This window comes from Myripristis murdjan, chromosome 18 (assembly GCF_902150065.1).
Source record: "Myripristis murdjan chromosome 18, fMyrMur1.1, whole genome shotgun sequence".
In the NCBI taxonomy this organism is placed as follows: domain Eukaryota; kingdom Metazoa; phylum Chordata; class Actinopteri; order Holocentriformes; family Holocentridae; genus Myripristis; species Myripristis murdjan.
Genome location: NC_043997.1, coordinates 916,738 through 982,086, shown reverse-complemented (window position 1 = coordinate 982,086; position 65,349 = coordinate 916,738). Strand labels below are relative to the sequence as shown.

The following is a 65,349-nucleotide window of genomic DNA, read 5'->3' as shown; positions in this document are numbered from 1 at the left end:
TGTCCTCTTGTAATCACTTCCTCGCTGCTCTTCCGTTACCTCGCAGGAAATGATGTCATCGTGTTGTTAATTAGCCTCGTCTCGTTGCTAATTAGCTGATGAGCGTAATCCAGGAGCTAGCTCAAATCCACGACACTGCGTCTCTCTCACTCTCACAGCTTTTTTTTTTTTTTTTTTTTTTTGGAAGTTGAATGTCTTTTCCTGTTGTTTTTCGGTTTGAATCGGGAAGTAGATCCGGCAGGTTACCGTCTGCAGGAAATCTCCACATCGTAACCTTACGCCAGGAAGAAACCAAACCTAATGGTCTTTGACAAATAATAATAATAAGTACAAGAGAAAAATGGGTACCGGAACTTGTTTTTTAGTTGTTTAATTGGCTTTACAGTTAATTTCCATTAGCATGCAGTTAATCTGCTCAGTTATCAGCTAACTCACATTAACCAAACTAAACTAGCAGCTGCCCTCTTAAAGGACAAGTTCACCCTTTTTGAACCTCAGCCACCTAGCATCGTTTCACCAATCACTTCCGTATTGATCCTGATATCATTGTGCGTCAGCGCTCCTCGCACACCAATCATTACTCATAACTGTTTTATTTCACAAACCAAGCACTTCCTCTTGAACTGTAAGCTTCCACGCTGTAACTAGATCCCGCCCAGCCGACAGAGGCTAATCAAATCAAGTCCCAGAAGAAGACGACTGTCCAACATCACAACTGTTGACAAAGTGATCGACTTGTGAGCCTTTTTCAGGAGAACGCTCTGAGCTGAGCTGTACAGGTTTGATGTAGTTTTGTTGTAGTTTTGTTTTAGTTTTGGAGTAGTTGTATACTTCTACAGTTTTGTTGTAGTTTTGTTGGATACTTGTACGTTTTTTGTTGTAGTTTTGTTGGATACTTGTACAGTTTTGTTGTAGTTTTGTTGGATACTTGTACAGTTTTGTTGTAGTTTTGTTTTATACTTGTACGGTTTTGTTGTAGTTTTGTTGGATACTTGTACTTTTTTTGTTGTAGTTTTGTTGGATACTTGTACGTTTTTTGTTGTAGTTTTGTTGGATACTTGTACAGTTTTGTTGTAGTTTTGTTGGATACTTGTACGTTTTTTGTTGTAGTTTTGTTGGATACTTGTACAGTTTTGTTGTAGTTTTGTTGGATACTAGTACGTTTTTTGTTGTAGTTTTGTTGGATACTTGTACAGTTTTGTTGTAGTTTTGGTGTATACTTGTACAGTTTTGTTGAAGTTTTGGTGTATACACGTACAGTTTGTTGTATAGTTTTGTTGTGGTTTTGTTGGATACTTGAACAGTTTGGTTGTAGTTTTGTTGTATACTTGTACAGTTTGGTTGTAGTTTTGTTGTATACTTGAACAGTTTGGTTGTAGTTTTGTTGTATACTTGTACAGTTTGGTTGTAGTTTTGTTGTATACTTGTACAGTTTGGTTGCAGTCTTGTTGTGGTCTTGTTGTGGTTTTGTTGGTTGTGGCCGAGTGTTTCCAGGTGTCTTGGGCGCTGTGCCGTAAGATCAAGCCGGGTGCTGTGGCAGCGTTGGATATTCAGAGCTCCGCCTCCACTCGTCCGTAAACTGTTTGAATATTCCACATCTCGTCCTCAGTGTGTCTCTGTGATTACGGCAGCTTCTGTCTGTCAGGACGGTTGTGTAACTGTTTTAAAGCTCGTGGCGAAGTAGGGAGTCCCCTGTGCCCTGCATAGGAATGAATCGTGTGTGTGTGTGTGTGTGTGTGTGTGTGTGAGTGAGTGTGCTCCCAGGTCACTGTGTATCATGTTATATTAGGGACACACACACACATCGTGTCTGGCGGCAGAATGATTGAAGCTGGACGAGATAGTTTCCATGTAAGAGAGAGACAGACGGACACACAGGTTTTGGAGGCGTTTTCCATCGTTTTGTGTGTGTGTGTGCGCGTGTGTGTGTGTGTGTTAAAGAGGTTCTCTTAAAGCAGGTATTTAAGAGAGGAGTTATTTTTCATCCTCCTGGTTAGAGCTGTTGACAGAGGAAACACTCACAAATACACACACGCTCACACACACACACACACACACACACACACACTAATCTCTGACAGACTCACCTACGCAGATGGACTGACCTTGCTAATGTCTGGCCAATCAGCTCGGGGCTTTGGGTGATTGACGTGTCACTTCACGTCGCTGTTCGAACCACAAGAATCTGCCGCGGCGAGGAAGGTGGACCGATCTATTGATCTGGATCGACTCAGTGATCATAGATCCAGTATCATCAATACAAAGTCAAACCATCGATCCAAGTCATTATTCTTATAATGAGCTTCTTTTATTCTGAAACTCCCACGCCCGTCCATGTTGCTGCTCGTTCTTTTGTATCTGTTTATAAAAATCTGATCATGGAAGTGAAGGTTGACACAAAAATGTGGAAATTCAAGTTCTCTTGTTTGTTCTCTAGGATGTTAAAACTCTGACGCTCAGCTTCTGTAAACCACAGAACGAGCAGAGCCTTCATGTTCAGAAGTGCCTTTGGTTGCTGTCTGTGTTTTGGTATAAACGGAAGTTATTGTGTTAAAGGGAACATTGATCGCAGAACTGAATCGAATCATGACAAACTTTTTCAAACATTTTTCAAATGATTAATAACTTATTATAACGTAGGCTAATTGTTTTATGAATTAGGCACAACAGTTATTTCTAAATTATTTAAAATAATTCAAATATTTAAAACCTTTCAAAATTTTTAATTAATGTCTTGTACTCCCTGCAGTGCTCCACTAGCGGTGTGCATACCCCCATCTGAGGTAGAGGCTCGACAAAATAGTCAGTGATTATAAGCTGGAATAAATACTCAAAGGATAAGGTCAATAAACTGAGTCGTCCGAGTTCTGCCCTGGCGTTTGCTTTCCTTCGAGGTACCTCAAAGATCTACAGTTAGAGGGAAAAAGAAAGTAAATTAAATTTAAAAAATTTAAACACTCCAAAAAGTAATTTATCTCATTTGTTTTTATTATTTATCTTATTTATTTTATTTAAAAGACATTCATCAACATGCATATTAATGTAAAAATTACTAAAAATACGGTGCAATAAAAATTGGTGAGAAAAGAAAAAAATGCGCTATTGCAATAATAAGACCCTGACATAAACATAATAGAGTGCATTTGCAGAGTAACTTTAGCCAATTAGCAAACAAACACTGGAGTTAGTTAGTTAAAGTATGTACATGCAGCTGTTTCCTGAATCGTGGTACAACCAACATTAATGTTCTTATGTGAAAGTTATAAGTCATGTACCGTTTTACAGTTTAAATAATTTAATAAAATAACAAGTAAAATGACCTCGTCACTGCGTGGAGGTTCTCAGTCATCCAAGTCGTGGTTCTCCACATGGAACTGCATGGGAACTGGACTGTTTGTGGTTCTGCACACAATCCCGTTGACTGAGGTTCAACTCTATGCAGATGACATGACTTACTATTTCAGACTTAGTGGGAGTTGTGGACTCTGCCTCGTAACACTGTGTTCTTAAATGAGAGCTGGTAGTTCAAAATAAAACCACTCCACTGAATACCTACACTTCAAAATAAAAGTGGACTTGCTGCCGCAGAGTTTCCCGTGTCCAGCTGCCTCACTTGGCTGCGCTTTGTGTTTGCAGACAACCAGTTCAGGATGTCGATCCTGGAGCGGCTGGAGCAGATGGAGCGCCGGATGGCGGAGATGGCCGCCCGAGACCACAGCCAGCAACAACAACAACAGCAACAACAGCAACATGGCAGCCAGCTGGCCACGCCCCCTCCACCCCCCCTACCTGAGGAACATGGCCAGGTAGGAAAAACACCTTTGCAAAATAATAAAAGTCCAAAGAACGGCAGTCAGTACGGTATCCAAGACTCCCGTCCTGCTCAGAAAATAAAATTTTTCAAGGATTTATTCAGGAATATGTTCATGTTTATATTCATATTCATCCTTTTATTTATAATATGTTCATGTCAGCTGTTACTCACAGATCAGAATACAATCATCCATCAACAAAGGGACAAATTTATCAAATTACACATTGTCAACACGTTTGTGTATGTTTATATAAAAAATAAAGGATAGCATGTTGGCAACACGCTATCGACATGCAAACCAAGGTTATTATTGTTAATGTAGCCTAATGAAATAACAAAAACAAGGTGGGACAAAAGTAAACATGAGGCTTTACAAAAAACATAATTAACCGAGGCTGTGTTGAGTGTTTACGGAACAAAACCAAATAAACTAAAGTGATAGAGAAAATGTCTTTTAGTTTTTTGACAATTTTTTTTCTGATGTTTTTGAAGCTCGTCCCTGACAAATACCCCATAGCACAGAAAAGACTTAAACTAAATAAACTAACTGAAACTAATAAAAACAAATTCAAACTAAACTCAAATCAGAAAGTCAAGACGAAATAAAATAAAAACTAATGAACAAAGCGAAACTATAATAACTTTAGTCCAAACGACATATTGTTTTTACGTGTTGATGAATGTGTCAGTTTTGCCCGTTTTTAATTTTAATTTCCGGTTTCACTGGATTTGTTTTTGTTTGAGTTTTGCAGAAGTTGTGCTCTGACCGACCTGCACTCAGACAGCTTTAAAATAAAACTGAATGAGTCTGACTGGTTTCCATATTGGCTGTCATGTAAATGCAAATTGTGATACCAGTTATTGAAAAATTCCGAATGTTGGCCCCGATAATTGTCCTGGACCAATAACTGGTTGATCTCTGCGGGGAAACTGGGAGTCAGTGGAGCGCCAGGCCTTATTGATGTCTGAGGGATTAGTTAGGACACATGTCAGTAACTTCCTGGGTAACCCTGGTCTGTAGTTATTCAAGAACCCTAGAAACAAACACCCGGTTACACCTGGGATCAGGTAGCCTGGATGAAGTGCTGGAAAAAAAAAAAAGTTTCTGTAAGACGAGGACACTACAGGTGCCCGCAGAGGCCAAGATTGTGTGTAAGAGTTCCTGCCAAGGTCAGCAGGTTAAGAAGTGCAAATGCACTTAAGTGGAATATCCCTTTAAAACGTCTCTGTCCGCCCAGCAGACTGACCTCCACTGAACCGACCTGCAGGCACAGGGGCTTAACTCTCTCTCTCTCTGTCTCACTCTCTGTCTGTCTGTCTCTCTCTCTCTCTCTCTCTCTCTCTCTCTCTCTCTCTCTCTCTCTCTCTGATGTCATGGGGAACTTGGCAGATCAAGTAGTGGAGTTAAAATAGCCTGAATGTGACAGATAGAGTAGGCTGTGTGTGTGTGTGTGTGTGTGTGTGTGTGTGTGTGTGTGTGTGTGTGTGTGTGTGTGTCTATGCAGACTGAACCTAAACTGAAACAGTTAAAACATGAAACTTTATGTAAACCAAAGAAAACAACCGTAAAGTTCCCTTGTTTGAAATTCTTTTCCCTCTTGTTCTCCTGACCAAACAAACAAAAACCCTATGTTAACCATGTAAGTGTCTGAAACAATGACCTGATACTGATATTTGGAAAACTGAATATAAAAGGTGATTTATTAAACTGACATTTAGATTTTTTATTGTACTTATTATTATTATAGCCTATTATGCATGACTGATATTCATAACATTATTTTTAAGTAATTTAAACATTTATAAAAATTTTTTAAAAATCTCACGTACTCCCTGCAGTACTCCAACATACCACGTGTAGGCATTAGTGATAATAACCTGGAATATAAATACTTAAAGGAGAAAAAAATAACCGGCCTATCAGTAAAGCAATTAGAAAAATAAGACATGAAAATAGAAAAAAAAATCACAAAAGCTGTATTTATAATTATTAAAGTATATATTATTAAAATGATTAAAATATATGTATATTGTTAAAATTACATGTTATGCTGGTGCTGTTACATTTTTGTGTTTAAATGCTTGTGAAATTAAAGAGAAAGTAAAATATTCCTAATTTTTCCGAGGCCCCCCTGGAAGACCTTCAAGGACCCCAGAGGGTCCCTGGACCACACTTTGAAAACCACCTGGCATATTAAAACAAAATCACAAAAAATAACAAATAACCCAAGTTTGATCAGCGCTAGCAGAAACTCAGTGGAGCAGCTCTGGTCCAGAATCTGTAATAAAGAGCACAGACAGGAAGTGGGCGTGGCCTTGAGTAAGTGGGTGTGGCCATGTGATGACGAGCGTGTCGGCAGCCTCACGCCGAGTCAGATGACACCCCACATGACCCCCTCTGGAGAAACTGCAAAAAACTGAAGTGGGCGTGGCCCGGGAGGAAGTGGGTGGGGCCCAGTTAGGGATGAGGGGCAAGCCTGTTGTCAAAATGTTGTGACACTGCGCTGATCCGTGGGGAGGTTCTGTGACTTTTCGTGTTATACCCCGCCCACTGCCATGACTCTCCTATTGGCTCTCCTCCTCCGGAGCTCGTTAAGAGCTAAAGATGTTTCTGTTAACGAGCTGAACCTCAGGCAGCCCTCGTTAGATCTCGCTGTCTGTGTCGCTGCAATTGAGCCGTCTTTTTAAAATGGCTGACTAACGCACACCTGAGGTCACATGGCAGTGAAGTTAAGTAACACCTGTGTCCAAAACGTTTCCACGTAATTTCAGCATAAGAGTTTTTATAACTGCTAATTAGAGAAATGTTTACAGTGTCCTGTTTGTCACTGTTTTATTACTGCTATTTTAACAAAACCCAAAAAAATGAAAATCTGTTTGGGATAATCTGTTTTACGAGACTCTTCCTGTTACCTGGCGTTGTCATAGCAACCAGTTAAGATGAGGAGCTGGCTCCCTGTTTACCGGCAGTCAGTGTGCTGATGTTTTAATAAGATGCCGTGCAGCAGGGAGCGTCTCCAGGTTTTTACCTCCTCTTCTGTTTCACTCTCTCTCTCTCTCTCTCTCTCTCTCTCTCTCTCTCTCTCTCTCTCTCTCTCTCCTTTGCCAAGTTCCTCTTTCATTTTTAGCCTCTATCTCGCTCGTGCGTCACAGCCGGAGGGAGGGAGGGAGGACGGAGGAAGTGTACATGCCAAGGAGAGTTAGAGGGAAAAACGAGAGGGAGGGAGGGAGAGAGAGAGTTATGAATGTAATGTTTCCTACCAGCTGGTGTGGAGGGGGAGGGGAGGGGAGGGGAGGTGAAAGGAGAGAAGGTGAGAAAGGGAGGAAGGAGAGGAGGAGCACCTTTACCCCCGTCCAGTTTTAGTCCTTTATCATGCCGAGAATGGCCTCACCTGACAGGTACGCCGAACACCTGAGCAGTCAGTCCAGTTACCTGCTGACCATACGGACAAGAAACACGACCTCTGACCCCTGACCTCTGACCTCAGGCCAGTCAGGAACTAAATGTTTGATCCAGGTGAAGCTGCTGGTGCCGCAGCCACGACCTCAACGATGAGTACCCACAAGTATTCACAACCACCCACAAGTACCTGAGTACCCACAACCACCCACGAGTACCTATGAGCACCCACGAGTACCCACAACCACCCATGAGTACCTATGAGTATCCATGAGTACCCACAACCACCCACGAGTACCTAAGTATCCACGAGTACCCACAACCACCCACGAATACCCACAAGTACCCATGAGTACCCACAACCACCCATGAGTACTCAGTTATTTAGGGAGGAGTACTTCTTGGTAACTGAGCACTTTTTGACCCCTTCTGGGTACTTTTGAGTACTTTCAGGGCTTCAAGTTTGAATTCAGCTCGTTGGGTACTTTTTGGAAATTGTTTTCACGACTTCTGGGTATCTTTGCGTATCTGTTTGAGTGCTTTTGAGTACATCGTGGTACTTTTTGGTTATGAAACACGTTTGTGTATTTTTGAGCCTTTTTTTGGTACTTTTGTGCCAGTGTTTGAGCACTTGTAGGTGCTTGGGGTTCTTCTGGGGTTCTTTTGGGGTGCTCTGTGGTGCGTTTTGGTAATTGAGCATTTTTGGGTATTTTGGGGTACTTTTTGGTAATTGAGTACTTTTGTGTACTTTTGTGTTATTGTGTGAGTACTTTGGTTTAATTTGGGGTCAGCCGGCTCACACACCTCAGGTCCACAACAGTAACAATATTTGTTACTACCATATCATATAAATACTTCATTTACCGTTTTGTTGTAGTACTTTCTGAGACAGGGTGACAAAGTCCTTCAGAAGAACTAGATAAAAACAAAAAATGTACATTGGCACTTTATGAACGCAGCCTTATGATTTTTATTATGGATATTTATTAGAATTCAAATGTGCTTTTATTTTTATCCATTTCATTTTGTTTTTCTGACAGCAGACGACAAAAAGGAGAAGAGAATCGCTACAACTCCTGCAAATGATGCATATTGTGTTGTAATTTAGTCCGTCACAGTTTGTTGAACTTGCCTCGTGTTTGTTTTGATTTATTTTCTTCAGAGGCTTCCTTCCTCCCTGCGCAGTTACTTCCTAATGTGTTGGTCACCTGTTGTTTGGTAAATTGTGCAAAACAAATTCAATAAATTCCAAACGTAGTGAAGTGATCTCAGCCATTAGCAAATTGCTTTTTTTACAGTTCGGGTCATATTGACGTGAAAATGGATTTCTGTGGTTTCAAAAGTCTCAAAAAAGCTAACAAAGCTGTCTGTCTGTCTCTCTCTCTCTCTCTTTCTGTCTGTCTGTCTGTCTGTCTGTCTGTCTCACAGTCATCCCAGTGGTTTGAGCGGAGGATTGTGGGAGTTTGTGAGCGGATGATGGAGGGCGCGAGGTGGGGAGGAGGAGCAGGAGCAGGAGCAGCAGGAGGAGGAGGAGGCGGAGGAGACAGGCTTCATCACTCTGTCCGTCACCGGGGGATGACACTGCTGCACTTGGCTGCCGCGCAGGGATACACACACCTGATACACACTCTGATCCACTGGAGGTATACACACACACACACACACACACACACACAGTGATGAAGCTGGATTCAGGTTGTTTCACAGTGATGTTATTTTTGACCTCTTCTCCGTTTGAAGGAGTGTGAACAGCGACAGCTTGGACCTGGAACAGGAAGTCGATCCCCTGAACGTCGACCATTTCTCCTGCACCCCGCTGGTAAGACACACACACACACACACACACACACACACACACACTCCATGACTCCCTCCTGTGTGTGTGCAGTAGAGATCAGCTGACGTCCTCCTTCCACCCTCTAGTCAGCCTGATTTAAAGCCCCGACCCGGAGCTGGCTCAGTTTCAGCCTGCAGGTCTGTGAGGTGCAGGGCCGTCCTGCCGTGTCATCGGGTCAGGGCCGTCCCGCCGTGTTGTCGGGTCTAGGGATGCACCAATCGGACTTTTTCAGTGCCGATGCCGATGCTGGGCCTTACGTATCGGTTGATACCAGATACCGATCCGATCTCATTGTTGATTTAAGAAGCTACAAACCTCAACAGCAGCGGTGTCTCCCTTTGATCTGCTCAGCTGCTGGAGCTCCTCATGCTTCTTTGCCTGGTGTTTCTGGAGGTGCCTGATTAAATGTGTGGTGTTATATCTGGCAGTGCTGACACCACCTCTGGCAACATTCACTTTACATACATGTCAAGAACTGAGCGGAGAACCCACAAAGCAGAGCTGAGACAGGCAGGTGGTGAATGACACGGAAGGTCAGTCAAACCAGGCAAATGTACAGAATCACTTTGCAAAAAGGGAAACCAGGAATCAAAATACTAAAGTCAAGCATGAGGAGACGAAAGACGAGGAAATAACGCTGGAAAGCTGGTGACAAACAACGCAATCGAACTGACCAAGACATACTGGGAGAGGGAGGTGTAAATACACAATAACACATCACAGGTGAAGACAATGAACAATCACACACAGGTGAGTCAAGCCACTGGGAAAAACACAAACAGGAAGTGAGGGAAACGTAACAAAATAAAACAGGAAATCATACACCAAACGTGATGGGACCTGACAATGCAGGTCGAGCTAGTTGGCGTGCTCAGGGTGAAATGCCTCCATATCGCAGACCGGTTCGTTCGCTCCGTGCTGCTTGTCTTTGCTACTCAACTCAATCGACTCTGCCGGCGTGCGGCACACGTCCCGTATGACGCAGCCCGTGCCGCAAAGATTTAAAGGGGGAGTATCGGTCTGATGGATCGGCTGCTTTTACAGAAACCCGATCCAGGTCAGATGTTGATATCGGTGCCAAAATCTGATGCTAATATCGGATCGCTGCATCCCTAGTCAGGGCCGTCCCGCCGTGTCGTCGGGTCAGGGCTGTCCCGCCGTGTTGTCCCGCCTTGTTGTTGGGTCAGGGCAGTCCCGCCGTGTTGTCCCGCCGTGTTGTCGGGTCAGGGCCGTCCCGCCGTGTCGTCGGGTCAGGGCCGTCCCGCCGTGTTGTTGGGTCAGGCCAGTCCCGCCGTGTCGTCGGGTCATGGCCGTCCCGCCGTGTCGTTGGGTCAGGGCCGTCCCGCCATGTTGTCCCGCCTTGTTGTTGGGTCAGGGCAGTCCCGCCGTGTCGTCGGGTCATGGCCGTCCCGCCGTGTCGTTGGGTCAGGGCCGTCCCGCCGTGTTGTCCCGCCTTGTTGTTGGGTCAGGGCAGTCCCGCCGTGTCGTCGGGTCATGGCCGTCCCGCCGTGTCGTTGGGTCAGGGCCGTCTCGCCGTGTTGTCCCGCCTTGTTGTTGGGTCAGGGCAGTCCCGTCGTGTTGTCCCGCCGTGTTGTCGGGTCATGGCCGTCCCGCCGTGTTGTCCCGCCTTGTCGTTGGGTCATGGCCGTCCCGCCGCGTTGTCCCGCCGTGTTGTTGGATCAGGGCCGTCCCGCCGTGTTGTCCCGCCGTATCGTCGGGTCATGGCCGTCCCGCCGTGTTGCCGTGTCGTCGGGTCATGGCCGTCCCGCCGTGTTGTCCCGCCGTGTCGTCGGGTCATGGCCGTCCCGCCGTGTCGTCGGGTCATGGCCGTCCCGCCGTGTTGTCTCGCCGTGTCGTCGGGTCATGGCCGTCCCGCCGTGTCGTCAGGTCAGGGCTGTCCCGCTGAGCAGCTCCAGCTCAGTTTCAGAAACTCTGATCCCACAGGAGGAGAAACCCCCTGAAACTGAGATCCTAAATCACTAAATGCTGAGAACACTTGGCGCCCTGCGGTTGCCGTGGTTACCGTGGTTTCCTGTCTTGCAGATGTGGGCGTGCGCTCTCGGCCACCAGAGAGCGGCGGAGCTCCTGTACGGCTGGAACAGTCTGGCCCTGGGCATCCCCGACTCGCTGGGCCGCCTGCCGCTCGCCGTGGCTCGCTCCCGAGGCCACACCCGCCTCGCCACGGCGCTGGAGGAGCTGCACACGCAGCGCACGCACACACACACACTGCCCGGTGGGCTGAGGGACACACACACACCTCAGCCTGACACACACATGCCGCCAAGAGGATCCAGAGACACACACACACCGCCAGAGGACACACATACACCATCCACCCCACAGCCAGCGCTGCCACTGTCGCCTCTGTCCACCAGCCCGGACACAGGTAACACACACACACACACACACACACACACACACACACACACCATTTACTGCAGAGTGTGTGTTCTTGTTTTTTTAACGCTCTTATGCCCCTCCCTCTCGCAGGTCTCAGCTCCTCCAGCAGCCTCCCCTCCCCCAGCGACCCCTCCTCCCCCTCCCCAAGCTCCGCCTACTCCAGTGGCCCCGCCCCCATGGACACCTCTCCCTCCTCCCCCTCCTCTCTCTCCTCCTCGTCCTCTCTGCCCGTCTCCCCTCCCTCCCCCTCCTCCCTCCCCCTGTCCTCCCTGCCCGCGGTGGTCATGTGGGGCGAGGAGCCAGACGCCGCCGCCAGCACAGGTAAGACCCCGCCCTGCGCCGGGTGACCCACGGGCGGAGGGATACGCTTTGCTCAGCGGCTCAGTGAAGCCTCTGACAGCCAAACCAGTTCACCCTTTATGTTTCAAAGAGGACCCAACAGTCCCTCTTTGACCAGCAAAGATCTTTCCTTGTCTTTTTGTGAAACGGCGAGACAGAGGGAGAGACTTCAGCCGCTAATCTGAGTGTTTCTGCTTTAATTAGGCCCGAGCCCTCCCTTAGGGAGAAGGGCCTATTGTTTCTGTACCATTTCTTTCTTATTATTATTATGCGTCATTCGGCCTTAATTTGACCCCCTAAACATGCTCAAAAACTCACCAAATTTGGCACGCCCCCCAGGTCTGGTGAAAAATTTGAGAAAATGGCAACTCGGACCCCTGAAACACTAAATTGGCCGCTGCGGCCCACAGGAACATGATAGAAAGACCAAACCAGCGCCGAAACGTAGGTCTTATCAAGGCCGAGATTTCACCCGCTCGCCCCCCGACCTAAAATCAACAGGAAGTCCGCAATTTGCCTTTCAAAGTAAAGGTCATGCCCAAAATTTCGCGTTGCACAAAAATTATCTCCTCCGAGGCCGTAAATCGCGGCGGCTCGAAAAGCTAATACATGACAGAGGAAACAGTGCTTAACAAAAGTTGCTAAAGATTTCGCCATTACTCGTTTAGTTTTTAAATTATAAGCCGTCGAAGTCGGCGTTGCCGCAACCAAAATGACGTTTTTCCCATGGAGTTTGGCGTGAAGAGGCACACACTTGGCACTAATTAGGCCCCTGACGTCTAAAGTAAACGTCGCACGGCTTCGAAACTTATGCCGACGGAAAGAGGACGAAAATTCCTACAAAAATATGAAATTAATTTTTAAATTGGAACAAGTTTGTGGCCGCGGTCAAGACTTTTCGACCATTTTGGACCCTGGTGTCCTCTCCTCTGCACTCTGCCCGGTCATGTGACTCACTCTAGCCAACGGACAGTTCCGCAATACACACCCATTATAAACCGTCAGCGGGAGCAGAGAAAACAGTCAAACTTAAACTGCCATAATTCAAAAACGGTGTAAGATAGCAAAATCGTGTAAATACAAGATTTATAGATCCGAGTCTTGTGCCTCGTTTAAAATTCGAATCACGTCTGTAACTCAAACGATGTCCGAGCGGCATTACCTCAAACGGGTGTGCGTTTGATCGATTTCTCCATTGGATTGAATGAGGATTTCTCTGTCTGCCTGCGTTTCAGTCTGCCAATCCAACAGCTGCCGGCCAGCGGGGGGCACGAGTGCGAGGGCCGACCAACGCTGCTTGCAGCTTTAATTTGGGTTCTTTTTGAAGCTGTTTTCTGTAAATCCCACAGTAACTGCACCTGTAATTTAAACAGAACACCTGGCTGCTGAGTCTGACATGAAGCCAACACGCCTGCCAGCTTAATTTTGTTTTTTTTTTTTGTTTTTTTCATTTGGAAACTGCAGACTCGTCTAAAAAACTGCTGCATAAATCTCTCGTTTTTATTTGTTTGAATTGTTTTTAAATATTTTTAACTGTATGAAACAACTTTTGATATTTTGAATTTTTTATATTAATTTTTTTCTTTTGCAAATATTTTTCATGTGTGTGTGTGTGCGTGTGTTTGCTCACAGGTTTGAACCCCGGCGGCTCCAGAGACTCTCCTCTCTACCTCATGGACTACGAGAGCGCCTGCCCCTCCTCCCCCCAGCCTGACCACACACACACACACCCTCACGCACACACACACCCTCACGCTCACCCACACGGCGTGCGGCGGGCACACACTCCGACGCTGGAGGAGCAGCTGCTGAGCTACAGCGAGAACGCCGAGAACGAAGGCGAGGAGGAGTACCTGGAGGAGGAGGTGCTGCAGGTACACACACACACACACACACACACACACACACACACACAGTCACACTCAGCATACAGTTTCCTGCCTGAGTTCCCGTTTCCATGGTGACCGCTCCTCCCCAGGTCGACATGGCGACGCTGGCAGAGCAGATCATCGAGGCGACGCCGGAGCGAATCAAACAGGAGGATTTCCCCAGAGGGGCGGAGTCTCCGCTCAGAGAGAGGCGGGACAACCCGGCCATCCAGGACACCTGGTTGGCCACCTACCTGGACACGGTTGACGCCCACACACACTCCCCACCCAGGTAAACATCGCCAGACACCACACATTAAGCCCCGCCCACCTCCGTGAAAGAGTCTGACCAATCAGGTTGCTATACAGTGAAGTCCGTGTGTGTGTGTGTGTGTGTCTCTCCAGGCGGGTGTGCCCCCCCTCCCCGCTCAGCGCGCTGGCCCTGCAGAGGCTCCGCCCCCCCTCCTCAGCGGCGTGGGCGGAGTTCCTGAACGCCTCGACCAACGGCAGGATGGAGCGGGACTTTGCCCTGCTGACGCTGACGGACGGCGAGCAGAGGGAGCTGTACGAGGCGGCCCGCATCATCCAGAACGCCTTCAGACGATACAAGGTGCCCGCACACACACACACACACACACACACACACACACACACACACTTGCCATACAGTGTTGAGCCCTCAGCATGTTCAAATGTTTTAAATAATTCTATTCAAAGCAATAATCCTCTGACCAAATTTCTGTGCTCACTGTTGTGTTTCCACCACAGTCCATCAGAGCAGCTTTACAGGAACTAGAGACTCAAAATAAGCTTTAAAACCAGAGGAAATACCTTGAATAATCAATGACACTTTACAATAAGAGTACAACAATTAACGTTAGTTAATGCCGTAATAAACATTAAGCAACATGTAATAAACATGAAGTAACAGGTAATAAACATGAAGTAACAGGTAATAAACGTTAATTACAGGTAATAAACATGAAGTAACAGGTAATAAACATTAAGTAACAGGTAACTAACTGTTAACTAATGTGTCTAAGAATCATGTACTAATGCTGTTCATGCTAAGGTATTAATTTATATGTTATTTAAGAGTTCTTGTAGATATTATTAACATTAGTAAATGCCAAAATAATTATTAACTAACAGTTAATTAACCATTACTGCATTAACTAACGTTAACTAACATTAATTGTTGGACTGTTATTGTAAAGTGTTACCGTGTAAAGTGTTACCGAATAATCCAATTACATCAAACTATTCTTCAGAAAACAGATTTATTGTAGTGTCAACAAAAAACAAAGCAACACATGGCATCAAATAGTGACATACAGTATATGTTTGAGCTGGACACTGTCCCTTCGAGATCAAATAAGAAAATGAAATGAAACGATGACACAAAATAATGCCACTTTTTATTTTTTTAAAGGATATTTTTATTTAGTTTTCAAGTTTAAAACACAAAACAAAAAAACACCTACACATAACAGTTAGTACAAACTGACTAGTTATGAAACAAATTACACAAAATATAAGCACTAGTACCTATTGCAAGTCATCACATATTAAATAATAAAATAAAATAATGCAACTTAAAATGCACAGCCCTTATCCATTTAAATTATAAAGTGTAACTGTGGGTCTGTACAACATCAAACGCAAAGTACAAATAGCCTACTTTAAAAAAAAAAAAAAAAAAAAGATATCTATCTAGAGACAAACTCAAAATATCAATAAAATATGAACTATTTCTGAAATGAATATCCTGACCGACGTTTTGAAACAATAAAAAAATTAACACTTAAAAGCACACTGTTTTACATTTATAATGAGCACTGCTTGCACTGCTTTCATTGAATATTACTATAATATTCAAAATTATTTATTAGTGTTAATGATGATTTTTTTTTTTTTTTTTTTTTTTTTTTTTTTTTTTTTTTGTTGGGTGGTCAACTTTATGGCTGGAGGGGACCCCACCGGGATTCCCGCGTATGCACACACACACACACACACACACACACACACACACACTGATGTGCTGTGTGTCTCTGCAGGGCCGCAGGCTAAAGGAGCAGCAGGACATGGCGGCTGCCGTCATCCAGAGATGCTACAGGAAGTACAAACAGGTGTGTGACCGTGTGTGTGTGTGTGTGTGTGTGTGTGTGGATGCTGATGAGTTTGTCCTGAAGCTTCACTAACACTGGACTAACCTGCTTTGTCTTCTACTGTCTCTCTCTTGCTAGCTAACATGGATAGCTCTGAAGGTAACGTGGCTGACTGGTAGATGTCGTGCTGTGTGACGGTGTTTCTCCCACCTCACTTTGTGTCCTGCTGCACTTTGGACACAGCAAAATACAAACCAAACCATAAAATCCAGTGTAGAACATGACTTCCTGTCTCACATTCAGTCTAACTTCATGCCTCCACCCTTGTCATCCTGTGTTTCCTGTGTCGGTGCTGTAGTGTGTGACGTTCAGTACCAACCATCTAGTGTTTTCTCCATCCTTTATTTTACTTTCCCTCTGTGTCCTCCCAGTTTCCCCCCACAGGATTAACCCTTTGCCACCCAAGCACATTCACTTGATTTCTCTCAAATTAACTAAAAATCTCCAGTTAATTACCACCAGACTCTCTCCAGGGGTTCAAAGGGTTAATAAAGTTGGATCTAAACTTTAGTTTCCCCAAAACGAGCAAAAGCAGCAGGGTTTTATTATTTTATGAGACGGGGTTCCAGTTTGTTCCAGCCCCCTCTTCCTGTTGAGCTCAGCCTGACCATATATGGACGCTGACCCTGTGACTCCTCCCCCTCAGTACGCTCTGTATAAGAAGATGACCCAGGCGGCCATCTTGATCCAGTCCAAGTTCCGGTCGTACTACGAGCAGAAGCGTTTCCAGCAGAGCCGGCGGGCGGCCGTGCTCATCCAGCAGTACTACCGCAGCTACAAGGAGTACGAGCGGCTCAAGCAGGCGCCGCGCGCCGCCAGCCACAACCCCAAGATCAAGTGAGAGCCAGCAGCACACCTGCTCATGTACACCTGGACACCTGCTTATATACACCTGGACACCTGCTTATATACATCAGTACACCTGCTTATAGTATATACATCAGTACAGCTGCTCATATACATCAGTACAGCTGCTCATATACATCAGTACACCTGCTTATGTACACCTGGACACCTGCTCATGTACACCTGGACACCTGCTCATGTACACCTGGACACCTGCTCATATACATCAGTACAACTGCTTATGTACACCTGGACACCTGCTCATGTACACCTGGACACCTGCTTACATACATCAGCACACCTGCTCATGTACACCTGGACACCTGCTTACATACATCAGCACACCTGCTCATGTACACCTGGACACCTGCTCATGTACACCTGGACACCTGCTCATATACATCAGTACAACTGCTCATATACATCAGTACACCTGCTTATAATATACACATCAGCACACCTGCTCATGTACACCTGCTCGTGTACACCTGGACACCTGCTTATACACATCAGTACACCTGCTTATAATATACAAATCTGTACACCTGCTTATAGTATATACATCAGTATAATATATACATCTGTACAACTGTACACCTGCTCATATACATCAGCACACCTGCTCATGTACACATCAGGTACAGCTGCTTATACACATCAGTACACCTGCTTATAATATACACATCAGTACACCTGCTTATAGTATACACATCAATATAATATACAGCTGTCCCTCGCTATAACGCGGTTCACCTTTCGTGGCCTCGCAGTTTCACAGATTTTTTTTAGTGCAATTTTGCATGCTTTTCTTTTCTTTTTTTTTTTTTACTGGACTTATTTTTCTACGAAGGTTTTAACTTTGAGAGTTTAAACAAGAGAGAAAAGTGAGAAAATGTTAATGCCTGTCTGAGAAAAGTGTATAAAGTGTGTAGTGAGGGGTTTTACAGCCTTAAAACATCTAGAATAACTGTAAAAAATAAAGCTGACTACTTCGCGGATTTCGCCTGTATACATCAATGCACCTGCCAATACATCAATAATATATCCATCCATAAGGTGTATGTTGGCTGTGCCCAGCAGATATTGATTATTGATTATTATTTGTGTGTCAGGGGATCGTTCCTGACTAAGAAACAGGACCAGGCGGCGAGGAAGATCATGAGGTTCCTGAGACGCTGCAGACACAGGTGACACACACACACACACACACACACACACACACACACACACACACACACACTGGAAGCAGAGATTTTATTATTTGTGATTATTTCAGATCTTTCAGCTGTTTGTTAATTGGAGCCATAAACATGAACTGAATGTAAAACTCATCGCTTCTGAAGCCAAGAACAACAAACAGGTTTATCACTAAATAAACAAAGTCTGTAAAAAATCATAAAATGTTACCAAAAATATCAACACAAACACCACAAAAAATGTTTTCTAAATGGCGAGAAAGCTGTATTTCTAATTTATGATATTTAAAGGTCAGGTTGATGATGCTGGATCAGATTTCTTGTTTAAATGTTTGTGGAAAAAATCAGTTCTTGTTGACTGATAATTTTGACTGTTTGTGGCTGTTCATAGTCCACCTCTGACATTCTGGGTTGTTATTTTTTGTTGTTTGTTTGTTTGTTTTTTTAGAAAATTTGTTGACAAAATTAACACTGGCTTGCAGTTTTGAAGAGCTTCATGAACTGTAAAAAAAAAAAAAAAAACTCAGTGCACGGTGAAGAGGTGTCCGCAGTATTTGTGTTATTTCAGAGCTGAGAGCGCTCTCGTCTTTCTTCACAGGATCAAAGAGCTGAAGCAGACGAAGGAGCTGGAGAGGAGAGGACTGACCACCTAACCTCTGCATCCGTCCCTCCATCCCTCCATCCCTCTCTCCTCCTGATGGGGAGGACAAGTAGGAGGACGAGGAGGAAGAGGAGGAGGAAGACGAGAGAGTGGATTTCCTCGTCTCTCCGTCGCCCTTTGCAGCTTTACCGAGAAACAAAAGGGAGAAGAAAACGAAACAAAAAGAGCGAGTGATGGACGGAGGGAGAGAAGAGATGGACAGATGGACGGAGAGAATGCCTTACCGCTCGGCTCGGCCGTCTGAAACCACACTGGGCTGTTTGTTCCTCCTTCCTTTTGTCTCCCCCTCCCCGCTGTTTTCCTGTCTGCCTGTCTGTCTGTCTGTCTGTCTGTGGCCCTTTCCACACAGTAAGACTCGCTGCGGCTTCACGTGGCGTGCTGGTGTTGAGGACGCGGCGGCGTGGCGTGTAACACGACGGCATCCAGCGTGGCGTTTATCAAACACGTCAGGTCGTTGCTTCCTCAACAACGGCGGTGAACTGGGAGTTGAGTCGCTCACACTGATTCAACTCAGTCCAGTTTTATTTGTACGGCGTCAAATCTTGTCAGCAGTTCCTCACGGATCCTCGAGGCCGGTTGCAGAGTCCCGGTAGATTTTGGCTTTTGAGGCAGAATGGCGTGCGGACCGTAGGCGCCATAGGCGGAGACTAACGGTTCCTCTGAGTCAACGCCGGTCTCGTAAAAAAAGACTGTGGATGAGAAAGAGACGCCGCACGAGTCCGCGGTTTGGTAAACTGTACTCAGATCTGATGAAGATGAGTGCCGGAGTGATTTTCGTCACGTCGTGTCACAAAGCGAGACAACAAACTGGACCCTCAGCTCAGACTCGCCGTTGCTCTCTGGTGTTCGTTGTGTTTTTGGTGACCGTGATGGGACGCCAAAGCACCGCAGCACTGAACAGGACCCGTTATAAACACCTCGCTCACCTCGACTGGGGCTCGTCTTCAGGAAACGATGGATGGATTTTCTGCCCAAAAGCCAAATCTCAGTTGTAGCGGAGAGGAACGAGGTCACAAGAAAAGAGGGCGAATTAAACTGCCAGTAACTGTTTACAGAGAACAACCTTAAAACTGCAAATAACAGACAAAATGTGTGAGGCAGAGCTCAGAGGTGTGTATCTGCAGCCGAGCCCAGGAGGGACGGAGGTCATGTCCGAGGTTGTTATCATCCCGTGGTGGTGGAGAACAAGAGCGCCTCTCGGGTCAGGAGGTGGGTTCTGTCCCGTGGCTGTTTGGAGCCGTGGAGCGGGCGGCGGCGTCCGTCCAGTCAGCTCCAAGACGTGAGATCTGAGTCTGCATCTCACAGCAAGGTGGCGATCTGGACTCTGGGTCATTTAAAAAAAATCACGTTAATCAAGAAAAAAAAAAACATTTTGTGCTAATTTTTACCTGCTCGATTGTGAGGTAGAGCTTTTCCGATTCTACCGCGGGCGTCCGTGTCCAGGCTGCCAGCGTCTCTGGTGTCCGGTGAGCCTCGGGGTCAGGGTCAGGGTCAGGGTCAGGGTCAGGGTCAGGGTCAGGGTCAGGGTTAGACCTCAGCCTGCCTGAAGCTGTTGTACCGTCTCTCCAGCGACAGGCCAGTCTTCACCGTCTCTTTGTGGCGTTGGTGGATCTCGTCCTCTGCTCGGATGGCGAGGAGCTGCCAGACCTCCTTTACTCGTCCTGGACTGACTGCCTCCGCCGCTGTTTTTACTGTTTACACCGAGCAGGGAGGCGGGATGGTGATCCAACAGCCCCACCTTCAGCAGGCTGTGTGAAAGGGCCTTATCTGTCTGTCTGTCTGCCCATCTGCCTGTCTGTCTGTCTCTCTCTCTGTCTGTCCATCCCTCCTGGTTGAATGTAGCTGTCTGTCTGCAGCTGAAGAGCTCCGTTCAAAACATTTCACATCAGATTCCCCCAAACATGACCAGGACAGACCGGTTCAGCCCCCCGCGTCCCACATCAGGCCGGGCCGGCACGATCCAGTCAGGTCCGGTCCGGTCTGATCCAGTTTGGTCTGGTCCAGTCCGGTCCGGTCCAGTTTGGTTTGGTTCGGTCCGATCCAGTCTGGTCCGGCCTTGTCCTTCCAGCTCTCCTTGGAGGTGGGCTGACCCTCATCCTGGGGTGTGATTGGTCGATTCGTTCGGTGTCACCAGACCAAACGGCGCCGGCTGACGGAGGAAGATGAACCGGTGGGACGACGGTGTGATGTCATCAGTGAAACTCTGGTCACCTCCCCCCGGAGCGTCCCAGAAGACGTTTTGGAGCGGAGCTTTTCTCTCGGGAGTGTACGTTCTGCGTCAGCAGATCTGAATATTAACTATAAACACAATCACTTATATATACATATATATTCTGAAGTTGGACTTTATAGATGCTATGGATGTTTTTATTTATTACAGCATGTACTGTTAACGTGTGTGTGAGAGCAGGAAGCGTGTGTGTGTGTGTGTGACTGTGTGTGTGTGTGTGACTGTGTGTGTTGTGCAGACTGTAAGGTCAAGTCTTAAGGAGCCCATTGACCTCTGACCCCTGGGAGTGAGGTAGCTGAGGTAGGGAGGACGTTACCTTACCTTTGGTTCTGGTCTCTCCTGTTTAATGAAATAGTGGGCGGGTCTCTAATACGGGCCGGGGGGGCGGGGCCAACACCAACAATCAAATCAGATCCAACCTGCTTATCAACCAGAGGCTGTTATTTTATTTATTTTATTTTATTCAATTTATAAAGGACAGTGTGCACTTTCATTAGCTATTCAAGGAATAAAAAGATGAGTGCACCAGATTTAGCAAGAAAGCTAATTTCCATCTGTAGTCCTTACAAATAACATTAAAACAATCAACACAGTAAAACAAACATTAAAATTATCAACACAGTAAAACAAACATTAAAACAAACAGACCTGCACCTCTACCTCACATACCAATACACACAACATAAACACTACAGGCAGGCCATACAAACATAAATAAACAACCTAACCATTCCTAATGTAAAGTGCAGTGTAAAAAATGCCAGTTAGGTAGTAGAAATTATTATTGTATACTTAAAGTGCCAATGCAGAATACTGTAAACCTATTAGCATTACGATGTAAAGTGCCATTGCAGAATATTAAAGACATGAGGTTACTGGTATCATCAAATGTGATTGCAGATATTTTAAATACCAACCATGGTAATTCAGAACTACAGATTTACAATGAGGAAATACCAACAATGGTAATAGACAAATACAAGATGGTTCTTGTAAGGTAACACATATGATAGTTAGAAAAACAAAACAAAACAAAAACAAACAAAACAAAAACAAAAACAAAAACAAAAAAAACAAAAAAAAAAAAAAAAAGAGGTGAAGGTCCGGCTCCGTCTGCAGGCCTCGGCCGCAGGTTGACGAAATCTGGTTCTTCACAGAACCACAACAGACCAAGACGTCAGAGCGGCGTTCTGCCCCAAAACGTTCTCACAGACAGAACTGCCGTCTGAGATCTCAAACACGGTTCCTCGGTTCCTCTCCTTTATTTTTATTATTTCTCTGTTGTGCTTTCCACGGCCGGTCTGGAGCAACTCGGCGCCACAGAGACAGGAAACATTTCAGATCAGAGCGGAACATTTACCGGGAAAAAACTCAAAAATTTATGAGAAAAAAACTCAAATTTATGAGAAAAAACTAAAAAATTAAGGTCGTGAATTTATGAAAATCACATAAATTCTGCGATCATAAAGTTGCAAATTTATGAGAAAAAAAACTCAAAATAGAACTAAAATCACCAGGATTTCCTCGTTATTAAATCCGACAGTCTGACAAAAACTATTTTTCAGAGTTTTTGTTTGTTTGTTTGTTTGTTTTTCATAAATTTTGTAGTTTTTTGCTGGTAAATTTTCCACCTCAGTCTTGGAACTTGGATATTTTTTTGTTCCTCAGTACGACTGAAAGGACCGAGGCAGTCTCAGCGCTGAAGGTGAGGTCAGGGGTCAGAGGTCAGGGGTCAGGGCAGCAGCAGGTAACCTAGCAACGCTGCCCGTCAGTCGACCCTCGAGTCGCCGCGTCGTGCTTTTAGTCACAGACTGAACGATGCTGTGTCGCTACGGCAACCACATCTCCTAGAGCAGAGCATGAGCTTGTCCTTGACGACAGACGTTTTTATCCGCTTGTTTTCACACTTTCACTCAGATATTATGACGACAAACATTATATTGCTACTGTTATTATTATATTATTATATTATTATGATGATAATGATTATTCTGACTTGTTGAAGTGATGCTTTGCACGAGTTTGTATTGATTGTTTTGCATTTGAAAACCTTTAAAAAAGAAATTAATATATAAGTGGGAAGAATAAATCAGGTGTTTGTTATTTGTTGTTTGTTGTTGTTTTCCTGGCGGGTTGTCATGGTGACGGCGGGCCGAGCGGCGGCAGGAAGCTCGCCTCGGTCACATGACACACCTTCATACGATCAGCTTTATTTTGGAATTGAGTTTCAGCAACATGGAGCGCCGCAGCGTCACGGAGCCGACCTCAGAATGTCGTCCTCAGGATTACAAATAAAGATTTCATTTCACCTTAAATCTTTTTCACAATTAAAAAAAAAAAAAAAACTGATATTTTACTGACACTTTTTTCTTCCTTTTTTAAAACTAATGCTACAGGATTTTTTTCTCTTTGCTAATTTGCTAATTTCACATTTTCACAGCAAATTAATTGAATTCCCTCAAAAATGTGGAATAAAGACGAGCAAATTAAATGAACTGAAAATTAGCCAGAAGTTGATTTAAAAAAAAAAAAAAAAGTCCAACAACTATTGATTTTTTTTTTCATAAGCATTTAAACACAACAACATTAAACAGGCAGCGTCACAGACCTGAGCTGCAACTACACTATATTACCAAAAGTATTCACTCAGCTCTCCAAATCATTGGATTCAGGTGTTCCAGTCACTTCCGTGGCCACAGGTGTTTAAAATCAAGCACCTAGGCATGCAGACTGCCTCTACAAACATTTGTGAAAGAATGGGTTGCTCGTCGTATGATGTGGGGTTGTTTTTCAGGAGCTGGGCTTGGCCCCTTAGTTCCAGTGAAAGGAACTTTGAATGCTTCAGGATACCAAAACATTTTGGACAATTCCATGCTCCCAACCTTGTGGGAACAGTTTGGAGCGGGCCCCTTCCTCTTCCAACATGACTGTGCACCAGTGCACAAAGCAAGGTCCATAAAGACATGGATGACAGAGTCTGGTGTGGATGAACTTGACTGGCCTGCACAGAGTCCTGACCTGAACCCGATAGAACACCTTTGGGATGAATTAGAGCGGAGACTGCGAGCCAGGCCTTCTCGACCAACATCAGTGTTTGACCTCACCAATGCGCTTTTGGAAGAATGGTCAAAAATTCCCATAAACACTCTCCTCAACCTTGTGGAAAGCCTTGCTAGAGGAGTTGAAGCTTTTAGAGCTGCAAAGGGTCGGCATCATATTAAATCCTGTGGTTTAGGAATGGGATGTCACTCATGTTCATATGCGTGTGAAGGCAGACGAGCCAGTCGGGCAGATCTAGGCAAATATTCATGGGGTGACAAGAGGGTGGCATGGAGATTTTAAGGGGTGGCAGAAATATATATATATGCTGGTTTAATACCAAATGATCACATATATCAATATTTGCTTGGAAAACCCCCAAATGAGGATATTTTAACTATCGTACTGCTAACCCACATCTCACTCCAATCGTCACAACTTCTTGCCTAGACTATTAATTAGCTTGCTTGCTAACGTTATCTCCCCTTCGTGAACACAAATTGAGCTTAGCCTAGCTTCACAGTATTTGCATTGGTTTGGTTTGTCACTGACTGCATGTAAGGTGAGCATGCAGGACAAACTTTTACTCAACACTAGCCAGCCTTCAGCTAAATGTTACGTTTGCTAACCTCCCTTGCAAACACTGCAAATACTGTATCTGGTATTTCTGATAATTCTAATCTCTTCAAAATGAACAGTAAATATTAGCTCATTCCTTTACCGTATGGTCTGCCGATCGCCGTTATCTTCTTTTTAAGCATTTTTACACGAGAGGGTGACACTTCAGTGACAATAATGACGGTCAAGCACACCCACAAGTGTAATAATGTGATTATACAACTATTCACTATTACATTGTATTCATACTGTGGGCATTTCACTCTCGAAATATCAAAGGGTTTTGCTAGTATTCTCTCCGTTTCAGTGGAAATCCATGAGATCTGACGGTAACTAGTCCTTGTCAGCCAAAGCTTATCATGTTTTCTAAATATCGTGATTCCCCAAAACTGAATAAATACACACACAGCAACACAAAACTGCTCTGCTAGCTCAATCATGTTGGAACTAGAATATCCGCTGGAAAAAAAAAAAATTTCATGGACTGATAGTTATACTTCTGCCGACTTCTCAGTCATTTTTAATCTAACAGTTGCCATGACAGCGACTCAGCAGCACAGCTGATCTTTATCTACAACCAACTGATATGAACAGTTATATTTAAATACAGGCTACTGCTTTCCAGTGTCGGCACCACAATAAACATCTGTCTTTTCATAAACTCACCGGCAGATGTTTTATTTCAGCTGGGGGTGTGTCACTCCAATTTAACGTCAGCTCCGATTAATGTGGCTAAGCAGCAAAAGTAAGGACAGTAAGCAGTCACATTAAGGCTGAACAGAGTTATAGAATCACCTTTTCAGGCTCTTATCAGTTTACCTCTGAAATAAAGACCACAGTTTTCACAGATGTGTTGATTTATTAAATGTTCATTTCAGTGTAAAGATGCAAACAAATTGACAAATTAATAACTGATAACATTATCACATTAATGACAAGAACAAAGTTATAGCCTCACATCTCCGTGGAAAATCTGACAGATAGGCTACTGTCCGTGGTGCTGAATCCGCCTCAGCAGGTACTGTCCGTGGTGCTGAATCTGCCTTAGCAGGTACTGTCCGTGGTGCTGAATCTGCCTCAGCAGGTACTGTCTGTGGTGCTGAATCTGCCTCAGTGGGTACTGTCTTGGTGCTGAATCTGCCTCAGTGGGTACTGTCTTGGTGCTGAATCTGCCTCAGCAGGTGCTGTCTGTGGTGCTGAATCTGCCTCAGCAGATACTGTCCGTGGTGCTGAATCTGCCTCAGTGGGTACTGTCTTGGTGCTGAATCTGCCTCAGTGGGTACTGTCTTGGTGCTGAATCTGCCTCAGTGGGTACTGTCTTGGTGCTGAATCTGCCTCAGCAGGTGCTGTCTGTGGTGCTGAATCTGCCTCAGCGGGTACTGTCTGTGGTGCTGAATCTGCTGAGGCATTTCATTGCTGCAAGTCGCAAACAGCAATGGCCGCTACTAACATTCCACAGATTGATGGAGCAGATATTTTATATCACTGTGTTAATGGTTCATTATTGACTTGTAAACTGCCTATAATCATTATCTGGATGGTTATTATGAAGTTACTACAGACATCAATAATACTTGGTAAATATAATAATTAATGCTGTGTTGTGCAATTCTAAACATTTTGATGACCTTTATCAAGTTGCAGCTGATGATTATAATACCTTGTTAAACTGCTAATAAATACTAACCCATCTATAAACATTATTTGGGTGGCTATTATAAACTTACAACTACTGCTTATATTAATAAGTTAATGAATAAAACTGCAAGCAGCAATAATATTTATTAAACATTATTAATGTATTAATGTGGCACCTTTATAACAGCCTCCAAATAATGTATAACACTTAATTAATAGGTAATAACCCGTCTGTACTGTAAACTGTCTATAAACGTTATCTGGATTGTTATTATTGAGTAGCCTGGAGCAACTCAGCCACTAAGGCACTTTATTATTTTATTAAGTTATTATTATTATTTATCAGCTAAAATTCAAATGTGACAGTGTTGCCCAAAGGTTTATTGTACCAAGAAGACATCTCACTCCAGCAGAAATATAAGAATCTGTTAAGACACTAAAGGTTTCAAAAAGCTGCTGCTGAGGCTGTGAGCAGGAAGCTGAGCTCCATCCTGGACGTCCTCCTCTCCAGCAGGGGGCAGCACTGAAAACACAGCACAGCAACTCCCAGCTGCCTTTTCCCTCAGCAGGATGAAGCTTCAGGATTCCTGCCTCAGTTTGTGGGAACCAGAATCCGTCCTGATGGAAAGACCAGAGGAGAGACGCTCGTTACTGTCATGGACAAACTGGTTTAAACTGGTTTAAACCGGTCTGAACCAGAATCCGTCCTGATGTAAAGACCAGAGGACAGATGCTCATTACTGTGATGGACAAACTGGTTTAAACTGGTCTGAACCAGAATCCGTCCTGATGTAAAGACCAGAGGACAGATGCTCATTACTGTGATGGACAAACTGGTTTAAACTGGTCTGAACCAGAATCCGTCCTGATGTAAAGACAATAGAGACGCTTGTTACTGTGATGGACAGACAAACTGGTTTAAATTGATCCAAACTGGTTTGAACCAAAGTCTGTGCCTACTTAAACACAAGAAAAAAGGCATGTCATTTTTATGGACAGACATCTGTTTACTGGTTAAACTGGTCTGAGCCAGTGTGAACTGGTCTCAATAATTTATAACTGGTCTGAGCTGGTTTGAACGGTGTTCCCTGAACCAGTCAATCAGTCTAAACCTGACTTATCTGGTCTCAACCAGTCTGAAATTACCTGATCTGGTCCAAACCAGTCTGAACTATTGTAAACCAGTGAGAACTGGTCTGAAGTGCTCTGAATTTTTCTGACCGGTCCAGACTAATCTGGTCCAACCTGCCCTTCACTGGTCTGAACCAGTGTGGACTGTTTTAAATTAATATCAGCTGGTCAGAGTTGGTCATAACCAGTCTAAACTGGTTTGAACTCATCTAAACAGCTCTAAAATGGCCTAAAAGTGAACGGTCCATCCTGGTCTAAACTGGTCATAACTGGTCCAAACTGGCCTGAGGTGGTCTAGACCTGTACAAACTGACCAGGACTGGTGAACAAAGGTATAAACTGGTCCAGTGGCCTAAACAAAACAATTTAAACTGGTCTGAACTGGTCTGACCTTGCATCTTCCTCTTGTAGTAGATGAATCCAGCCAGAGATAAGATCAGACCCAGAATCAGACCTGAAGCTCCGATGGCGATCTTGTTTCTCTCAGACTCAGGAAGAGACGGATCTGACGGCAGACAGACAGGTCAGACAGACAGAAAGACAGGTCTGACAGACAGGCAGAAAGACAGACAGGTCAGACAGACAGACAGAGAGGTCAGACAGGTAGTTACCCCAGTCTCTGATCACAGGCTCGCTCAGGCTGATGTGCTCCACCATGCAGGAGATCTTCTCTCCAGACCTGCTCACTCACACACACACACACACACACACACACACACACACACACACACACACACACACACACACACAGAGTCAGGTGTTGGTGTGTGTTGATGCTGAAGCTCAGCTGAGCTGCTCTGAGGCCTCTGGACTCACCTGGGCGTGAACTCCAGGTGGGAGTGGATCTGGTAGTACCAATCACCGTCCGCCAGCTCCTCAGTGGAAGTGACATCAGAGGTCGTGACCTTTCCGTCTCTCAGCCACTTCACACTGATGAGTTTGGGGTAGAAGCCGTAGACGCTGCACATCAGCATGTGGGTGTGTTTCCCACCAGGGGGTGTCACCGAGCTCAGCGTGACATCAGAGGGGGGCACTGGGACCAGAAACATCATCATCATCATCATCATCATCATCATCAGATCCAACTTCACTTACAACTCTGACTTATGTCACCTCCAGAAGTTTGCGGATGACTGTGATTGTTGGATGTGTTAGAGAAGGGCAGGAGGGGGAGTACAGAGGTCTAGTCAGTGACTTTGCAGAGTGGTGCGGTAAGAACTACCTGCATCTCAACATTAAAAAAACAAAGGAGATGACTGTGGACCTCAGGAGAATTAAATACCAATCTCTCCAGTCTCTATTGGGGGGAGGATGTGGAGATTGTACGGTCCTACAAGTACCTGGGAGTCCACATTAACAGCAAGTTGGACTGGAGTGAGAACACTCTGGCTGTGTAAAAAAGGACAGTCGCCTCCACTTCCTGAGAAGGCTCAGGTCTTTTGACGTCCAGGGCCCTATGCTGAATGGTGGAGAGTGCTCTCTTTTTTGCAATCTCATGCTGGGGCAGCGGCATGAAGGCTGCAGATGAGAATAAAATAAACAAGCTGCTGAAGAAGGCTGGGTCTGTTCTTGGGACCAACTTGGATCCTGGGGGTATGATGGCTGAGAGGAGGATGCTGAGGAGATTTCTGGCGATTATGGACAACTCCTCTCATCCACTTTATGACACTCTGGCCAGGCACAGGAGTCTGTTCAGCAACAGGTTCACTCTGCCTAGGTGTTCAACTGAAAGGCACAGATGCTCCTTCCTACCCACTGCCATGAGACTTCACAATTCGTCCATGTGCTGACCTCCCCCCCGGTGGACTGTGTCTGTGACTGGCTCTATGGTTTTTGATATGGCACCTTTCTCTCTTGCACTCTCTTTACTCCTTGCACCTTGCTTTTATTGAGAACTTGGGTATTTTTCTTTGTTTTAATCTTAACTGTTGTCCATTGTTGTATTAAGCCTGCTGTGAAACTTGAATTTCCCCCTGGGATTAATAAAGTACCTACCTACCCACCTATCTACCTACCTATTATCATCATCATCATCAGCATGACATCAGAGGGGGGGGACTGGCACCAGAGAGATTATTATTGTTGTGATTATTATGATTATGATTATGATTATGATTATTATTATCATGTGGGTGTGACTCCCACCAGAAGGGACCACTGGTAGAATAAATCAGGGATTCTCAAACTTGTTTTACTGGTATTACTGGCTCCTGCAGTGGTATTAGTATTAGTAGCAGTATTAGCTGCAGTATCAATATGTGACCAGCAGAGGGCAGCACTGGCTCTATTAGCAGTAGTAGTAGCAGTAGCTTTAGTAGCAGTTATAGTAGCAGTAGCAGTAGCACTAATAGTAGTAGCACTAGTAGTAGTAGTAGCAGTAGCAGTAGTAGCACTAGTAGCAGTAGCAGTAGTAGCAGTAGCAGTAATAGCAGTAGTGGCAGCATTAGTAGCAGTAGTAGTAGTAGTAGTAGTAGCAGTAGTAGTAGTAGCAGTAGTAGCACTAGTAGCAGTAATAGCAATAGTTGTAGTAGCAGTAGTAGTAGTAGCAGCAGCAGTAGCAGTAGTGTCAGTAGTAGTAACGGTAGTAGTAGTGGCTCTAGTTACTGCAGTAGTGTCATTAGTAGCAACGGTAGTAGTAGTGGCTCGAGTTACTGCAGTAGTGTCAGTAGTAGTAATGGTAGTAGTAGTGGCTCTAGTTACTGCAGTAGTGTCAGTAGTAGTAACGGTAATAGTAGTGGCTCTAGTTACTGCAGTAGTGTCATTAGTAGCAATGGTAATAGTAGTGGCTCGAGTTACTGCAGTAGTGTCATTAGTAGCAACGGTAGTAGTAGTGGCTCTAGTTACTGCAGTAGTGTCAGTAGTAGTAACGGTAGTAGTAGTGGCTCTAGTTACTGCAGTAGTGTCAGTAGTAGTAACGGTAGTAGTAGTGGCTCTAGTTACTGCAGTATTGTCAGTGCAGTCGCAGCTCGGACAGAGATGGAACACAGTAAAAGGAGTTTTGTAATCAACGTCTAAAGTTTCTGAATCAAACAGAGACTCAGATTCAGAGAAACACTCAAGAGGCACAAAACAGTTAGTAAGGACAAAAACTTTACTTTTCCAATCCAGGGTCATACTCGGGAAGGCAGACAGAGAAGGTAAACCAGTCCAATTAGGGGATGAGCAAAAACCAAAGTCCAAAAATCCAAACAAGGTCCAAAACCTGAAAAGCTGACACAGAGAAATGAAGGCTGGAGAGCATGTACACACTGGGGAGACAATGACAATCTGGCAGAGGATACGAAGACACACAGGGAATAAATAGGCCAAGACTAAGTACAATCAGGGCACAGGTGTGTGGGAAAAAACTAGCGAGAAACCAAAAGGAAGTAAATACAAACAACATACACAAGGCCAATCCTACAAAATAAAACAGGAAGTGCACACAAACATATAACCCAGACAAGACACGATATCACAAAGTCTCTGTACTCCAATTCAGTTACAGAAGAAAACAACAACACATAGTCAGATTATCAGTTCAGTTAGAGAGGAAAACAACAACACATGATCAGATTATCAGTTCACTTTGAGAAAACAGGGATTATTTTTCAGGACTATGTTTTTAAAATAATCTCAGCCAGATGTTTTTACATGATATTGTATTGGTATTGTAACCACAGAGCCTCGTCCACTGCCAGTGCCACTGCAGCGTGGAGGCAGCAGCCCTGAGACTCTGAGTTTAACCAGGAAAGGAGGAGAACCTGACAGTCGGGTGTGGGGTGCCCACCCGGCCCGCTGTGGGGGGGCGGGCCCCAACCCGGGACGCTGTGGGGGGGCGGGCCCCAACCCGGGACGCTTGTCCCGCCTCCTGCACCACAAAAACAGCATCACACATTTCAGTCACTTCCAGTAAAAAACATTTAATTTACTATCAGTTTGTCCTGGTTGCTAAGGACACAGGTCTGTGTTTATCTCTTCTATGATTTTAACCAAACTATTAATCTATCATATTTAACTCATTATATTTATTAGATTTAGCTTAATTAGTGAGGTTAAGACAAGATGAAAGCTGTCGATGATTTAGAGCAGCAGGTTCACTTTGCTCAGCTTCCAATTTTACAAAATAAACTCCAGTAAAAGTCACGTTATTCTCTTCTCTTTCATCTTTTCTTCATATTTGTCTCTGAGGTAATCCAAAACTCACTGAGAGTAATCACATTACATCTCTATTATATTGTGATATTTTGAATATTTTCAGAAGGTAATTTGTAATTGTAACAGAACACATTATGAAGACCCACCCCTCCCCCTAAAGCCTACAGTTTTAGCTTTGGCAGCAGGACTGTAGTGTCAGTATGTTTCCAGCAGAGGGCGCCACGGCACTTCAGGTTTACAGGCAGGAAACCTTCATGAGGAATATTTTCACTTTTTACAACACAGGATTGATTTTTATTCAAAAATACAGATACCTTTTAGTTATATTAATACTGTAGGTGCATACGAACAAATTATTAAAATAGTTTAGAGACAGTCTGCTGAATACCATTAACATTATTTTCAATTAAAATTCCATTAAATCAAAAGACACAATCTGTTAGAGAAATGAAATGTAGTTATTTCATTCGGGAAATCATGTCAGCAGCAGATACACATGTAGGAACAAACTTTATTCAAACTGAAGTTAAAGCAGTAGGAACACTAAATGAGATTCCCTGTTTTCACTCTGTTGGATCAATACTGTTCTGTTAATAATCAATAATCAATAACTGTGACCAGTGAGAGGTGTGTGGTGGTGATTGTACTCAGTGATGTTTTATTTACAGAGGTGATGATGATGATGATGGTGATGATGATGATGATGGTGGAGAGAGAAGAGCAGCTCACCTTTCTTAGTCAGCATGCCAGAGTACCACATGTCAATGCTGGGTTTGCAGTATCTCTCCTTCTCTCCTCTATACCGTGCCAGGAATGCAGTGTTGTTGTTCAATATCTCTGCAGTGTGAAAGCCATATTTGTCAAAGCCGACAAATTTGCCCACTGAGCTGCTGAACCTGACTAACTCCATCTTATTGAAATGTGTCGAGAAGGTGAACTCGATGTCCTTCAGCTCAGGGGAGGTAAACGCACAGCGCCACAAATCATATTCCATGAATCCATCTGGAAAAAAAAAAACACATCACTCAACATACTGATCAGTTACTGATATATTGATGAAGTACTGGTCCTAACTAGTTATTCAAGTATTGATGAAGTAGTTATTTAAGTATTGATGAAGTATTGGTCCAAACTACTTATTTAAGTATTGATGAAGTAGTTATTTGAGTACTGATGAACTAGTTATTTAAGTATTGCTGCATTAGTTGTAGCAGTGCTGTGCAGTAGTGGTAGCAGTACTTTTAGCAGTAGTGGTAGCAGTACTTTTAGCAGTACTTTTAGCAGTAGTGGTAGCAGTACTGTGCAGTAGTTGTAGCAGTACATTTAGCAGTAGTGGTAGCAGTACTTTTAGCAGCAGTGGTAGCAGTACTTTTAGCAGTAGTGGCAGTAGTACTTTTAGTAGTAGTGGTAGCAATATTTTTAGCAGTAGTTGTAGCAGTAGTGGTAGCAATACTTTTAGCAGTAGTGGCAGCAGTAGTGGTGGCAGTACTTTTAGCAGCAGTGGTAGCAGTACTTTTAGCAGTAGTGGTGGCAGTGCTTTTAGCAGTACTTTTAGCAGTCCTTTTAGCAGAAGTGGTAGCAGTACTTTTAGCAGTCCTTTTAGCAGTAGTGGTAGCAGTAGTGGTAGCAGTACTTTTAGCAGTAGTGGTAGCAGTCCTTTTAGCAGTAGTGGTAGCAGTACTTTTAGCAGTAGTGGTAGCAGTCCTTTTAGCAGTAGTGGTAGCAGTCCTTTTAGCAGTAGTGGTAGCAGTACTTTTAGCAGTAGTGGTAGCAGTCCTTTTAGCAGTAGTGGCAGCAGTCCTTTTAGCAGTAGTGGTAGCAGTACTTTTAGCAGTCCTTTTAGCAGTAGTGGTAGCAGTACTTTTAGCAGTAGTGGTAGCAGTACGTTTAGCAGTAGTGGTAGCAGTACTTTTAGCAGTACTTTTAGCAGTAGTGGTCCTACCTGCTGCGTTCAGGCTGAGGAAGAGGAGGGAAAAGCCCAGAAAGGATGAAGCCATGTTCCTCTGCTGACTGAACAAACACTGACAGAGCTCAAACTGAGTCCTGCTACAAAAACCAACCCAGGAGCCACACGCTGATCACATGACCAGCATCACCTGTTGCCGGGCAGACTGCACGACCTGAAGGCTGCAGCTGTGACCCTGCGTTCCAAATCGCATACTTATACTTTTTACTTTTAGTATGTACTGCAGCTTCCCTTACAAAGTATGTAGTTTAGTATGCAATATGCATGTGTATGCATACTATTGGGACACACTACATCCGTCCTCCCTGAGCTCCGCCCCTCTCGCTCACTTCCTCCTCCGTCCGTAGCTCCACATCTGAATGTTGTTGTCAAAATGGCGGTGCTGTTTCATACTGCGCTGTCCTCTGTCGCTGCTGCTGTACCTGAGCGAGTTTTGTGTGATATGTGTGTTTTGTTGTCGTCCGTATGTGGGCGTGGCTTGTACACGCAGCTCAGTCAGTGCGAGGTAATGTCTGCTGCGCAAAGGATTGTGGGTCAGAATGGCCAGAGCAGCATGCTGAAATCCATACTGTGAAATCTGACCGGATGTAGTAGAACATCCTGGTACTCTTGGCATACTGCATCTGACATACTATGTACTGGGACATACTAAATCTTTTTTTCCCTACTAAATAGTATGGTAGTATGGGTACTGGAACGCAGGGTCTGTCTCTGCAGTATCATCAGTAACAACAGGCCCTGCACAGCAGCAGGAACACACACAGGCTGAACACACCGCTGCCTGGATTATAGGATGCCAGGTAGCGGGTAGTGACAGCGGGTAGCGGGTGGCACAAGATAAGGCCCTATATGTTGGCTGGTCGACTTCCTGACTGAGGTCATAAAGAATTTGTGTCAGTGGCACTCTGTCTGATGCCATGACATGCGCTACCGGCTCATCCCAAGGGTGTGTCTTGTCACCTTTACTTTTTGTGCTGTAGACAAATGATTGTTAGAACACAGATGATTCAAGGTTCATCGTAAAGTTTGCAGATGATTCGGTTATTGTCAGCCTCTTGCAGGACCATGAAGCGGGGCACGGCTCTGTCATGGACAATTTCATTGAATAGTGCGATAATTCATGCTTACAACTAAATGTCAGTAAAACTAAAGAACTAAAGATGCTGATTGATTTTCGAAAGAATCCACCTATTCCAAAAACCACTTTCATTAATGGTACAGCTGTTGAGATTGTAAGCCAGTACAAGTACTTGGGTACCATCCTGGATGATAAACTGACTTTTGAGGCCAACCTTGCCATTATTTGCAAAAATCAGAGACTGTTCTTTCTAAGGAAGCTGAGGGATTTTAATGTTGACAGATTGCTTTTAAAAATGTTTTATTCATCTTTTATTGAGTCGATCTTAACTTTAGCAGTGATTTGCTGGTATGGAAACCTTAGCATCACTAATAAAAATCGGCTGGGAGGCATTCTTAAACTTTGCCAGAAAATCACTGGCACTAGCTTGCAGCAGCTTGACAATGTTTATCAAGCAAGAGCCATTCACAGGGCAAAGGTCGTCTCGGCAGACCCACATCACCCTCTTTATGCTGCGTTTCAGCTTTTGCTGTCGGGAAAGAGGTATACCCTCCCTAAGAGGGCCAAATCAAACAGGTACCTCAGATCATTTGTTCCCTCAGCTGTAGGGTTTCTAAATAAGCTTTAGGCTTGTGTCTTTGTACTGTACATCTATGGTCATGATAACTCAGCTGATGACATTTATTATTTTTATTTATGTTTTATGTATTGCACTGGGTTTTTTTATGGTATGAATCTGGTTGTCAACTGCTGTTGCAAATCAAATTGCCTCTCGGGGACAATAAAGACTAATCTAATCTAATCTAATAATTTTATACATGAGGCTATCTGACTAAAGATGACTGATACTATGAAACTGACTGATTTAAATCAACATTTTCATAGTATTTCCTGTCTTTGCTAAATGAGAGTCTGGCAAAAAAGGAATTAAAGGCAGCTCTCTTCTAGACTTGTTCCAGATCTCGGCTGCTTGGATTCTGTTACTGAAGCAAATAAAAGCCCCAGCTGTTCATTGAGGTTTGAAGTTTTTTCCCGCAGGATTCAGTCTCTGAGCAGCCAGACCAGAAGGAGTTGCTGTTCTGTTGAAAACTGTTTGAACAGACATCCAGCTGTCTGTCTCAGTCACAGCGCCTCCTGTCTGTATGTGATGGGACTGACAGAACAGAGGAAACGGCTCTCAGTCTGTCCAAACCGGCTCATATCGCAGCACCATGGTCAGAGAGTGGATGTCTGACTATCATTAGTCACTTGTTAAAACCTGTCAGAAAGTAAAGGAATTCATGGAGGCAAGTTTTGCACAAATATAAATAAATTTATTGTAGTTTCAGAGCACAAAGGTCGGACCTGCAGGCTGATTTCAGTCCTCAGTAACATGTTGGAATTTATTTGTTACTGAAAAAACACCTACAGCCACAGACTCAACTCAACTCAACTCAGCTTTATTTATATAGCACTTTAAGAACAACCACAGCTGAAACAAAGTGCTGTACAAAAATGAAAATAAAACAGCAAAACAGAAAGAAAAGTAGAAAGAATAAAAACAATCAAACAAATTAAAACAGAGCAATAAAACAATAGAAAGAATAAAAACAATCAAACAAATTAAAACAAATTAAAACAGAGCCAGGTCTGATGCTGGAATTTAAAATCAATGTGTATAAACGATCATAAAACAACAAAACAGTAAAAGTAATAAAACAGTAAAAAGGAATATAAACAATAGAACAAATAAAACAGAGCGACGTCTCATGCTGGGTTAAAAGCCAATGAGTAAAAATGGGTTTTAAGACTGGTTTTAAAAACCAGTCTTAAAACTGGACGTCATTTGTTCAGGCCTAAAGCAGCTGGGAAAACTTCTTCCACAACACACAAAAATCAAAAGTCAAAAAACATGGAGTAACAAACAGACAAATGAGCCTGGATGAGGTGTTGTGGCGTCCCTGCAGCGTCTCTGTGTGATCAGGCTGATCCAAGCTTGCAAACAGAAGTCATGTGGTTCCTTGACCCAAAATAAAAAAAAAAAAAAAATAAAAAATAAAACAACTAACAACTTTATAATCTCGGAATTTTCAAGATTTTTCTCGCAAATGTGTGAGTTTATGACTTTATAAAGTAAGAATTTTTGAGGTTTTTTTCCCCCTCTCATACGTTCCTCGTCATGTAACACAAACTGGCTGAGAAGTGATGTTAAAAACTCTGCATTGAGAACTCTGCATTGAGAACTTTGCCTTGAGAACTCTGCATTGAGAACTCTGCATTGAGAACTTTGCCTTGAGAACTCTGCATTGAGAACTCTGCATTGAGAACTCTACATTGAGAACTCTGCATTGAGAACTCTGCATTGAGAACTCTACATTGAGAACTCTGCCTTGAGAACTAAGCATTGAGAACTCTGCATTGAGAACTCTACATTGAGAACTCTGCCTTGAGAACTAAGCAGTGAGAACTCTGCATTGAGAACTCTGCATTGAGAACTAAGCATTGAGAACTCTGCATTGAGAACTCTGCATCGAGAACTCTGCCTTGAGAACTCTGCATTGAGAACTAAGAATTGAGAACTCTACCTTGAGAACTCTGCATTGAGAACTAAGCATTGAGCTGCATCAGTCAGCTGCATTCGTTTCCTTTGATGAGGAAGAAGGTTCCTGTGGCCACGCCCAGCAGACCCACGGTCAGACCCAGTCCACAAAACACCGCAGGTCCAATCCCCGGCTGGTCCTGCTCCACATCTGCATGAACAACACACCAACACCAGTTAGCTTTAATCTGCTAGATAACAGGTTAGCTTTAGCTTCAGTCTGCTCACTAACAGGTTAGCAGCAGGGTGGGGCCAGGCTAACAGGTTAGCAGCAGGGTGGGGTCAGGCTAACAGATAGATAGATAGATAGATTTTTATTGTCATTGCACAATCATATACGTATAATAATGCAACGAAATTAGGGCTCAGTCCTTTCGGTGCAGGGGAGAATAGAGAGCATCGTGCATCTTGCTAGTTGAATAGCCAAGTCCAGTAATAGCTGGCTGCAGCCATGTCTCTGATATCAGAAAAAATGCAACAGTCACGGAAACACTTGTTGGATGTGCAAGCACAGTTCGTCATCCCGTGTTCGCCGTGGACCTGGCGCTGGAAAAAGCTGGGAGGCGGCGGCCCAAAGGGCTGTCCTTTCAGCCGTGTCAACGTGCCGGCCCTGCAGCCTCGGCGTCCTCCGGAATGTCCTGGCAGCGATGAAAGTCCGGTGAAATTGGCATCCCGCAGTGCAATCCCAAGCTCAAAAGGTCCTGATAACTGTTGTTTCCTTTGCTTGTTTACGTTTCCTCCTGGACTTGTCGCTGGGAAGAACTATCCACAGAGACCCCGGTGTTCTAACGGCGTCCTCCAGAATGTCCTGGTAGCGATGAAAGTCCGCCGAAATTGGTACCTCGCAGCACAATCACAAGCTCAAAAGGTGCTGACGACTGTACGCGTACATTGCCCAACATAAGGTGGTGTTTTAAGCTAAAAACACAACCGTTCACACATACAAAAACATATAGTGGAGAGCTGTAGCCGCTGCGTCTATGCGCGCTGCCATGGCAACCACCAGATTAGCAGCAGGGTCAGGTCAGGCTAACAGGTTAGCAGCAGGCTAACAGGTTAGCAGCAGGGTGGGGTCAGGCTAACAGGTTAGCAGCAGGCTAACAGGTTAGCAGCAGGGTGGGGTCAGGCTAACAGGTTAGCAGCAGGCTAACAGGTTAGCAGCAGGGTGGGGTCAGGCTAACAGGTTAGCAGCAGGCTAACAGGTTAGCAGCAGGCTCAGCTCAGGGGTAGCTAGGTGAGAAAGGTGCGTCACCCCAGACTCGGGTCAGCGGCTGCTCCAGAGCTGGGTGCTGCACCGTGCAGCTGTAGATGTCTCCCTGCTGGGGGGTGAACTTCAGGGTGGAGATCTGGGTGAAGGTTCCGTCTTTGCTGGGGTACGGGGTGTTGATGCTGGTTCCCTCGGTCACGTTCTGGTCGTTCCTGGTCCAGTAGACGGAGACAGGAGCGGGAAAGAACCCGCTCACGTGGCAGATGAGGTGGTTCTCCACGTCGAGCTCCACACGGTTTCTGGTGTAGATGGTGCTGTGAGGAGCGTCTGCACACACACAGGAAACATGTTTGTTTCTCATTAGAACGTCATATCTCATTTTGATCAGGAACATGAAACATCTGCAACAACTTATTGAACAGACTGTCTAAAATAATAACGCAACATTTTTTTTTGATCTTTCATTTATTTATTGAGAACAACCAAAAAAACTAATAGTGCTTGTGGAAAAAGTATGTGAGCCCTTGAGTTAAAGACCTCAAAAAAGCTAATTGGAGTCAGGTTTTAGCACACCTGGAGTCTCGTTAAGATAATTAGTTTGGAGGTGTGGGCTACAGCTACTCTGACTGATAAAAACCCCTCACACTTTTGGAGTTTGCTCTGTACAAGAACATGCTTATGTGAGCCATGCCTCGCCAAAAAGAGCTTTCAGAGGATCTATGATCAAAAACTGTTGATTTACATAAAGCTGGCAAGGGTTACAAAGTTATTTCAAAGACTTTAGAGACTCACAAATCTACAGTTAGGCAAACAGTCTACACATGGAGACACTCTGGGACTGTTGCTACTCTACCAAGAAGTGGGCGCCCAGTCAAAATGACACCAAGAGCACAACGAAGACTCATCAATGAGGTAAAGAAACAACACCGAATGACAGACAAAGATTTGAACACATCATTGGAACTGTGTGACATCTGTGCTCATGAGTCTACAATACGTAAAACATTGAACAAGCACGGTATCTACGGCAGGACACCACGAAGGAAGCCATTGCTTACTAAAAAGAGTGGTATTGGCAAAATGTTTTGTGGAACTGATGAAACTAAGATAGAACTATTTGGAAAAAACACACAGCACTACATCTGGTGGAGAAAGGGCACGGCATATCATCATGAAAACATCATCCCAACTGTAAACTGAACAACTGTGGTGGGACCATCACTAGATCCACTTCAGTTTGCCTACCAGCCTGGCATTGGGGTGGATGACGCCGTGATCTTCCTCCAACACCGAGCTCTCTCTCACCTGGAGAAACCTGGGAGCACTATGAGAATCATGTTTTTTGACTTCTCCAGTGCTTTTAATACCATACAACCTGTACTTCTGAGAGACAAGCTGGAACACACCGGGGTGGACCACCACCTCACACACTGGATTCTGGACTATCTCACCAACCGTCCACAGTATGTGAGGACCCGGGACTGTGTGTCCGACACCGTAGTCTGCAGCACGGGGGCCCCGCAGGGAATGGTCCTGGCTCCGTTCCTCTTCACCCTCTATACTGCAGACTTCTCATACAACACACCCACCTGTCACCTGCAGAAGTTCCCTGATGACTCTGCAATCGTCGGCCTCATCACAGAGGGGGACGACAGAGAGTACAGAGAACTGACGCAGGACGTTGTGGACTGGTGCCAGCGGAACTGCCTCCAGATCAACGCGGGGAAAACCAAAGAACTGGTGGTGGATTTCCGCAGACGAGCACTCTGCCCCCCGACACCGGTGAACATCAAGGGAAGTACCTGGGTGTTCACCTGAACAATAAACTGAACTGGACACACAACACAACTGCACTTTATAAGAAAGGCCAGAGCAGACTCTATCTGCTCAGGAGACTGAGGTCTTTTGGAGTGCAGGGGGCACTCCTGAAGACCTTTTATGACACCGTGGTGGCATCAGCCATCTTTTATGGAGTGGTCTGCTGGGGGAGCAGCATCTCGACGGCTGACAGAAAGAGACTTGATAAACTGATCAGGAAGGCCAGCTCTGTCCTGGGATGCCCCCTCGACTCAGTGGAGGTGGTAGGTGAGAGGAGGATGATGGCTAAGCTGTCATCCATGATGGAGAATGACTCCCATCCCCTGCAGGACACTTTAACTACACTGGAGAGCTCCTTCAGCGACACACACACACATACACACACACACACACACACACACACACACTGCACTACTGGTAGATAACACGTAAAGACGGGAGGGAAAGGGTGATTCCATAAGGCTGGATCAAGTCTGACAGTTCCTGAATTCCCAGTACCGGGCGTCAGGTTCTGTCGACGGTCTTGGTCTCATAGTTTCACACTAACTCTGAACCTCCGTCGGAGCGTGTTGTTCCTCAGGTTTCGGTTATTTTCTTCTGTTGTTTAAATTGTTCATGTTTCTATTTTTTTTCTATATTCCTTGTTTATAATGCTTATATTGGTTTTTGCTATTTATTATCTGTTATATTGTAAATCATGCTTCATATCTTGCTATCCACTTTGCTGCTGTAATGCATGAAATTTCCCCACTGTGGGACTAATAAAGGAATATCTTATCTCTTATCTTACAGTATGGTGGAGGAAACATCATGATTTGGGCCTGCTTTGCTGCATCAGGGCCTGGCCAGCTTGCAATCATTGAGGGGAAGATGAATTCCCAAGTATATCAGACAATTCGTCAGGATAATGTGAGAATGTCTGTACGTCAGCTGAAACTGTGTAGAAGGTGGGTGATGCAACAGGACAACGACCCAAAACATCGGAGCAAGTACACAACAGAATGGCTTCAGAAAACAAAATCTGCCTTTTGGAGTGGCCAAGCCAGAGCCCAGACCTCAACCCAACAGAGATGCTGTGGACTGACTTGGAGAGAGCCATACCCATGAGACGTCCAAAGAATATGACAGAGCTAAAGCAGTTCTGCCAGGAAGAACGGGCTAAAATTCCTCCTCAACGATGTGCAGGTCTGATCCACAGCTACAGGAAGCGCCTGGTTGAGGTTATTGTTGCCAAGGGGGGGTCAACCAGTTATTAATTCTAAGGGTTGACTTACTTTTTCCACTGCCATTTTGAATGTTGAATGAGTGTGTTCCATAAAGACATGAAAGATCAGAATTTTTTGTGTTATTATTTTAGACACATTATGTTTGTCAATACCCTCAACTTAGATGAAGATCAGATCACATTTATTGACAAATTTATTCAGAAAACCATGAAATTCCAAAAGGTTCACATTCTTTTTCTTGCCAATGTACAGTATATACCACCTTCTGTCAATAAATCTGAACTGTCCCTTTAATGACAGCATGATAAATGTGAACAGTTTTAGAGTTATGTCTTTACCGAGCTCAGGTGGTGGGTTCTTGTAGGCACGACGATCTGCTGCCAGGTTGTGTTTGCAGAGCTCGTGTTGAGCCTCAGCCAGTTCATAAAATCCTGTGTAGCTCGCCTGATCTGCAAACTTGGGCAGAGCAATGACTCCTCTGTGGTTCTTGAAGTCGGCGTACCATCGCTCCTCACCGTCCAGGCCATACATTTCCTCTGCATCAGTGTCTGAACAGCCAGCGATAACAATGCCCTCATGAGGACCTGGACAGGAAACAGCAGAGCCAAACAAGCGGCACCTTATTGGAATGGAAAACAGGTCCTCACCTGACCCGCTCCAGTGACTTAATGTTTCCCCCGGGGTAGCTCAGAACTGGGGAAGACTGCCTTTGCTCATGGTGGCCCAAAATCCTGGAATGCTCTCCAAAGCACTTTAAAACTGGAAAGTCTACCCTCTTATGCTGAATTTAACTCTATTATCACTAGCCACTGTGTTTCTAATTGTAACTGTTTTAACTGAAGTCCAGGCACATTCCTAATTCTGCATAAGCCAGTTTTATAACTTTATTAACGGTGTATTATGTGTATTTCCTTTTCTTTCTGTTTATTATGTGTATTTCCTGTCATTATAATGTATGAGGTATATCCTATTTGTTGTTGATGTATTTTAAAGTGTATCTCGGCAGCATTGTAAAAGAGGGAAACCTCAACTGTCTTCCGAGAATAAATAAAGGTTTCAATCAATCAATCAGTCAATTAGTTGTTGTGTAGCTGTCAGGTGAGAGTGCAGCAGGTGAGAAGCTGTGCTGACCTTCTGCTCGGACACACAGCAGCCAGGAGAGGATGAGGAAGCTCTTCATCTCGGTGTGGGGCTCAGCGCTGACTTCACTCTCTGCTGGAAACTAACACAAACAGGAGCAAGTTCTCTGTCCAAATGTTGGCTCACACACACAGCCACCAATCACAGCACAGCTTTCTGTGACATCATCAGTCTCCAGGTAGACACTGAGCAGAACTAAAGAACAGAGTTACAGAAAAGGGGTTATACAACAGAGATAAAGAACAGTCTTTCGCAGGCGTCCGTGTCCAGGCTGTGAGCATCTCTGGTGTCCGGTGAGCCAGGGGTCAGAGGTCAGAGGTCAGGGTTGGGTCACTACTTTTTATTGCCAATGTTTGGGAAACACCAGGTTTGGTTTGTGGTTTTTGGTTTTTGGTCTTTGGGCTTCAGGGCGGTGCGTCGGAGCTGCAGCCGGGAGGGAAAAACTCTCTCTCTGATACAAAAGTCGGAAATTTATGAGAAAAAAAAAAAACATGAAAATTCTGAGATCATGACTCATAGATTTAAAAGAAAAAAAACTCACTTCCATGGTAGAAAAACTATTTTTCTGATTTTTTTCTTTAAAATTTACAACTCAAATCTCAGAGTTTTTCTGTTTTTTTTCTCATGTATTTGTGTTTTTTTTCCCCATTAAATTACAAATTCAACCTCCTAGTTCTTTTTCTTGTAAATTTAGGACTTCAGTCTCACATATTCTGAGTTTTTCTCTGTTCTCACTTCCCTGCCGACCTGCGTCATGCTGCCCCCTGGTGGCCGCAGGTTGTGTCTCACTCGAACGTTTCAGTCTGAAGATGGAAAAATGTAAAAACGTGATTATTAAAAAAAATATTGAAACAATTGGAACACAAAAAAGGGCAGCTGGCGGTTTGTTCCCGGTGGAGTGACATCAGTGGGCGGAGCTTTTATCTCATCGAGAAACGACGAGCAGCGCACACACACACACACACACACACACACACACACACACACCACCATCACCACCACCACCACCAAATAATCCCTGTTAAACTGTAAACTAAATTATGGCTGCTTGTAATCTGTCATTTCAGGTGAACAACAAAATGAGATTTAATCTGTGAAGGAGAAGAAGTGACTCACTGCCTGTGAGCTCGCGCGTCTCTAATGTTAGCACAGTTGTCGTTCAGTGCAGTTTTTTTTTTGTTGGAGTATGCTCTGTTCTTTTTTCCTATCTTTGTTTTAGCACATGGGCTCCAAGTGACGCTCGATTGGCTGAGGCTCTTCAGGCCCAGGATTGGCTGATTAAGCAGGAGAAGAGCTATATAAGGCCCAAGATGGAGATGGTCATGGCAGCAGCGGCAGCAGCAGCAGGCTCTCCTCATCCTCATCCTCCTCATCTCCCAACCAGCCATCCCTTTGTGTCAAAGATTTTGTGAAAGTTGTGTTAGAGCAGTAGGGGTGAACTGCCATTTTAGTTAACCCATTTTCTCCTGTTTGTTAAGTTAGGAAGGTAAGCGTTTGTTAAGGTTAGAGTTTGTTGTTTTTCAGTTAGAATTGTTTTGTTTGTTATGTTGGCCTTTGTTCACCCCGAAGTTACACTTACATGTTTTTTTTTTTTTTTTTTTTTCACTATTTTCTCAGTTTGTAAATAAAAACTATTCACTTTGAGAAGCTGTCCTGCTGGCTACTTGGGACTTGGGGAAGATTGGGCCTTCTTTATGTTGTGTCTCAGCACCCCTAGACAGGGCATAACACTAACGTCACGTGTGATCTGACTGACCTCCACCCTTCAGGCTGAAATAACAGGCTGACGAAACCCACCCTGACAGCACTGACTTTTGGGCCACATGTGGCATCTAGCTGGCACCTCTGGCTGAGATGTGATAAGGCAAAACACATGAGGGCCACATCCTAACCACGTTGGTTTGGCCATACCTTCAAAAAGTGACTGTCAGTGACTGCCTCAGTCTCAGTTAAAGATGCTGAAGTCATGATGGTGAAATGGTTCCATCTGGCTGGTGACAGAGATGGTGGGAGAAAAGAATGACAAAAAAATGCTAACGAAAAGAAAAGAGCTGAAGCTGACAGTTAAGCCAAATTCATTGGCTTAACTTAATACTTTGTGGCATAAGAACGTGACCTGATTACAGCAGTCATTCTGCGAGGCAATGATTTGTATAGCTGTCTGATGCGTTCAGGACTGATGTTTGCCCAAGCACGGAATACTGAGTTGATCAAAGATTGCTTGGAGGTAGGACGATCCTTTGCCACCACTTTAGACATATCATTCCAGATATTTTCAATAATGTTTGCAGGCCAGATCATCCTGTGAATATCATGTTGTTCCAACCAGTCATCAACAGCCCTGGTTCTATGACAAGGAGCATTGTCATCCTGAAATACAAATGGGTGATTCCTGTCCCCAAACATGTTGGTGATAGATGGTAGGAGGCTGGACTCCAACACATCAGTGTATTTCTGGTGATTCACATTTCTGTCAATAACTACCAAATCACCCAAGCCATGGATACTCATACAGCCCCACACCGCTATGGATATGCTGCTTCTGGTTCAGAAATTCAACACCTCCGGTTCAAAAGCTTCACCAGCTGTTCGCCAACATCTCACCTGCCTGTCATCTGTTGTCAGGCCAAACCGAAAACACTATGGGCCAATCCAATTTCTTATTTTCACCCCTACCCCTCTTTTTCGAGTGCCACTTGCCCCTTGCAACAAAGTTACAAGGGATAGGGGACTCCCCTATGAAACGGGACAACCCTTCATCCCCGGAAACGTCATCATTAGTTATCAGTGATGTTGTAAACACGCAATGATTTTTTTTTTTTTTGCCGGTAAATCTCAATCTCAAACTGACGTCTTCAGCTGTGGTAATCTCTCTTGCGTGGGCAATTGGCATCTTTTGGCGGTTGTCAATAGCGAATCGGAAGAATGTAAGGAGATGTGTCTGCTGCGCGTCATGCCACCGATAAGAACGCCCCTCAGCCATTGTAAAATCACTGTAACCCACGGCTTCTCGGGGCTTATTGTTTAATTCGACACCTGGGAGCACCGGTGAATCAGCTTGAGGTATGAATGATAGACCGTAAACAAGTTTTGTTGTAGTTAGCCCAACGTTAGCCACACAACATGCTAGCCAGCTGGTGTAGTGGTGTAATGTCAAACAAACAATCGCTGACTTTATTGATTTTTGTGTTAATTGTGTGAGAAGTGTGGGAGATTTCTCGTAGCACTCGCTTTGGAGTGTGCCTCTGGAAAAACTCTGTTTGGAGGGCTATATAGCCCTAGCACTCCACCCTCCCCCTCCGCCTCAACAAGAATTGGGACATCCCTACCCCTATGGGTGAACGCGCAAAACGGAGGGGTAGGGGCAAATGGTACAGTTAAGGGGTGAATTGGCATTGGCCCTATGAAGGCCCAGTTATCCAGGACTGTCCAATTCTGGATCCTTTTGGCTCAGGTCACTCTTGGTTGCCTGTTACGAACAGAGATGAGAGGTTTCTGCCTTGAAAACCTGCTATATAGCTTCTGTGTATGTAAACGACGCCTAGTGGTCCTCACAGACACATTAGCATTTGTGAAGGCATTCCACTGCTCTGTCACCTGGCGTGCATCGCTGAATCTGGAGAGCCTTGACATCAAAAATAGCCTCCTGTCCTCTCGGCCTGTAGTTTTCCTCTGGCGGCCAGGTACGAGGATTTTGTCACTGGATCCAGTGTTCCTATACTGAGACCAGACCCTCTGGATAGTTCTGAAGGAACAATTTAACTGGATTGCAGTTCTGGCATTAGAGATGTTCCGCCTCTTCAGATTAATTATTTGGCGTCTATGGTCATTAGTCAATTGGCTGTATCTTGCCATTGTAGGGGAACAGACCAATAAAATTTGCAACTTGTACAGCCAAGAGACTAAACAAATACCTGACTGAGTTGTATTGTCATCAGAATTCAGTTAATAAACAAACTCAGTGTGAGATGTTCAACGAGTTATTTTGTTTTGAAGGCTTTATTCTTGGGGGTGAAACTTTCATTTCAAGTGTGTGTAAATATAAAAAATATAAAAATAAATTAATAAGTATAATGAGACTCAGTAAGAAGGATTATTACCACAAACAGTTAGAACAGCACAGAAATAATACACAGGGTATATGGAAAGTGCTCAATAGTATCATTAATTTTGATAACCAGAAATTTTGGCCAATTCTAAATGCCAACAGTACAATGTAGGTTAGAGATACAGACAAAATGATAACATGTATTGAAAGATGAAGTATTGAAGAGTAATTTCCATTCTAATTTTGATTTTGTTCATGAATAGTTTTTTGGCTACATTCCAAAGAAGACATGTTGTAAGTTTAGCTTTTTCTATGTTGACAACACAGCAAAAAGGCTGATCACACCTATTTCAAATGGCATTTACAGGCCAGAGGAAAGGAGTAGAGACAAAATGAAAATAGCTATTGAGAGCTAAGAGATTACATATTTTAATAGAACAAGTTTGTATTGTTAAGATTTTTAAATATATATATGTATTTATCAACAAATCATGAAGTGGGCTCATTCGGAACAGCCATGGGCTTAAAGGGTACATTAAGAACCCATTAAGCCCATGCCAGACTTTTGACATATTTTGACAAATTAAACAATAAAAAGATTAAAAATGGTATAAATGAATTATTGACACTACAAATGAGACATTAGACTATCATTTAACTAAAATGTTCTCACAGTGGTGGAAAAACCACTGTGAGAACATTAAAATTTGACACAATCTCACAATCTCAAATATTATCATGAAATATTTGTGGAAAAATCGTTTTTGTGTTTCAAAAGGTGAGGCTGCATTAGACAGATACAAACAAATACAAATTATATTTTTTTGTTTATTGTTTACAAGAAAAACTAACCAAACTAAATAGTTGACAGTGTAATCTTTATCTTCAGGTGTGTTTCCTGCGTTAGGTTCCTTGTTTTAGCCATTTTTGTGTCTGAAGAACTTTCAAATGTGCTGGCTTTATATAGACACCAAGCTTGGCAACAAAAATTGTGTCTTTTAATAAAAAGAACGACCTTCATCACTGGTACCAAAATGACCCAAAACTCCAAATTTCTTATGTATTTTTATGGAACCAATCAATTTGAAGTTTTTAATGGCTTTTTTTTAGGATTTGTTTAGTATTTTGGCTGTGACTGTACTCAAAGAAATTGCACTTGAAGACCTAAGAGTGATTTGCTAATGCAATATTTCACAAATGCATGGGGTCTCCAAAAACTTTTTTCCACCACTGTAAATTGGGGCGGTATATATTAAAAATGTCTGAAAAACAGATTTGGTGTGCTTAATAGGGATGTTTAACCTAATATTTGACTGTGGCTTGTTATTATATGGTTCCTGTTTCTGGGAATACATGAAGGTACTTTATTCAATCAATCTTTATTATTAACAGACACAAGGTCCAATACAAACACACAACAAAAGACAGCATAACATCAACCAATTAACATCAGCACATAGAATGACTACAACAAGAGCCTGTACCAATGATTCCAAATGCCTGAGTGATACTTGGTAGCACTCAGATTGGGCTAGGGTTAGGGTTAGGGTTAGGTTAGGGTTAGGGTTAGTCAGTAGCATGATAAGCATGTTCTCTGAAACATTCAGACGGCAGATAAACCTATAGGTCAGCCTTCTCAGTAGGGCATGAAAGCTAATGACCCTTACACCACAAAACATTTCACTGGCACTACAAAACCTTGGCCTCCCAAGTAGAATCCTCATACAATCATTCTAAGCAACCTGGAGTTTCTGCATACTGCTCTGCTTAAAGTTGACCCACAAGGGGGCAGTGTAGAGTGGTGTACAATAGGCTCTAAACAGGGCTATCTTGACCTCATTCGAACAGAAAAATAACTTTTTCTCAACATGTTTGCTTGTGCATACAACATGCGTCGCTGTCTGTATATGTCATCAACATCATTCATTTGATCATTTAAGATATGACCCAAGTATTTAATGATTACTATTTTATAAAGTTATTATTATAATTTATCAGCTAAAATTCACATGTGACAGTGTTGCCCAAAGGTTTATTGTACCAAGAAGACATCTCACTCCAGCAGAAATATAATAATCTGTTAAGGCACTAAAGGTTTCAAACAGCTGCTGCTGAGGCTGTGAGCAGGAAGCTGAGCTCCATCCTGGATGTCCTCCTCCCCAGCAGGGGGCAGGACTGAAAACACAGCAGAGCAGCTGCACCTCCCAGCTGCCTTTTCCCTCAGCAGGATGAAGCTTCAGGATTCCTGCCTCAGTTTGTGGGAACCAGAATCCGTCCTGATGGAAAGACCAGAGGGACGCTCGTTACTGTGATGGACAAACTGGTTTAAACTGGTCTGAACCAGAATCCACCCTGATGTAAAGAGCAGAGGACAGACGCTTGTTACTGTGATGGACAAACTGGTTTAAACTGGTTTAAACTGGTCTGAACCAGAATCCACCCTGATGTAAAGAGCAGAGGACAGACGCTTGTTACTGTGATGGACAAACTGGTTTAAACTGGTTTAAACTGGTCTGAACCAGAATCCATCCTGATGGAAAGACCAGAGGAGAGACGCTCGTTACTGTGATGGACAAACTGGTTTAAACTGGTTTAAACTGGTTTAAACTGGTCTGAACCAGAATCCGTCCTGATGTGAAGACCAGAGGAGAGACGCTCGTTACTGTGATGGACAAACTGGTTTAAACTGGTTTAAACTGGTCTGAACCAGAATCCGTCCTAATGGAAAGACCAGAGGAGAGACGCTCGTTTCTGTGATGGACAAACTGGTTTAAACTGGTCTGAACCAGAATCCGTCCTAATTTAAAGACAGGAGGAACTTCAGAACTGGTCTGAGCTGGTCTGAATTTGTCTGACCAGTCCAGACTAATCTGGTCCAACCTGCCCTTCACTGGTCTGAAACAGTGTGGACTGTTTTAAATTAATATCAACTGGTCAGAGTTAGTCATAACCAGTCTAAACTGGTTTGAACTCGTCTAAACTGTTCTAAAATGGCCTGAAAGTGAACGGTCCATCCTGGTCTAAACTGGATATAACTCGTCCAAACTGGCCTGAGGTGGTCTAGACCTGTACAAACTGACCAGGACTGGTGAACAAAGGTATAAGCTGGTTCAGTGGCCTAAACAAGACAAATTAAACTGGTCTGAATTGGTCCGGCAGACTGACCTTTCATCTTCCTCTTGTAGTAGATGAATCCAGCCAGAGATAAGATCAGACCCAGAATCAGACCTGAAGCTCCGATGACGATCTTGTTTCTCTCAGACTCAGGAAGAGACAGATCTGACGGCAGACAGACAGGTCAGACAGACAGAGAGACAGATCAGACAGATAGACAGGTCAGACAGACAGTTAAGATAGAAAGACAGACTAAAAAGGTACAGTGACATGCTGGAGGTGTGAGGTGTGTACATGTTGTATTCTTGTTATATTCATGTGAAAAAAGTGTGTCTGTGGGAAAGGGCTGTTCCCCTCTTAAATAATCTGTTCAGATTACAGCTCACCCAGACTCCAGCTCTGTGTGTTCTGGGTCTGCTGCCAGACAATAACACTCTGACTGGAGGACAAAGACTATGGACACATCTGGCTGCTACTACAGGACGTAGAATAACTCTGAGACACTGGAGGTCATCTGCTCCCTGCTGTTTTAAGGAATGGACTGAACCAGTGACAAGAACGGCTGCTTTGGAGCGAGTCCCATTCAGAGCAATGGGCAGAGATCAGGTCTGGGGCTCCTTCTTGACTTCAGTAGAGGGGCTGTCTGTCTAGATGTACCTGATCTGATCTGATCTGATCCAGTACAGAGATTGAGTGGTAGAATAAGAGGACAAATGTAAAACTTTAATGTGAGGCACAAGTTGTTGTTTTTTTGGTTTGTTTGTTTTTTTTTGTATTTGTTTTATGTTTTTATTTTAAAACAGGACAGTGGATTATGTGTATGTCTTCTATTTTGTGATGATGGCATATGTTGTACTGTCTGTCAAAAATATATACAGTGGTGGAAAAAAGTTTTCGGACACCCTTAAAATTTTACACAATCTCAAATATCATGAAATATTTGTGGGAAAAAAAAATCTTTTTTGTTTCCCAAAAGGTGTGGCTGCATGAGACAGATACAAACAAATACAAATTACATTTTTTTGTTTATTGTTTACAAGAAAAACTAACAAAACTAATGTGCATACCCTCACATTAGTAGGAGGAAGATAAAGCTGGAAACTGGACTCATCTGATCACAGAATCTTCTTCCAGTTCCTGGCTGTCCAGTTCTTGTGTGCCTGGTCCGACCGGGCTAACCTCTGTCTCTCATTGATCAGGGGCTTCTTGATAGCCTTGTAGGACCTTAAGCCATGATCTAAAAGTCGGCCACGTGCAGTGCGGGTGGAACACTGGACACCAGTTTGGTTTGACCACTGCTGCTGAAGCTCCTGTGATGTCATTCGGTGGTTTTGCCTGCACATGCGGATCAGGATGCGGTCATTTCTTGCTGAAGAAACCCTCGGACGCCCAGATCTTGGTTTGTCTTCCAAGCTGTTGGTTCGTCTGTATTTCTGCAGAGTGGATCCAACTGCTGAAGGACTGCATCTGCACTTCCAGGCTATCTGGCGGCAGCTGGACCCTTCCTGGCTGAGAATCTTTATCTTCAGGCATGTTTCCTGCGTTAGGTTCCTTGTTTTAGCCATTTTTGTGTCTGAAGAACTTTCAGATGTGCTGGCTTTATATAGACACCAAGCTCGGCAACAAAAACTGTGTCTTTTAATAAAAAGAACGACCTTCATCACTGCTACCAAAATGAGCCAATACTCCAAATTTCTTATGTATTTTTATGGAACCAATCAATTTTAAGTTTTTAATGGCTTTTTTAAAGATTTGTTTAGTATTTTGGCTGTGACTGTACTAAAAGAAATTGCACTTGAAGACCTAAGAGTGATTCTTAATGCAATATTTCACAAATGCATGGTAGTTACCCCAGTCTCTGATCACAGGGTCGCTCAGGCTGATGTGCTCCACCATGCAAGAGACCTTCTCTCCAGACCTGCTCACTCACACACACACACACACGCACACACACACACACACACACACACACACACACACACACACACACACACAGTCAGGTGTTGGTGTGTGTTGATGCTGAAGCTCAGCTGAGCTGCTCTGAGGCCTCTGGACTCACCTGGGCGTGAACTCCAGGTGGGAGTGGATCTGGTAGTACCAATCACCGTCCGCCAGCTCCTCAGTGGAAGTGACATCAGAGGTCGTGACCTTTCCGTCTCTCAGCCACTTCACACTGATGTGTTTGGGGTAGAAGCCGTAGACGCTGCACATCAGCATGTGGGTGTGTTTCCCACCAGGGGGCGTCACCGAGCTCAGCGTGACAACAGAGGGGGGCACTGGGACCAGAAACATCATCATCATCATCATCATCATCATTATTATTATCATGTGGGTGTGACTCCCACCAGAGGGCGCCACTGGTAGAATAAACCAGGGATTTTCAAACTTGCATTATTACTGGCTCCTGCAGTGGTATTAGTGTTAGTAGCAGTATTAGTTTCAGTATCAGGGAGTGGCAGCAGAGGGCAGCACTGGTTCTGTTAGTTGTAGTAGTAGTACTAGTAGTGGCTCTAGTTACTGCAGTAGTGTCAGTCTCTGTACTCCAATTCAGTTAGAGCGGAAAACAACAACAACAACACATAATCAGATTATCAGTTCAGTTAGAGAGGAAAACAACAACACATAATCAGATTATCAGTTCAGTTAGAGAGGAAAACAACAACAACACATAATCAGATTATCAGTTCAGTTTGAGAAAACAGGGATTATTTTTCAGGACTGTGTTTTTAAAATAATATCAGCCAGATGTTTTTACATGATATTGTACTGATATTGTAACCACAGAGCCTCGTCCACTGCCAGTGCCACTGCAGCGTGGAGGCAGCAGCCCTGAGACTCTGAGTTTAACCAGGAAAGGAGGAGAACCTGACAGTCGGGTGTAGGGTGCCAAACCCGGCCCCCTGTGGGGGGGCGGGCCCCAACCCGGGATGCTGTGGGGGGGCAGGCCCCAACCCGGGACGCTTGTCCCGCCTCCTGCACCACAAAAACAGCATCCCGCATTTCAGTCATCAGTCACTTCCAGTAAAAAACATTTAATTTACTATGAGTTTGTTTAAACATTAAAGTTAAAAAGGAAAAACAAGATGAAAATTCTGCAGGCTGTCGATGATTCACTTCAACCAGCGCTGCAGATAGGCCTGCTGTCTGTATTTCTATTTCTATTTCTATTTCTATTTCTATTTCTATTTATGGTCCCACAGACAACGGTCTGCTGTCAGGGAACCGCACAGTGGGAGCTGTGCTCAGCTTCCAGTCTTACAAAATAAACTCCAGTAAAAGTTATGTTATTGATGTCTTCTCTTTAATTTTTTCTTCATATTTGTCACTGAGGTAATCCAAAACTCAGAGAGTAATCACATTACATCGCTCTAATATTGTGATATTTGGAGTAAATCAATGAATGTATTTTCAGAAGGTAATTTGTAATTGTAACAGTGTGTTTCCAGCAGAGGGCGCCACTGCACTTCATTCTGCTCATGAAAAATATTTTCACTTTTTTAAAACACATACAATTATTTTTATTCAACAAAAGATATGGCAGCTTATTTTTTTTTCTAATTATTGCAGTATTATCTTGAGATCATAGTGATAAATTATTAAAACAGTTTAGTCACAGTAATAATGTGAACATGATTCAGAATCCGTTAAACAACAGGATGAGCTGCTGAGTGTAGAAACGTGACAGAAGAAAACAGAAAGTGACCCCTGACCCTGCTCATCGAAATAAACTAAACTTCATTCAAACTGAAGTTAAAACAGTAGAAACACACTAATGTTTTCACTTAAACACAATTCTGTAATAATCAATAATCAATAACTGTGACCAGTGAGAGGTGTGTGGTGATGGTTTTACTCAGTGATGTTTTATTTACAGAGGTTTGTTTGTTTGTTTGTTTTATTTAGATCCCCAATTAGCTTTTGCAAGCAGCAGCTATTCTTCCTGGGATCTATAATCATTCATAATGACAATACATCAGTACACAGATAGACATGAGAGATGTGCACACATGTGCGTATATGACACAACATACCTGACACAACATACGCTACATTATATAACATTACATAATAATCATATATAATGTAAAACAAGATCACAAGACAAATACAAACAAAACATAAGACACTGCAATTATAACCAACTGAAAAAACACAGAATATATTTTAACACAAATTTTACACAAATAAACAATAAACGAGGACTCACACATTAACAATGTCCAGCTGCTCACCTATGCTGACCCGCGCCCACCCCAACAGCAGGGGCCCCGGCAGCAGCAGCCTTAATACCTGTGCACCCGTGAATCAAGCTCAGGCCACCAAGCATGAGCAGCCAGGCAGTGCACAAACAAAACATCCACTGTTCATCTAACTCCGATATCATAAGGAGCATCAGTGACCAAAATTCATATTTTGAAAATAGATTTTTAGTTGTTTTTTCAAGCTGCTAAGATTTAATTGAGTCAGAGAAAAGGGAAGCAAATTCCACTGTTGCATTGCTCTATATGTCACTGTACGTTGAGTCAAGGTGGTAGATTTTGGTAGGGTAAAACGACCTTCAACAGCATGTCTAGTTGAATAACTGTGCGCCTCAGACCTAAGAGACAATTTTTCATGAATAGGGACAGGAAATTTTGAAGTAATGACATTCTTGATAAAAATTATTAATAAGTACAATAATCTATTTTTCACATCTAACCAACGTAACGATTCATGCATTTTGGATACATTGGTTCTCCATCCACAGGATAGAGCAACTCGTGCTGCTTTATTCTGGACCAGCTGCAATTTCATAATATTACTCTTTGATGTATTGGACCATATTATAGGGCAATAGTCCAAATTAGACAGGACCAAGACTTCGATCACTTGTTTAACAAGTTGGTGGGTTAGATATTTTGCGCATCTTTTAACCAGTGCTAAGGCATTTCCCATTTTGGTCACCACCTTTTGTATATGTTTGTTCCATGATAACTTGTTGTCAATGATGACTCCCAGCAATTTAACTTCCTCTACTTGATTAATCACCGTATTATTTAAAATGAGATTAAGCTTTGGCTTAGACCGCAATGAGTGATCTGTACCAAGAACTATACAATTAGTTTTAGTCACATTTAAAATGAGCTTATTATTTTTTATCCAGTCTACCACCATAGTCATCTCTTTGGTTAGATTAGCACTTAATTCTTCAATTGTTGCTGCAGCCAGATAAACTGTTGAGTCATCAGCATACACTGAGATGCAAGCTTTCTCTAGTACTAATGGGAGGTCATTTGTGAAAATGGAGTATAGGAGGTGATGATGATGATGATGGTGATGATGATGATGGTGATGGTGGTGGTGGTGCAGAGAGGAGAGCAGCTCACCTTTCTTAGCCAGTATGCCAGAGTCCCACTTCTCAATGTTGTTTTTGCAGACTCTCTCCTTCTGAGCTCTCAGGGCTGCCAGCTGTGCAGTGTCCCTGTTCAGCCTCTCTGCGTTCTTCACACCGAGCTCAGTGTAGCCCACAAATTCCCCCACTGAGCTGCTGTACCTGAGATACTCATCCTTGTTGTAATAAAAAGAGAGAATGTACTCGATGTCCTTCATCTCAGAGGAGTTGAACTCACAGTAGCTTGCTGCATAATTTTTAAATCCATCTGGAGACAAAACACACAACATTAATCTGATTAAACATTTTCTGATTTACCACTGAATATAGAAATATCATCAAACTGATGACCTAGTTACTCATGTACTGATGAAGTACTGATGAAGTAGTTACTGAAGTACTGATGAGGTATTAGTCCTAACCAGTAGTGGTAGCAGTACTTTTAGCAGTAGTTATAGTAGTACTTTAAGCAGTACTGGCAGTACTTTTAGCAGTAGTAGTAGTAGTACATTTAGCAGTAGTGGTAGCAGTACTTTTAGCACCAGTGGTAGCAGTAGTAGTAGCAGTACTTTTAGCAGCAGTGGTAGTAGTAGTAGTAGCAGTACTTTTAGCAGTAGTGGTAGCAGTACTTTTAGCAGCAGTGGTAGCAGTAGTAGTAGCAGTACTTTTAGCAGTAGTGGTAGCAGTACTTTTAGCAGTAGGGGTAGCAGTAGTGGTAGCAGTACTTTTAGCAGTAGTGGCAGCAGTACTTTTAGCAGTAGTGGTAGCAGTACTTTTAGCAGCAGTGGTAGCAGTACTTTTAGCAGTAGTGGTAGCAGTCCTTTTAGCAGTAGTGGTAGCAGTACTTTTAGCAGTAGTGGTAGCAGTACTTTTAGCAGTAGTGGTACTTTTAGCAGGAGTGGTACTTTTAGCAGTAGTGGTAGCAGTACTTTTAGCAGTAGTGGTAGCAGTAGTGGTAGCAGTACATTTAGCAGTACTTTTAGCAGTAGTGGTAGCAGTCCTTTTAGCAGTAGTGGTAGCAGTCCTTTTAGCAGTAGTGGTAGCAGTACTTTTAGCAGTAGTGGTAGCAGTGGTAGCAGTCCTTTTAGCAGTACTTTTAGCAGTAGTGGTAGCAGTAGTGGTAGCAGTACATTTAGCAGTGGTAGCAGTAGTGGTAGCAGTCCTTTTAGCAGTAGTGGTAGCAGTCCTTTTAGCAGTAGTGGCAGCAGTACTTTTAGCAGTAGTGGCAGCAGTACTTTTAGCAGTAGTGGTAGCAGTCCTTTTAGCAGTAGTGGTAGCAGTACTTTTAGCAGTAGTGGTAGCAGTGGTAGCAGTCCTTTTAGCAGTACTTTTAGAAGTAGTGGTAGCAGTACTTTTAGCAGTAGTGGTAGCAGTACTTTTAGCAGTAGTGGTAGCAGTCCTTTTAGCAGTAGTGGTAGCGGTACATTTAGCAGTAGTGGTAGCAGTACTTTTAGCAGTAGTGGTAGCAGTACTTTTAGCAGTAGTGGCAGCAGTACTTTTAGCAGTAGTGGTAGCAGTACTTTTAGCAGTAGTGGTAGCAGTCCTTTTAGCAGTAGTGGTAGCAGTACTTTTAGCAGTAGTGGTAGCAGTAGTGGTAGCAGTACTTTTAGCAGTAGTGCTAGCAGGACTTTTAGCAGTAGTGGTAGCAGTACTTTTAGCAGTAGTGGTAGCAGTACTTTTAGCAGTACTTTTAGCAGTAGTGGTCCTACCTGCTGCGTTCAGGCTGAGGAAGAGGAGGGAAAAGCCCAGAAAGGATGAAGCCATGTTCCTCTGCTGACTGAACAAACACTGACAGAGCTCAAACTGAGTCCTGCTACAAAAACCAACCCAGGAGCCACACGCTGATCACATGACCAGCATCACCTGTTGCCGGGCAGACCGCACGAATTGACGGCTGGTGCCACACACAGAGAGCATCATGGGAGATATACATGGAGCCACAGCCTGTCTGTCCTGTTTCCTGTCCTCCCTCGGTTTTGTATGTTTCTTACCTCCTAGTTTTCAGTCTTCATTCCTTTTGAAAGGTTTCTTGTGGCTTCCTGTGTTTTTTAGCTGTAAACCTCTGAGGAAGGACTGAACCATGACAACAGAAAAGATAGATAAAGTGCTGCAGTGCTGCTGGAAACAAGGAAAGCTGCCAGTTATCTTACTGGCTGTTCTCATGATACCAGACAGACAGTTTTTATTGTGCATTCAGAGGCTACCATACCAAGAGATGGGACAAAAGGTCCAAATGGACTCAATCACAGATCTGTAGAACAGACCCATCAGAGTCGACATTAAAAGTGTTCAGTCTTCACAGAAAGAGCAGCGTCTGCAGGTCAGCTTGCAGACTGCAGTTGTGTTCAGGTTAAAGTTTAAGTTCTTCTCCACAGCTGTTCCCAGGTACTTTGAATAATCCCCCCTCCCAACAGATGTGCCCTTAATAATGTTTGGGACGGTCCAATGAGAGGTTTTTTGAAAGTTGACGCCCATCCCTTTGGAAGTGATTACCACCGTGCTCCTCCAGTAATCCACCACTGTCCCGTCATGAGCCTCTCCAGTGGACTCAAACCAGCGTCGTCCATGAACTTCAGGAGGTTTCTGTTGTCAGGAAAAGGCCTTTTGATTGTTGTGGACTTTTTTTTCACTATTAGTTTCTGAATGAATGCATGTCTGTTTTTTTGTGTATTTCACTTAATGAGGAGATAACATGAAAAGAAAATCAATATTTTTATTTTGTAGATTAGAGTAGATGTTGTTTTGTCAGAGGAAACACGCTGAAAACCAGAGGATGAAAAGCTCCGGGTAAACTGAAGAGGAGACAAAATGTTTTTGCTCACAGTTCGACTAAATCAGTATGGCTGGCCGTTCTGTTCTGGAGCTCACCTGGTAAATTACTGACGTCTAGCATCATGAAGCTCACTGGCTAATCTGCACCCAGAACACTGATGAGCGATACCTGTGGATCACCTGTGGATTTAATGACCTAACTGGAGACAAACCGCTGGTGCCGCTGAGAACCTGAAGCTCATCCGTCCAGCCGGCGATGCAATTTATGGTGTGATTTCAACTTCCTGTCAGCGCAGCTCGTCGACAAGACAAAAGAGAAAAAGGAGAGATACGCGAGAGTGATGAGTGAAGAGCTGGATCAGCTGGAGATAGTGATAGTGATAGTGAATGTTTTATTTCGGTCATTTTCAAGTTGCAAAAATCAAATACACATGAATAGACAATATCTTATGCACATATTTTTTAAACAGTAAATAATATTTCATTTCCTTTCAGTGGAAAACCAGAACAAATACATATATATACATATGTACAAATAGACACAATAGACACTGACTGAAAATGTATAGGCTGAGGCCTTAGCTTATTTTGCCTTCTTACATTACTAAGCTTTCGTCAGTTCACTTAAATAGTAAAATAAAAGTAAAAGAGGTCAGGAAATGAAGCCGGTACGGCCCGGTCAATGTCTTGGGCTGTCAAATGTCTACAAGACTACCTGACAAACACCGAGCAAACAGCTGATTTCTCACCTGTAAGGAAAGAAGAGCTAAACAAGATCCTCTGTGAATTTTATGGAGCTTTAATTGCTATAATAAAGAGAATGAAATGCCTCAGTGGAGTCAGCACCACGGACAGTACCTGCTGAGGCAGATTCAGCACCACGGACAGTGCCTGCTGAGGCAGATTCAGCACCACGGACAGTACCTGCTGAGGCAGGTTCAGCACCACGGACAGTACCTGCTGAGGCAGGTTCAGCACCACGGACAGTACCTGCTGAGGCGGATTCAGCACCACGGACAGTACCTGCTGAGGCAGATTCAGCACCACAGACAGTACCTGTCAGATTTCCCACAGAGATGTGCGGCTGTAACTTTGTTCTTGTTATTAATGTGTTAATGTTATCAGTTATTAATTAGCCTATTAATCGTTATTAATTTGTTTAGTCTTTCTGAGTTTCCTGGGCCAATGGCCATTGATTTAATAAATTTGTCGATTTGTTTGCATCTGTACATTGAAATGAACATTTAATAAATCAACACATCTGTACTTGTTACATTAAAAATGACTGAGAAGTCAGCAGAAGTATAACTAACATTCCATGATTTTTTTTTTTTTTTTTTTCCGGTGGATATTTTAGTTACAACATGATTGAGCTAGCAAAGCAGTTTTGTGTGATGTTTGGTATTTATTCAGTTTCGGGATATCAAGATTCATTCTTGAGTCATGGAAACTACCGCATATGGATGTGTTATGAATGCGTTCATTTATGCAGTTAATGTGAAAGTGTAACCAAATATTGGCCTAATAGGAGAGAAGGTCTGCTGAGAACAGAGGTAGGCCTACAGCCGAATGACCTTGTTAAAAAGTGTATTATTTAGTTGTTAAGTAACTGTTTTTATGACGTGTTGCAGCTTGTGTTTCCCAATATATTTTTATTGAAAAATGTTTTACAAACATTGCACTTTGTAGGCCTAAATGTTGTTTATGTTGTAATTTTTTGTAAATGTTGATCCAAATAAAATTGTTTTTATATATTTATATATTTATATATATTTATATATATTATATTTTATAGCAAAGTGTTGTTTATTCTGTAATTATATGCATGTAAAATGAATAACAAATGCAAATCAGAACAGACTGACGATCACTGACAGATTTAACAATTATGAAGCTCCTATAACACTTGTAGGCTGCCAACCATGCAGGATGAAGTTGCTGAAAATCGTTTTGCTAGTCTATAAATGTGTCATGCGCACACAACCTTTTTTTTTATTATTATTATTATTATTACAACCTGAAATGACTGCAGTGCTCTTTCTCGTAGGGCAATAATTGAAAAAGGCGCACCTCTCCACTGTGCGTCTTTGCGCGCATCATTTTTCCGAAACGGGTTTTTATTACCTCTGAGGTCTGGGTTAAGAATCTGACAGGGAGCCCTTTTGATCAATAACCCACGGGGAAAAAAGTGAAATTACGCCACTGTGGGAAATGTATTGAAAGTTGCTTGAAAGTAAGAAGCTAAAGTATCACAGGAACCACCAGCAACTTCAAACAGAATCTCTGTAAACAATCTTTGTTTAAATGAATTTTATCAGTGTGGAAGCTACTCCATGTCTCCATGCTCCATGTTGATCAGCAGCAGACAGAAGCAGATTAAAGGCAGCGACAGCCAATCAGCTGCATTCGTTTCCTTTGATGAGGAAGAAGGTTCCTGTGGCCACGCCCAGCAGACCCACGGTTAGACCCAGTCCACAAAACACCACAGGTCCGATACCCGGCTGGTCCTGCTGCACATCTGCAGGAACAACACACCAACACCAGTTAGCTTTACTCTGCTAGCTAACAGGTTAGCAGTGTCAGGTGGCTAACAGGTTAGCAGCAGGGTGGGGTCAGGCTAACAGGTTAGCAGCAGGGTCAGGCTAACAGGTTAGCAGCAGGGTGGGGTCAGGCTAACAGGTTAGCAGCAGTGTGGGGTCAGGCTAACAGGTTAGCAGCAGGCTAAAAGGTTAGCAGCAGGGTGGGGTCAGGCTAACAGGTTAGCAGCAGGTTAGCAGCAGGCTAACAGGTTAGCAGCAGGCTAACAGGTTAGCAGCAGGCTCAGCTCAGGGGTAGCTAGGTGAGAAAGGTGCGTCACCCCAGACTCGGGTCAGCGGCTGCTCCAGAGCTGGGTGCTGCACCGTGCAGCTGTAGATGTCTCCCTGCTGGGGGGTGAACTTCAGGGTGGAGATCTGGGTGAAGGTTCCGTCTTTGCTGGGGTACGGGGTGTTGATGCTGGTTCCCTCGGTCACGATCTGGTCGTTCCTGGTCCAGTAGACGGAGACAGGAGCGGGAAAGAACCCGCTCACGTGGCAGATGAGGTGGTTCTCCACGTCGAGCTGCACACGGTTTCTGGTGTAGATGGTGCTGTGAGGAACATCTGCACACACACAGGGAACACATGTTTGTTTCTCTTCAGAACATCATATCTCATTTTGATCAGGGAAGAAGAACATAGGGCTGTGTAAGTGTGAGCTGCAGCAGCAGTTGTTGCTGATGTAGCTTTAATCTGATCCTGTTGGAACGAAGCAGGAGAAACACTTTTCTGTTCTGTTCTTCAAGAGAAAAGAGAGTTACTTACTAACCCCGACTTACATAGTTACTGACTAACCCTGACCTAACTAGTTACTGAGTGACCCCAACCTAAGTAGTTACTGACTAACCCTTTGATCTGTGTTAGTGCAGCTCGTCAGATCTCTCGTTACAGAGACAATCTCATTATAGTCAGATGTTGTTGGTCTTTACCGAGTTTCACTGGTGGGTTGTTATAGGCACCATCAAGTGTTGCCAGGTTTGCTTTGCAGGTCTTCAGCGTACCCACAGCCATTTGATAAAGTCCTTCATAGCTGACAGGATCTGCAAACTTGGGCAGAACAATGACTCCTCTGTGGTTCTTGAAGTCGGCGTACCATTCCTCCTCAGTGTCCAGGCCAACCATAAACTCTCCATTAGAGGCTGAACAGCCAATGACCTGTATGGTCTGATGAAGAACTGGACAGGGAAGCCAGGAGAGCCAAAAAAGTGTCAGCATTAGTGGTTGTGTTTGCTGTCAGGTGAGAGTGCAGCAGGTGAGAAGCTGTGCTGACCTTCTGCTCGGACACACAGCAGCCAGGAGAGGATGAGGAGGCTCTTCATCTCGGTGTGGGGCTCAGCGCTGACTTCACTCTCTGCTGGAAACTAACACAAACAGGAGCAAGTTCTCTGTCCAAATGTTGGCTCACACACACAGCCACCAATCACAGCACAGCTTTCTGTGACATCATCAGTCTCCAGGTAGACACAGAGCAGAACTAAAGAACAGAGTTACAGAAAAGGGGTTATACAACAGAGATAAAGAACAGTCTTTCGCAGGCGTCCGTCTCCAGGCTGTGAGCGTCTCTGGTGTCCGGTGAGCCAGAGGTCAGGGGTCAGAGGTCAGGGTTGAGTCGCTACTTTTTATTGCCAACGTTTTGAAAACAAAAGTCATAAATTTATGAGAAAAAAACATTGAAAATTCTGAGATCATGACTCATAAATTTAAAAGAAAAAAAAAAAACCCTCAGTTCCATGGTAGAAAAACTATATTTCTGATTTTTTTTTCTTGTAAAATTACAACTTAAATCTCAGAGTTTTTCAGTTTTTTTCTCATATATTTGTGTTTTTTTCCCCCATGAAATTACCAATTCAACCTCCTAGTTCTTTTCTTGTAAATTTGTGGAAATTTTCCAGTTTTTTTTCTTGTAAATTTACAACTTCAGTCTCAGATATTCAGAGTTTTTCTCTGTTCTGATTTCCCTGCCGACCTGCGTCACGCTGCCCCCTGGTGGCCGCAGGTTGTATCACTTGAACATTTCAGTCTGAAGATGGAAATATGTGTGTGTGTGTGTGTGTGTGTGTGTGTGTGTGTGTGTGTGTGTGTGTGTGTGTGTGTGTTTGCTAATTTGATATTGCCCTTCCCCATAAATCAAGTCACAAGAAACAGCTTCAGAAACACACACACACACACACACACACACACACCAAATAATCCCTGTTAAGCTGTAAAATAAATTATGGCTTCTTGTAATCTGTCATTTCAGATGATCAACAAAATGAGATTTAATATGTGAAGGAGAAGAAGTAAAAAAAAAAAAAAAAAAGCAGGAAATAACTGTTGCCATGGATACGGACAAACATTAGTGACAAAAAAACAAAAAATGAACCTGAAAAATAAAGGTGAGGTATTAAAGATGAGCTCAGCGAGATCAGCTGCGTTCAGACGCCTTTCACAAACACTCAAAACAAAAATCTGAAAAAATCCATTAAAACTAAAATAAAAAAACTCTCATCTGTAATCCCTCTGTCCTTCTGTCATACTGCTGTTTGAAGAAATTCATTTTCCTAAACATTGTATCTCCTGATGTGGGACAAAAAACAATCTTGCTGATGCTGATGATGATTTGTGAATAAATAAAAAATAAAGAAATAAAGAAGTGACAGTAAAGGATACAGGGCAGGACATTACAGCTGATATGATGTTCTTTGTGGTTTTGAGGCCTTAATATGATGTAAACTGACGTGGAGACGCTTTCCTTCCCTCACTTCTCTCTCTTCCTTCCTCCGGGTGAACAGAGAGACGGCAGCAGAGCTAACAGCCTTCACAAACTGATGCAATTCACATTTCACACGGGAGAGAAACCACACCTGTGTCGGCAGTGCAGGAGGAGCTTCAGGTCAGGTCCAGCAGCGTCAGAGTCCTCAGAGAGTCCACACCGCAGAGAAACCACCTCTGCCTGCAGGACAGAGTTCAGGCTTTTCCATAGGCGGAGTTTGAAATTTGCGTTGGCAAACTTTTTTTTTTTTATTATTATTTTATTTATTACAATACCAAACATAATGTAATTCAGATTTATTTCTGAAAATAATCTTATTTTATTGCATTGCTTAAATGTTTATAGATATGTATACAGGAAAAAAAAATATTGGACTTATTTTTGACTCAATGTAGTGACACATTTCAGACGCTAGGGGGGGCAATGCCCCCCCCCTAGCAATTTATTGCAAACAACCATTAAACTGAAACAGGCTGTTCATCAGCTGATCAAAAGTTTAAGACCACTGCCTTTAAAAGCCCAAATCTTGGCAAAAAATGTGGATTCAGTGTCATTTTCTGACAGGTATCCACACTGTCATGACCTCCTGATGGCAAAGGCAAAAAAGCTTTCTGTCTTTGAACGATTAAGATTTTGATCAGGAGTGTACACCAGCACATGCGCACTGCAGAGAAACCACACAGGTGCGACAGGTGTGGGAGGAGTTACACATCCGCGGCTACATGAAGGTGACACCGCCGGGTTGTTGTAAACAGACCAGCGCCTTCACACCGGAGAGAGACCGCACGGCTGCGACCACCGCGGGAAACAGCCCGGCCGTCTGGCCATGTGCAGCCGACAGCAGCGCGTCCTCACCGGGGAGAAACCGGACAGGTGCAAGCTGAGTGACGGAGAGTCTGACACCAAAGACCAGGGGCCGGATTCTCTAAAGGTTCTTACGATTAAATTTCCTATTAAGTTCCACTTTTTTCTTATATTTGGGTTTAAGAAGAATCTTAAGATATTTTTGAATTCACAAACAAAATATCTTAAGAACCCAAACAAAAGATCCCCCTGTCCTAGAGTTTTCATCGGGCCTGAAAATTAAGACCCTACCCTAACCTACCCTACCCCGACTGGGCCAGCCCGAGGCCCTACCCTACCCGACTAATGAACTTTAGGCCCGCCAGCCCGATGAAGCCCGAAAAAAATGAAAGGAGAGAGGGAAAAAAAAGATCGCCAAATTCGCCATTATTATCATCGCTTTATTGACAGCCAGCCTCCGAGTCAAGCAGGTCAAATTCCCTCGTCTCAGCCTCTCGGCCAGATCAGAATGTTTGTTGATAGTCGCCTGATAGTTGGCGAAAGGCAGCTTCACATGTTCAGTTGTTCATAAAACATGCTAAGTTAGTAAAGTTACTGTAGTTCTGCACAAAACGGTTTAATTTAGCACTAAACTGTTATCCCTGTTCTTCTCTCTCTCTCTCTCTCCATCTGCTTCATGCCTGCGTCATTTAGATTTCGTCCTTCAACGGCGACAGTAAAACAGAACCAGAACCCAAAGCCCTACCCTACCCGACCAATTCACATACATTTTAGGCCCGACCCTACCCGAAAATGTTCGGGCAGAATATGAGAACTCTACCCTGTCCCCCTGGTCCCCCTGGTCCCCCTGGCCCCTGGCCTTCTGACCCTCTGGCCCCTGGTACCTCTGGCCCCCCTGACCCTCTGGCCCCTGGTCCCTGGTCAAGGATTCAAGGATTCAAGGAACTTTATTGTCATACCAGTTCACACTTACATGCTAGTGGTACGAAATTAGCACTCAGGTCCCGGTATAAGCCAAAAAAAACCCCCCCAAAAAAAAGACCAGAAAAGAAGTGTAAATATAAGTGTAAATATAAAATATAAGATATATAACAGTATATAAATATATATATATAGGTATAAACAGTATATATAAACAGTATGTGTGGGTATAAACAGTATGTAAACTATAAACAGTATATGTAAGTAAAGGTAAACAGCATATGTAAATGTAAATAAAAATATAAATAGTATATCTATAAGTATAAACAGCCTATATATAAGTAAGTAGTATATATATAATAAATAAATAATAAATATAATATATATATAAGCAGTAAATATAAAAATATAGAGAAAAATATAAACAGCCTATGTAATATAGACAGTATATGTATATATATATAAATATGTATATATAATATAGACAGTGTAATATAGAATGGACCAAGCCACAGAACCTGATGCCCGGGACTGGGATTCATGGAACTGTTGGACTTGGTCAGTGCAGAATTAGCTTAGTGCTAAACACGCATGTTAGTAATATTGCACTTATGGTGGAAAGTGATTTGTGCAGGAGAGGGAGAGAGAGAGAGA

At 43.6% G+C, this 65,349-nt stretch overlaps 4 protein-coding genes and 1 pseudogene across 7 annotated transcripts in view; 1 reads left to right on the top strand and 4 right to left on the bottom strand.

Annotated features, from left to right (window-relative positions):
* Positions 1–21,196, top strand: part of camta2 (calmodulin binding transcription activator 2) — a 43,065-nt gene extending 21,869 nt beyond the window's left edge. The window contains exons 14-26 of one of the 2 annotated variants that reach the window (XM_030076334.1): positions 3,637–3,806; positions 8,643–8,857; positions 8,955–9,033; positions 11,095–11,437; positions 11,542–11,772; positions 13,423–13,664; positions 13,769–13,950; positions 14,064–14,268; positions 15,716–15,787; positions 15,905–15,925; positions 16,473–16,663; positions 17,785–17,859; positions 18,467–21,196. In XM_030076334.1, coding sequence (XP_029932194.1) covers positions 3,637–3,806; positions 8,643–8,857; positions 8,955–9,033; positions 11,095–11,437; positions 11,542–11,772; positions 13,423–13,664; positions 13,769–13,950; positions 14,064–14,268; positions 15,716–15,787; positions 15,905–15,925; positions 16,473–16,663; positions 17,785–17,859; positions 18,467–18,521 — 2,081 coding nt within the window. In that variant the 3' untranslated portion in view covers positions 18,522–21,196. The remainder of the gene's footprint in view (positions 1–3,636; positions 3,807–8,642; positions 8,858–8,954; positions 9,034–11,094; positions 11,438–11,541; positions 11,773–13,422; positions 13,665–13,768; positions 13,951–14,063; positions 14,269–15,715; positions 15,788–15,904; positions 15,926–16,472; positions 16,664–17,784; positions 17,860–18,466) is intronic. The other variant, XM_030076335.1, reaches the window with a different exon arrangement.
* A 5,174-nt stretch (positions 21,197–26,370) lies between these two features.
* Positions 26,371–33,363, bottom strand: LOC115376681 (H-2 class II histocompatibility antigen, E-S beta chain-like). 3 transcript variants are annotated; one of them, XM_030076430.1, is made up of 7 exons: positions 33,265–33,362; positions 32,052–32,324; positions 28,002–28,218; positions 27,797–27,864; positions 27,577–27,690; positions 26,646–26,672; positions 26,371–26,577 (listed from the first exon to the last, which is right to left on the bottom strand). In XM_030076430.1, the coding sequence occupies exons 1-6, from the start codon at positions 33,317–33,319 to the stop codon at positions 26,647–26,649; spliced, it is 753 nt and encodes a 250-aa protein (XP_029932290.1). In that variant the 5' UTR covers positions 33,320–33,362; the 3' UTR covers positions 26,371–26,577; position 26,646. The 3 variants fall into 3 exon arrangements, with proteins under 3 accessions (XP_029932290.1, XP_029932289.1, XP_029932288.1); XM_030076429.1 differs by having other exon boundaries at positions 26,371–26,672; XM_030076428.1 differs by lacking the exons at positions 26,371–26,577; positions 26,646–26,672 and adding an exon at positions 26,777–26,919 and having other exon boundaries at positions 33,265–33,363.
* LOC115376698 (H-2 class II histocompatibility antigen, E-S beta chain-like) lies at positions 26,371–56,674 on the bottom strand. Its single transcript, XM_030076456.1, has 7 exons — positions 56,578–56,674; positions 54,864–55,136; positions 51,557–51,773; positions 51,348–51,415; positions 49,549–49,662; positions 48,585–48,659; positions 26,371–26,584 (listed from the first exon to the last, which is right to left on the bottom strand). The coding sequence occupies exons 1-6, from the start codon at positions 56,630–56,632 to the stop codon at positions 48,634–48,636; spliced, it is 753 nt and encodes a 250-aa protein (XP_029932316.1). The 5' UTR covers positions 56,633–56,674; the 3' UTR covers positions 26,371–26,584; positions 48,585–48,633.
* Positions 36,974–42,390, bottom strand: LOC115376707 (H-2 class II histocompatibility antigen, A-U alpha chain-like). The gene is made up of 4 exons (XM_030076469.1): positions 42,327–42,390; positions 41,534–41,779; positions 38,197–38,478; positions 36,974–37,095 (listed from the first exon to the last, which is right to left on the bottom strand). Exons 1-4 carry the CDS (start codon positions 42,373–42,375, stop codon positions 36,974–36,976), a joined length of 699 nt encoding a protein of 232 aa, XP_029932329.1. The 5' UTR covers positions 42,376–42,390.
* A 3,152-nt stretch (positions 56,675–59,826) lies between the features above and the next one.
* On the bottom strand, positions 59,827–61,430 carry LOC115376952 (H-2 class II histocompatibility antigen, A-U alpha chain-like; annotated as a pseudogene).
* Between the last annotated feature and the right edge of the window lie 3,919 nt (positions 61,431–65,349).

What these genes read in the sequence shown, in the direction of transcription:
- LOC115376698 (XM_030076456.1), bottom strand. Translation starts at nt 56,632, where the DNA reads ATGGCTTCATCCTTTCTGGGCTTTTCCCTCCTCTTCCTCAGCCTGAAC. An exon ending in TGGCATACTGGCTAAGAAAG is followed by an intron (nt 51,774 to 54,863) that starts GTGAGCTGCTCT and finishes TTCTGGTCCCAG; the next exon opens with TGCCCCCCTCTGTTGTCACG. An exon ending in CCCTGTGATCAGAGACTGGG is followed by an intron (nt 49,663 to 51,347) that starts GTAACTACCATG and finishes GTCTGCCGTCAG; the next exon opens with ATCTGTCTCTTCCTGAGTCT.
- LOC115376681 (XM_030076428.1), bottom strand. Translation starts at nt 33,319, where the DNA reads ATGGCTTCATCCTTTCTGGGCTTTTCCCTCCTCTTCCTCAGCCTGAAC. An exon ending in TGGCATGCTGACTAAGAAAG is followed by an intron (nt 28,219 to 32,051) that starts GTGAGCTGCTCT and finishes TTCTGGTCCCAG; the next exon opens with TGCCCCCCTCTGATGTCACG. An exon ending in CACCTGGAGTTCACGCCCAG is followed by an intron (nt 27,865 to 28,001) that starts GTGAGTCCAGAG and finishes GTGAGTGAGCAG; the next exon opens with GTCTGGAGAGAAGATCTCCT.
- LOC115376707 (XM_030076469.1), bottom strand. Translation starts at nt 42,375, where the DNA reads ATGAAGAGCTTCCTCATCCTCTCCTGGCTGCTGTGTGTCCGAGCAGAA. An exon ending in GAACCCACCACCTGAGCTCG is followed by an intron (nt 38,479 to 41,533) that starts GTAAAGACATAA and finishes GTGTGTGTGCAG; the next exon opens with ACGCTCCTCACAGCACCATC. An exon ending in GCCGCTGACCCGAGTCTGGG is followed by an intron (nt 37,096 to 38,196) that starts GTGACGCACCTT and finishes TTGTTCATGCAG; the next exon opens with ATGTGGAGCAGGACCAGCCG.